This window comes from Eleutherodactylus coqui, chromosome 4 (genome assembly GCF_035609145.1).
Source record: "Eleutherodactylus coqui strain aEleCoq1 chromosome 4, aEleCoq1.hap1, whole genome shotgun sequence".
In the NCBI taxonomy this organism is placed as follows: domain Eukaryota; kingdom Metazoa; phylum Chordata; class Amphibia; order Anura; family Eleutherodactylidae; genus Eleutherodactylus; species Eleutherodactylus coqui.
The window spans coordinates 148810395-148872510 of NC_089840.1; the positions used below are offsets into that span (position 1 = coordinate 148810395).

At 45.4% G+C, this 62116-nt stretch overlaps 1 protein-coding gene across 2 annotated transcripts; it reads left to right on the top strand.

Moving 5' to 3' along the window:
- Positions 1-2047: 2047 nt before the first annotated feature.
- On the top strand, positions 2048-58623 carry PRICKLE4 (prickle planar cell polarity protein 4). 2 transcript variants are annotated; one of them, XM_066600288.1, is made up of 7 exons: positions 2048-2148; positions 28107-28258; positions 30802-30903; positions 34197-34334; positions 44567-44773; positions 55033-55219; positions 56309-58623. In XM_066600288.1, the coding sequence occupies exons 2-7, from the start codon at positions 28154-28156 to the stop codon at positions 56878-56880; spliced, it is 1311 nt and encodes a 436-aa protein (XP_066456385.1). In that variant the 5' UTR covers positions 2048-2148; positions 28107-28153; the 3' UTR covers positions 56881-58623. The 2 variants fall into 2 exon arrangements, with proteins under 2 accessions (XP_066456385.1, XP_066456386.1); XM_066600289.1 differs by having other exon boundaries at positions 44705-44773.
- Positions 58624-62116: the final 3493 nt, after the last annotated feature.

Sequence of the window (62116 nt, forward strand, 5' to 3'; positions counted from 1 at the left end):
CGAAAAATTGATGACTGAAAACTGTCGCCAATTTCACGTTTGGTGAGATTTTTTTTCTTTCCCGCCGCACCTAAAATATCATCCATGTGAATGAATGCATTGGAATCTAAAGCTTCACATGGTCATGATTTTCGACGATGTTTTGGCCGCGTACAGCTGCCCGTGTGACTGAGGGGTGGTCTCACATATGCGCTCCACTTGGAAATCAGGAAAGAAGGATCCCTAAGGCCCAACAGTTCTGTCTGGATGCAACTGAACAGCGCGGGGCGGAACCCCGACTGTAATAGGTCCGGCTGCACGCAGCGCCGGTCGGACCCCCGACTGTAATGGGTCCAGCTGCACGCAGCACCGGGTGGACGCCCGACTGTAACGGGTTCGGCTCACGCAGCGCCGGGCGGACCCCCGACTGTAATGGAGTCCGGCTGCACGCAGCGCCGGGCGGACCCCCGACTGTAATGGAGTCCGGCTGCACGCAGCGCCGGGCGGACCCCCGACTGTAATGGAGTCCGGCTGCACGCAGCGCCGGGCGGACCCCCGACTGTAATGGAGTCCGGCTGCACGCAGCGCCGGGCGGACCCCCGACTGTAATGGGTCCGGCTGCACGCAGCGCCGGTCGGACCCCCGACTGTAATGGGTCCGGCTGCACGCAGCGCCGGGTGGACGCCCGACTGTAACGGGTTCGGCTCATGCAGCGCCGGGCGGACCCCCGACTGTAATGGAGTCCGGCTGCACGCAGCGCCGGGCGGACCCCCGACTGTAATGGGTCCGGCTGCACGCAGCGCCGGTCGGACCCCCGACTGTAATGGGTCCGGCTGCACGCAGCGCCGGGTGGACGCCCGACTGTAACAGGTTCGGCTCATGCAGCGCCGGGCGGACCCCCGACTGTAATGGGTCCGGCTGCACGCAGCGCCGGGCGGACCCCCGACTGTAATGGGTCCGGCTGCACGCAGCGCCGGTCGGACCCCCGACTGTAATGGGTCCGGCTGCACGCAGCGCCGGTCGGACCCCCGACTGTAATGGGTCCGGCTGCACGCAGCGCCGGTCGGACCCCCGACTGTAATGGGTCCGGCTGCACGCAGCGCCGGTCGGACCCCCGACTGTAATGGGTCCGGCTGCACGCAGCGCCGGTCGGACCCCCGACTGTAATGGGTCCGGCTGCACGCAGCGCCGGGCGGACCCCCGACTGTAATGGGTCCGGCTGCACGCAGCGCCGGTCGGACCCCCGACTGTAATGGGTCCGGCTGCACGCAGCGCCGGGCGGACCCCCGACTGTAATGGGTCCGGCTGCACGCAGCGCCGGGCGGACCCCCGACTGTAATGGGTCCGGCTGCACGCAGCGCCGGGCGGACGCCCGACTGTAATGGGTCCGGCTGCACGCAGCGCCGGGCGGACCCCCGACTGTAATGGGTCCGGCTGCACGCAGCGCCGGGCGGACCCCCGACTGTAATGGGTCCGGCTGCACGCAGCGCCGGGCGGACCCCCGACTGTAATGGGTTCGGCTGCACGCAGCGCCGGGCGGACCCCCGACTGTAATGGGTCCGGCTGCACGCAGCACCGGGTGGACGCCCGACTGTAATGGGTTCGGCTGCATGCAGCGCCGGTCGGACCCCCGACTGTAATGGGTCCGGCTGAACGTAGCGCCGGGCGGACCCCCGACTGTAATGGGTCCAGCTGCACGCAGCACCGGGTGGACGCCCGACTGTAATGGGTTCGGCTGCATGCAGCACCGGGCGGACCCCCGACTGTAATGGGTCCGGCTGCACACAGCGCCGGGCGGACCCCCGACTGTAATGGGTCCGGCTGCACACAGCGCCGGGCGGACCCCCGACTGTAATGGGTCCGGCTGCACGCAGCGCCTTTCCTTTGGTGAGGCGCTCTGAGGGCACCGTGCTGCCGGACAGTAGAGGCTCCGGTGTTCCCTGCGCCCCCCGCCAGCAGGAGGTGTATGATACTGTCATAAAGCACCAGTACAATCTCTTCCACATGCAGCCATACAGGGTCCCGCCGCGGGGAGGAGGGCAGCAACGCCGCTCCCGCCCCTCATCGCCGGGCCGTGAGGAGGACGGCCGGGAATGTAGTTCCTGCTCCCTCACAGATCCGGCTCTCCCGCAGGTGACGAGGACGGCGGGCTGTCTCCTCCCGGCACAGGTGAGAGATCTCTGGGTGAGGACGGTCCGGGGTGTTGTGTGCGGACTGCCGGTTATATGGCGTACAGGCCGAGGTGTGCGGGGCTCCCGGGAGGGGGCGTCAGCCGGCCCGCAGTTCGAGGGGCTCCCGGGAGGGGGCGTCAGCCGGCCCGCAGTGTGAGGGGCTCCCGGGTACTGACTATGTGACTGCAGGAACAGTGCTAGCAGCTGCAGAACCTCTTTACAGTCGGCAGTGTACGGGCTTCTGCTGTCCGCGGGGCGGACGGTCGTCTGAGGAGACGGAGGCCATCAGTAATGTAGTACTCCGGGCTCTACAGCTCTTCTCCCCGGTGTAACGGCCCTCGGACACAGAGGTTCGGTGTCAGCGGAAACGGAGACTGGAAGGTTTTCATCCATCAGACGATGGTCTCTTCTCCGCGAGCTGAAAACCGTGTCGCCGCGACAAGTGAGCGATTCTCACCAGGCGCCGTGTTGGTGACTGCGCGACGACGGATTCCTGTGATTATACGCCGTACATCGCGCTAATTGAAATACACGGATTTTCGCTGTTACACTCACAATAGTTTTTTATTGCATGTAATATGTGAGTAAAAAGATGGCAGCGTGCTCTATTATACGGCATATTACATGCCTGCAGCCCTATTCTCTACGAATCCGGAAAAAACGCTGTAAATACGCAATTACATCAGGTGTTTGTGGTGTTTATATGCAACATTGCTGAGCGGAGATGTAAAAATGAAAGCAACAAGCGTGTGTGAGGTACGTGTGTGAGATACGTGTGTGAGATACGTGTGAGATACATGGTTATGCGCAGGTAAAAATCGCTGCCATACGTGGTGATATGCGGGTCCAGGCCACGGTAACCCGCTGCGCTTGTATGTGCCGTGTTCTGCCGCACGCCCGTGTGTGCCGGCCCCGAGCCATAAACGTAATTCATGTTCACAGCTCAGTTGTGTCATAAAGATACCAGTAGGTTTACTGGGACTGTAGAGTGATGGCTACCATCCCCGGCCGGCGCTCAACGCTCCCTCCGCCAGACGCGTCTGTTCTAGGGACACTGGAAGGGAGAACACTGGACAGACCCTCCGGGGAGCTGCTCACAGCCCTGCTGGGGAGTGATGCCGGGCATGACACACTCGTCCTCTTTGCCAGTTCCATCCCTTTACTAGAAGGAGTGAGTGTGTGTGTATGTTTTTTATATATATATATATATATATATATATATACACACACACTGATTGTCAGTAACATCCCTCCCTTAGAAGTTGTCATATGGAAGGACACTTTCTCTGTGTGTTTGGGACATTGATATTAGTGATTAAATATCAGAGCAGAAGGATCATTTATTGCACGATCTAGAGGCTCAGTCACAGCAAATGTGCAAGCGATATGCCGTAGGATACGTATACAACCTGTGTGCCTCCATGCCCGCCCGTATCATCAAATCTAGTATCCAAGCTAGAGGTGGTGCAACAGGGTACTAGAGCCTCCATGCCCACCCGTAGACTTAAAGGGGTTGTCTCGCGAAAGCAAGTGGGGTTAAGCACTTCTGTATGGCCATATTAATGCACTTTGTAATATACATCGTGCATTAAATATGAGCCATACAGAAGTTATTAACTTACCTGCTCCGTTGCTGGCGTCCCCGTTGCCATGGCTCCGTCTAACTTCGGTGTCTTCTTGCTTTTTTTAGACGCGCTTGCGCAGATCTATCTTCTCCATTCGGCTCGTCTCGGCATCACCGTCATTTTGGCTCCGCCCCCTTGTACGCGTCATCGCGAAGCTCCGCCCCCGTCACATGTGCCGATTCCAGCCAATCAGAGGCTGGAATCGGCACATGTGACGGGGCGGAGCTTCGCGATGACGCGTACAAGGGGGCGGAGCCAAAATGACGGTGATGCCGAGACGAGACGAATGGAGAAGATAGATCTGCGCAAGCGCGTCTAAAAAAAGCAAGAAGACACCGAAGTTAGACGGAGCCATGGCAACGGGGACGCCAGCAACGGAGCAGGTAAGTTAATAACTTCTGTATGGCTCATATTTAATGCACGATGTATATTACAAAGTGCATTAATATGGCCATACAGAAGTGCTTAACCCCACTTGCTTTCGCGAGACAACCCCTTTAAATATGAAAAGCGCAGCCCGATGTCCACGAGTAGAGAATCATAGTGATTCTCCGCTCGCAGGATTCAAATCGTGGCATGCTGCAATTTGACGTGGTCAGCCAATCTATCAGATAGACTCACCGCAGAGACCTGTCAGCCCCCTCATACTCCCCCGTGGCAGAATATCACTAGCGATATTCCACCTTGGCTGTGGACAGGTGGCCTTTTAGGGTCTCGGGTGACAAGACCCTTCATCTAATCACACCATACCTCTCATCATTTACATATCTGCCTGAGATGGAACTGCATGCCGGGGTTTAGCAGAAAAATGACAACTTCTTCTGGTGGCAGGGTGTTTTTTTTTTTTTTTGGGGTTTTTATTTTTGACAAGCAGCCTGGCCTTAGGCTGGGTTTACAGAGGCATTTTTTAGAAAGACAGCTGTAATGCTATGCACTTCAATGCTTCTATTACTGTTGCGAACATATCTAAGGGCTTTGCTGCCTTCCAATAGGTGGCGCTGCAGAGGCATTTCTCCAGCTGCCATTTACATATTTCCCAGAGGGCCTTGTAAGTCTTCTCACTGGATGCTCTCCCTTAGGAAAAACCATACCCTTCCTGACTCGCATCAGGCCTCTCGCTAGCCTAGCCAGCAACCTACTGCACACTGATGAGGGGCAAAAAACTCAAAACAGTCTGTCTGTACATGCTTATCTTTCTCTTTTGGAGGGACTCTGACTTTGGCTTATATTCCCAGTCATCGTTAAAAGGTCTGACATTGACTTGCAGGAATTCTACCTTCTAATAGGTGGTGCTGTAGAGCCATTGTTCCATCTTGCCATTTGCATATATTTCCCAGGGGAGCATGCATGGCCTTGTAAGTCTCCTCACACACCTAGGTGATCTCCCTAAGGAGAAACTACCCTTCCTGACCGACTCTTTGGCAAAATCTATCATCTGCTACAAGTGTCTTCATTAGTAAGGACTCTGGAACCTCGGCGCTTACCATGTTATTTATCCCAAGGTCCTCTGTCGCCCACCGGTGTTTGCTGAGCTGCCGGATTGATGTCAGGTTGACACATGACTGCTGTAGTCAATCACTGCGCCATGTTATCTTTATCCTGGAAAACCCCTTTAAGGCTGGGGTCACACGGGACTGAAATCCTGCGAATGACCACACAGAAATATCACAAGATTTCCGCGGGAGGAATGTAGCTTAAAAACCCGCGGCTTTTGAATTGGCTTCGCCGCCTGCATTCTACTGAGGCCATCACTTCCCATGGAGCGGAAAACGTCCGCCACGGAAACAAGGAAAGAATTGACATGCCGCTGCTTTTAATTCTGCGCGGCATGTCAATTTTAGCGTTGCTTGGCCGCAATGGATCAGCCGCAGCATGTGGATGAGATTTTTGTGAATCTTTTCCACTTCGCTGCTTTATCCCGGGATAAAAAGCCGTGGTTAAAATTTCTGTGCAGAGAGTCTGCACGGAAATTCCGCGGCAACTGCGCCCCGTGTGAACCCAGCCTAAGGGCTCCTTCCCACGGACGGATTTCCGCGGCAGAAATCCGCTGTGTTGCCTGCAGCTTTTGGGTTCTATTGAACCTAATAGCTCAATGCTCACGGTGCGGAATTCCACCGCGGAATTCCACACCGTGAAATCACCCGACCTCACCCGCGGCATGCTCTATTTGCCGTGGGTGTACGCGCGGACGGCTTTGATTGCAGTCAATGGAAGCCGTTTGTCATGCTATCTTCCGCTGTAGCACAGCGGAAGATAGCGTGAAACCGCTTCCCCGCCTACTGCCGCCGCGTCATATGATGCTGTGGGCGCGTCATGTGATGCTGTGGGCGTGTCATGTGACGTGGCCGGCGCGTCACATGACGCTGCGGCGCGTCACACCGAAGCGTCATGTAGGACGCCAGATCCGCAGGTATGTATTGGGGTCTCTGGGGGGGTGCTGTGACGGGCTCTGCCGCGGAACCCGTCACGGTCGTGTGCAGCCGGCCTAACTGTTAACTTACTGACAATCCTTGATGAAGTCCATACAGGTGAGGAGAGAGATTTTCAGCTTTACTGAGAGATCCAGTTCCAGATGCCCATAGAAGCCTATGCTAAGGGGAGGAGAGAGTTCTCGGCTGCACCTGCCTTTCACCAGAGCTGTGCTGCTAACAGCAATGCTTCTGGTGACGCGTCAGCTGATCGCTGCCCTGTTTGCTTGCGGCAGTAGTTGAGCTCACGTAGCGGACGGTTCCTGCAATCTGCACATACCACAGATGCTCAGCTGGATTGAGGTCTTGGTTTCGATCAGTGTGTCTAGGGTCATCGTCCAGCTGGAAGGTGAAGCTCCATCTCTGGCGGATGAAACAGGTTTTCTGCAAGGCTTGTACAGAGGTAACAACTATCAAGTCCACATAGAAAGCTTTATTAGCAAATAACTAAAATGTCCTGGATCATATCAAAAGTGAAGCAATAACGCCACCGTGTTAGACTACCACACAGTCCTTACTCGTGGCGTACGGGATCTCCTAATACCAAGGCCTGTAACTAGGAGGCAGCCAGCAGTATGAGCACACAGCACATTAATTACACGTGAATACAAAACCTAATGATGCATTTCCTATAAACTGTACAAACAACAATACAAAGGACAAGTTAAACTAATATATCAAATGCATAACATGGTGGTAATTTAATGTGTGGATGGCAAAAAATAGTATAACAATTAAAATCCATTTTAATTCCAGGTTGTAATAAAAAAAGGGAAAAACTCCAAGGGTGGATGAATACTTTTGTACGGCACTGTAGAACCCCCCCCTGAACAAAGCTGGTGGGCATAGTGTGAGCTTCAGAAGATATTTGATTCCACAGTTTCCTGCTCTGTGGGTGACAATTAACATCTCTGTTGGGGTCCGTATTTCTGGGCTCAGCAATGAATGCAAAAGACGGTGCTGTTGTATTTGACGCCATCGGAAGCTAGAGTCTGACCTGACTTTGCTGGGGTTTATGCCCCGGTCAAGCCCCTAGCTTCCGATTGGCTATTTGTCAACTCCCTGAAATTGTTCCCGCAGTCAATCTTGGGGTTGGCGTGTGTGCGGCCTCCCTGGCATGCTCCCTGCTGTCACGGTCGGGGCTGGTGTGTGTGCGGCCTCCCTGTCATGTTGGCCACTGTCACTATCGGAGTCGGCGTCTGTGTGGCCTCCCTGGCATGTTCCCTGCTGCCACTCTCACCTCAGTGCAGCGCTGAAGCGGGGAGTGGAGGCAGGGGGAGCTGAGCCGCGGAAAGTACAGTGCCGGACCGGGGAGCGGAGGTGGGGGGAGCTGACCTGCGGAAAGTACAGCGGCAGAGTGGAGGCGGGGAAAGCTGAGCCAAGGCAACTGGGAGCGCGCTGCTGTGCCTTTAATGAGGGGCGAATCAGGGAGCCAATATGAGAGGCCGAGCGCTAGGATGAGCCAGGAGGACTCGTCTGTGATGATGGGCTGTCACTCTCACCATCAGTCGTGTCGTACGCTGTGACTTAGCCCCGCTGTGAGTGTTTCCTGCTGTTGTCACCTTGGCTCGCGGTTTTATCCTTGCCGCTTAACGAGCCAATCGGAAGCTAGGGGTTTGACAGGGGGCATAAACCCCAGCAAAGCCAGGTCAGCTCCCAACTTCTGGTGGCGTCAAGATACAACAGTACCGCAAAAGACATCATGTTAATCATTACAAATAGAGAGGAATGTTCAGAATTTGTCTGAAAAGCATGAATAAGGGACTGCATAGACCTCGCACTTTATGGCTCATTCACATGGGTGTATGAGTAGAACGCTGCGAGTCTTGCAGCGTTGTACTCACCGCAGCCCCTACACTCTGCAATTGGCACAGCGCATGCCCGGGATTCTGACGTCAGACATGCACTGTGCGACTTTTTTTATTCTTCATCAAATTCCCCGCTCTGTAGAATGGGGCTGCGTAATGAAATGCTGCGCCTTCACAATGACTGTGAATGGACAGCGTCTAATACAGAGCCCTTCAAGGGCTGCATATGAAACACTGAGAAATGGAGCATTCTGCAACTTATTTCTCCTGTGTACTATATGCAGTGCCCCCTGCAGGTGTGAATGGAAGAATGAAAGCCACCTGACTTTCATTACCTCCATTCACCATGTGTTACACAGGAAATCCAAGTGCGTAATATGTGGTGATAGTAGGCCTTTGTGAACGAGCCCTTACTCTTATTTCTGTAGTATTGCACAGTAATCTCCGCTGGTACCGCTGAGAACTTGGCACCGAGTTTGGTCCATTTTTGCAGCATATTCTCTTCAGGGAGGTTGTATTTCTTTCCCTCTATTTGCACGTTTTCTTCGTCCGCAGCTGCGTCAAGCTCTTAGTGGCCTCTGTTTATCCCTGAGGGCGATGAATGTTGAGCGACTTGCAGTGGTCTTTGCTCCACAGAGGTACGTGTGGTCCTGGCCTTCATAACAGCCTGTGGTGAAGAGCGTCAGCATGGCTGTCCTAGTTTTTCATGGGATGGGCTCATGTTTTATAATTACATACCTGAGAGCTGGAGTTTATTCAAATACGCTCCTGAGCCTTGAAATTGCAACACCAAGAAAGAAAAGTTGTGATATGGAAACCTCAGGAGTGATATACATATTAATGATATGCAAATAAGGAAAAAATGGAAACAAAATATTCAAAACATCTTGATTTATTCAGCCTGAAGTATGAGCGTCACAGAAATAATGGAATCCCATTCCTTGGCTGCCATCAGTGAGGTTATTACTGTGGAGGAATGTTCTGCCACGCTGGAGGCACTCGGGGACACAGATCATCAGGATGCTGGCGGCTCCCTTTGCCGACCAATGACATCCCAAATATGCTCAACGGGAGACAAGTTCGGAGACTGCGGGCCAGTATAGTACCCCAAGGCCATGCAAGCTGCTGACAATTACATGAGGCAGATACGGCCTGGCAGTGGCGTGTTGAAAAGCAGCTCCCACGACCAAATCACCACAACGCTGAGCTCTTACCGGTCTGCGCATGCGTCGGCAAGCCGGCACATCAAACAGCCGAAGCCGCGGGCACGGGTGAGTACGCGCCGCTCTCTGCGGGCGCTCTGGTCAGGTCCCGCGGAGAGAATCCTCGCAGCCGGATCCGACCCGCCCGTATGCAGGTGGCCTTAGTGTACCTGGAATGAAGACTAGAGGGGTCCAGCTGCAGTACATTACACAAACCCCACTTTAAAATCCAGGAATAGGACCGATGTGACGTTTACCTCATGAAGGCGTCTTCCTGGTGCTACCCACATGGTCTCCAGGCCAGCCTCCAGCTATCATTATGTCTGACCCATTGTTGTAGAGGACAGACCTCTATTTCCATCTTACCCGGCACCTTGCTAGCCTTTGAGATCTTTAGACCGCTGGTGTGAGGTCAGTGGATCACCTGTTGCTGGCCTCCTGGCTCGTAGTCCAATGCTGTGCAAGCGCTTTCTGATGGTTTGTGTAGATACTCTTTGACACCGTAGACTTGGGATGGGATGACCGACTTCACTCGGATCATTATGCGTCATTCTTGTATTCTGACTTGCACGTTAATGAACAGGAGGCATTGCACAAGGTTCTATCTGTTTTTTTAAGGTTTCATGGGGTTAAAAAACATTTTTTAAATCTGTCTTTTATACCAATGAAGTCCCTCCCAGGAGCCACAGATTGGAGCTAAATGCTTGGTAATTGGGTCACTTGCATTAATTTAGTGACACCTTCAGCTTCCTCGATTTGCATAACTTTACAACTTTTGCTTTGTGGCGTTGCAGTTTCAGTGTTGAGGAGTGTATTATTGTGGTACAGCAGAAACTATAAGTGTTACGCTTGAAAATAAGTAAAACCACCTTGGTCCCCGAAGAAAAGGGCACTAAATAAATAGGTAACCATAACTTCTTGGGGGCTTGTAAGGCCTGATCATGCATCAATTTATGTGGTAAGCCTGTGTCAGATTTTTTTTCAAAGCAGATTTACTACATAATCAGTGGCAGAAATCCAAGGTTAGACATTGAAATTCTGTAGCAAATTTGAATGCGGATTCGACCTCCTTCAGTAGTATAAATTTGCATGCGGCAGATTTGACATGTAAAATGAATTGAAGTCAATTGGATGGTAAAATTATGCAGAACTCACGTAAAACATACGCCATAAGAATAAGGCATAAACGCACTTTAACCACTGCTCATAGCGACATAGCCCAGAAGATTTCCAGGCTATGTATCACTATGGGAGCTGCAGAGCACAATGCCACAAGCTGTAGCAGTGTGCTCTGCCTGCACAGACCCACAGAGAACAAAGCAAGGGCTTTGAAAAACCAGCAGAAGATATTGCTGATATGCCGGCAATCTCCTGCTTTGTTTACAGGCTGCCATAGAGACCATCGGCTTGTCAGAAGCAAGCCGATGGTCTCTGTGGCAGGGAGAGCTTGGTGCTTGGCTGTGAGAGGACAAGCAGGCACCTGCTCTTACAGCAGAGATCAGAGAAAACCTCCGATCTCTGCTGTGTTAACCCTTTACATGCTGCAGTCTATGTGACTGCAGCATGTAAAGGGCTGTCACTGCAGCATGTAAAGGGCTGTCACAATCGGACCCCCGGAATGTGATCAGGGGGTCCTGATGGGTCCCTGTGGAAGTCCCCTAAAGGGACAAAAAATAAATAAAAATTAAAAAAAAAAAAGTTAAAAAATTATAAAAACACTTGTCTCCCTTTACTTTGTAAAAAATCCAAAATACAATCACACATGTGGTATCCGTGTGCGTCGTAATGACCCAGGGAAGGAAGTTAGTACATTATTTAACCCCTTAATGACATGGCCCCTTTTTTTCTTTTTTCCCCATTTCTTTCTTTCCTCTCCCCTTGTTTAAAAAAATCACAACTTGTCCCGCAAAAAACAAGCCCTTATATGGCCATGTCAATGGAAAAATGAAAAAGTTATGGCTCTTGAGACGCAACTGCAAAATTAGTTGAAATTCAATGATTAGACCATTTTAAAAAACCTGCCATGGTGGGCACGACAGGGTGGTAGGAAACCTGCCACTCAAGGGGTTAAAGGGGTAATCCTGAAAATGGGCTAGAAAATGGAAAGATGGATGCAGGGTCCCTACACACAGACCAGCGGTCCAACACCTGTACTATATCTTCAGCATTTATACTTCTTGTCTTGGGTATTTGTGTATCTTGACACCACCAGGAAGTTTTTCTGTAGTTGCACAGTTTTTACCTAATTTGTAGACCTTCTGATGACAAGATGTTGTTTGTTTTTCTTTGTTGTTTTTTTTGGTTTTTTTAAAATATCCTAATACCTAAAATTATAAAATTCAAAGAGGGCTTATTTAGTTTTTCCCAAGCTCCCGCCCCCTCTCATTGCTGACGACGGGAGTTTAGCACATTAGCTCCCGTTCCGCCTCCTCCCTTTTCCGACAGCCTGCAAGGGATGGAGAGGGGGAGGGAGTTTAGCAGAGCTAAACGCTTTCCCTCCGCATGGTAGTATCTTGGGCTGCAGCATGTATGCATCGTAGCCCTGGTAGTCTGGACGGGCGACAAAACAGAAGATGCAGCCGTGACTTGGACGCAGACGGCCCAAAATCACAGTGCCCATGTGAAGGAGCCCTTTATTCAAACGTGTGCATTTGATGTATGTGTATTTTTAGATATGACTAAGGGATTAACAAGTCTAAAGTCCCTCCTAGCAGTTGTGGTCCACATAAACACACCAACAGTCTGACAGGCGGATGCAACAGCCAATGCTTAAGGCCTCCTTCACACGGGCAACAAAGTCGCGCGATTTTGTAGCATTGCTACAGTGCTACAAATCGCATGTATGAGAAGCCCATGGTTTCCTATGGGTTTCTTCACACATGAGATGTTTTGTAGCATACTAGAATACGACACACAAACCTCGCAGGTCTGGCGATATGCCCGCAACACGCAAGGTTTTGTAGCCCATGTTTCCCTATGGAGCCTTCCTCTCTGTTGCATCGCACGAAAACGCGGTTTGCGCAACTTTGACAGTAGGAAATGCTACTTTCAAAGCTATAATCTTAGCCCTAACTGTCGAAAAAAAAACCCCACACATACATCATCTTAGACGAGCTGTCAGCCCGGCTGCAGCTTCTCCCAGGTCCTAGTCCCCCCCCCCCCCCCCCCTCCCTCCGAAAATACTTGCAGGTGATGCTACAAAGTTGTGCGACTTTGTACAGTTACAAAATCGTGGGATTGCCACAAGAAAATTGCACGGTGCAGCGATGCGATATCGCTGCGTTTTGGGTTTTTTTTGTTTGTTTTTTTAGGTCCTTCTATCTCAGAGATGAATCGGTTTGTGTCATTCTGGACCAAGTCACCTTACTTATCCCCTGTATACCACACTCATCTGCTCAGCTTATCTCTACAACATCCACCTCCAGGATACATCTTGCTGACCTTGGACCTTCACTTACCCCTGACCACAGAACACGGCTTCTCACTCTCTCATATAACTGCTTATTCCGCTGACGTTCCCAGGAGGCAGTTCTCACTAAGAATGTTCTCACTAAGCTGTTGGAGATGCAGAGAAGAGGAAGGAACTCTTCATGCCTTTTAGTCATATGTGCCATGGATCCGCACTGTTACGGGGCTGACTTTGGAGTTGGGCTGGGACTGTTCATCCTCATTCTTGTGAGATCCTTACATCAAAAAGTGCTTCCTCCTCAGACTTTGGTAACGGCTCAGGTTTGTATCCCTCTGAAGTGTAGCGCCCTCTCTGATCAATATTACTCTGACTCTCCATAGTAAATGAGCTTATGCATGCAGAAAACCTAAGGTCCTCCCTCAATATGTTGAATGAGTTTCATAAAACCGCTTACTCCAGACTACCGAGACTTCACGAAATTCGGCTTGACTCCTTACTTCTAAACTCTTTTATGGACACTTCCAGGATGGTTCTTCTCCTGAAATATATGAATAAATTATTGTATGTATTTTATATTTTTTTTCCCTCCTCATTTTGTGTCTTATCTTTCTTTCACCTCCACTTTTTATTCTTCTTTGCAAATTATTGAAAACCCAGGGGCAATGACAGAGGCAGAATCTGCACACCCATCACTGTTCTTTACCTCTCTCATTGACTTCAGTGGGAGTTTTAAAGGACATCATTGGACCTTCTTCATTTTTTCCCCAGGCTTGTGTAAACAGATTACATTCTGATGACATGTGTGTTAAAATTGCAAACGTTGTAAAATGCATACACACTCGTAATGAAATTGGTCAGTGTATCACAGATCACAAGCGCACTCACCCATGTGAATAGGGCCTGATACTCTGTTCCTAACATTAACTGACTTTCAAATTAATCTTTGAGGCAACCATGAGGACTGATTATTGTCTTGGGTTATGCAAAGATTTTTTAACCCCTTAACGACCAGCCCATAGTGTTTTTACGTCCTCCCGAAGTGGGCTCTATTCTCTGAGGACGTAAAAACATGCTTCCTGCAGAGAATAGTGCCCCTCGGGCTGTGGACGTGACAGCTCCATGCTGTCGGTGTCCGCAGGTAGCTGACAGCATGGAGCTGTCATCCCGGGCTGTTCGGAGCCCCCCCCGGCATTGCGATCGGCGCTATGCAATGGATAGCGCCGATCGCAAAAAAAGTAAATAAATGTACATAAAAGTTAAAGATTCAGCTGCTCCGATGGATCGGATCCATCGGAGCAGCTGAAATTACTCACCGAGGTCTGGCACGCTGCTCCCCGCTCTCCTGCCGCTCCGGGGCCCGAAGCCGGTCTTCTGCGCATGCGCGCCAGGCGGCATTACGTCAGCCGCATGCGCAGAAGGCTCGGCGGCGCGGGAGATTTAAAATCTCCTGGCTCCCGGCTCCTGTAGGTAGCCGGGAGGCAGGAGATGTCAGCGGGGACTGCGGTGAGCGGTCCCCGGTACCGCGATCGCCGTTATCCAATGGTTAGCGGCGATCGCGAAAAAGTTTAAAAAAAGTTTAAAAAAAGTCAGTTTCACCTCCCCTCATGGATCGGATCCATGAGGGGAGGTGAAAATACTCACCCCCAGTCCTCAGCGGTGTCCCGATGTCCCGGGACCCGAATCCCCGTCTGCGCATGCGCGCCCGATGATTGACATCGGGCGCGTGCACAGACGGGCTCGAGCCCCGGGGAATTTAAAATCCCTCTGCTTCTGGCTGCCATGTGTAGCTAGGAGCAGAGAGATTATACCGGGGACATGATCACTGTCATCCAATGGATGACAGTGATCATGTAAAGTGAAAATAAAGTGTAAAAAAGTTAAAAAAAAAAAAAGTTAAAAAAAGTTTAAAAAGCGTACGTTTCATCTCCCCTCATGGATCATATCCGTGAGGGAGGATGAAAGTACGTACCTAAGGCCCCCAGATTTATCCGCGGACCTTACCACAGCTTCTGCACACGCGCCCGTCGCCAAAATGGCGGGCGCATGCGCAAAAGCTGTGGATTGCCAGGATAATTTAAATTCTCCCTGCTCCTGGCTACAAAACGTAGCCAAGAGCATGGAGATTTAATGGGGGTCCGCGGTGAGCGGTTCCTGGTCACGTGTTCGCCATTATCCAATAATGGCGATCACGTAAAAGTAAAAAAAAAAATTTGAAGTTTCATCTCCCCTCACTGATGCGATCGGTGAGAGGAGATGAAACTTTTTACCGGAGGCCTGCGTATTTGAATCCCGACGCAATCTTCCTCCGTGGACCTTCCAGGATTCTGCACATGCGATTGCCGGCAAAAAGCCGGACACATGCGCAGGAGTCAGGGAGCCCAGGAAACTTAAAATCTCCTTGCTCCCAGCGACCAACGGTCGCCGAGAGCCTGGAGCAGTGACCAGGGGCCTCGTTGAGCGTTCCCCAGTCACGTGATAAAAAGGTAGCGATCTACCTTAGGCCGGTCTCACATGACCGGATAGGAATGACGGATTCCGCATGCGTCTGATCCGTGGTAATACGCAGATCAATCGCATTGGATTACACAATTCCGCTCACATTAGCGGGTCAGAATTGCGTTATCCACTCGCAGAAAAGAGAACGCAGCAGGTTCTATTTTACTGCGGATATCGGCAACATAGAGCCCATTGTGCTCCATGGTTGCGAATATACCCGCAGCCCATACGCAACTACGTTGTATACGGGCTGCGGGTACCCGCGTCATCGCTAAGCGATGGTGCGGGAAATACAAACAAAGGTGTACTGTGCATGACCGCCTGTGTGAGTAGGCAGTTATGCGCAGTACATTACGCAGCCGTACGCAGGGTCACAGCCGGGCTCACAGATGGGATCCGCTGTGGGCCTCCGCAAGCGGATTCCGCCTGCACCCGCGTGAGCCCGGCGTTATTCAGACCGCTACCTGTGAGACGTATTTTACAAGAAGCCCCGGGAACGCTCGCTTTCCTGCAGTTCCAGGAGCACCTTGTTGAGCGCCTTCTGTGTGAGACCGCCGCACCTCATCAAGCTTACGGAGACTCACGGAACGCCACTTTTTACACCCCATCCCCGCCGCTGAGGTCATGAAATACCCCCAAAAAGCATGAGAGGAGGGGGGGGGGGATACCCGGTTTTATTGCCCCATGGGCCCATTCCAACCAGCCTCCGTAATTACCCCTGTCATTGGAAATACTACACAGTTCACATTTTTACTTTTATCTAAGATTTGCGAACGCCAAAAAGGGCGTGGAGGGGGAGGGGGGGAATTTTTAGGGAGTCAATCTTTATTCTGTACAAATAAGCAATGGGGCCTGGAATTTATTCAGTTGTGCCCTAAAATCCAACAGGTGTTCCGTCCTTTATAGGCCTTGCCATGCGTCCTGTAAGTAGATTAGGGCCACAATGGGTATGTTTCTGAACTCGGGACAAACGGGGGTATCCATTTTGGGGTGAACGTCTTCATTCCTATGTACACTGTACAAAAAAACTGTTTTTAAATTGAAAAAATTGTCAAAAAAATTGAAAATCGTAACTTTTTCCTTCTGCTTTGCTTAGATTCATTCAAATACTGTGGGGTCAAAATACGCAGTACACCCCTAGATGAATTCGTTAAGGGGTCTAGTTTTCAAAATGGGGTCATTTGAGGGGGTTCTTTATAGTTTTGGCCGCTCAATGGCTCTATAAGTGGGCAATGGGGCCTGAAATTTATTCAGTGGTACCCTGAAATCCAACGGGTATTCCTTTCATTGTAGGCCTAGCCATGGGTCCTGTAAGTCTATTAGGGCCACAATGGGTATGTTTCTGAACACGGGACAAACAGGGGTATCCATTTTGGGGTGAAAGCCTTCATTTATATGTGTGCTGTACAAAAAAAACTGTTTTTAAATTGACACAATAGCCCAAAAAATGAAAATCCTATTTTTTTCCTTTTGCTTTGCTTGAATTTATTCAAAAACTGTGGGGTCAAAATATGCAGTACATCCCTAGATAAATTCGTTAAGGGGTCTAGTTTTCAAAATGGGGTCACTTGTGGGGGTTCTATATGGTTTTGGGCGCTCAAGAACTCTACAAGTGGGCAATGGGGCCTAAAAGGACTTCAAGCAAAATCTATGTTCTGAAAGCCACCGATTACTCCTTTTATTTTGGGCCCCGTTGTGCATGCGGACATAAGATTAGGGCCACAATGGGTATATTTCTGAAAACAGCACAAACAGGGGTATCCATTTTGGGGTGTAAGTCTTCCTTCATGTGTGTGCTGTACAAAAAAAGCTGTTTTTAAAATGACAGAATTGCCAAAAAAACAAAAATCCAAATTTTTTCCTTTTGCTTTGCTTGAATTTATTCAAAAACTGTGGGGTCAAAATGCGCAGTACACCGCTAGATAAATTCGTTAAGGAGTCTAGTTTTCAAAATGGGGTCATTTGTGGGGGTTCTCTATGGTTTTGGGCGCTCAAGAACTCTACAAGTGGGCAATGGGGCCTAAAAGGACTTCAAGCAAAATTTGTGTTCCGAAAGCTACCGGTCGCTCCTTTCATTTTGGGCTCCGTTGTGTATCCAGACATAAGATTAGGGCCACAATGGGTATGTCTCTGAACACGGGACAAACAGGGGTATCCATTTTTGGGTGCAAGTCTTCCTTCATATGTGTGCTGTACAAAAAAAGCTGTTTTTAAAATGACAGAATTGCCGAAAAAACGAAAATCACAATTTTTTCCTTTTGCTTGGTTTGAATTCATTCAAAAACTGTGGGGTCAAAATATGCAGTACACCCCTAGATAAATTCCTTAAGGGGTCTAGTTTTCAAAATGGGGTCATTTGTGGGGGGTTTCTATGGTTTTGGTCGCTCAAGAACTCTACATGTGTGCTATGGGGCCTAAAAGGACTTCAAGCAAAATTTCTGTTTTGAAAGACACTGACTACTCCTTTCATTTTGGGCCCCGTTGTGGACTCAGATATAACAATAGGGCCACAATGGGTATATTTCTGCACACGGGAGAAATAGGGGTATCCATTTTGGGGTGTAAATCCTGATTTTCATGTAAACTATAGGAAAAAAATATGTCTTTAAAATGACAGATTTGCAAAAATATGAAATTTTATTTTTTCTCCTCTAAATTGAATTAATTCCTGAAAAAAAACTGTGGGGTCAAAATACTCATGACACCCCTCAGTGAATACATTAAGGGGTGCAGTTTTTAAAATGAGGTCATTTGGGGGGGTATCTATTATTCTGACACTCATGAGCCTTTCCAATCTCGGCTTGGTATAGGAAAACAAAGTGTTCCTCAAAATGCTAAAAAGTAATGTTAAATTTGTACGTCTCCTAAATAGTTAAAAAAAAACGAAAGTTTTTCCAATGTGCGCCCAAAATAAAGTAAACGGGTGGAAATATAAATCTTAGCAAAAATTTCTATATTATGTTTGCACATATTTAAGATATTGCAGTTGGAAATGTGAAAAAATGACGATTTTTTCAAAATTTTCCCAATTTTGGCGCTTTTAATAAATAAACACAATTTCTATCGGTCTATTTTTTTCGCCTAAATGAAGCACAACATGTGGCGAAAAAACAATGTCAGAATCGCTTGGATATGCAAAACCTTTCTGGTGTTTTTCCATGTTAAAGTGACACATGTCAGATTTGCAAAATTTGGCCTGGTCATTAAGGCGCAAACAGGCTTGGTCACTAAGGGGTTAAACAGTATTTTTACGTGCCCTGAGCATGCCTGACCACTAGACAGCGGAGTTGACAGGTCGTAACAGTTGGATATTAATGCAGAACTAAGGGGGGTGTGGGGACGCTGCAGGATGAAGCCGTATCTCTGCAGATATATAATGCAACTTCTAACATTTTATTGTAAATTATATGTAAGCCGTATAGAACTGTCACTGTGAACCTCTGGAGTACTATGGCTGGAAGCACTCTAACCCAATAGTGAGAGAGATGTCTACATTGGCTGTGTAATCTGGGCATATTTACAATGTACCATACAGGCTTTATGTGCTCGGTGTATCTTTCTGATGTGTTTTGCTAACTGTGGATATCAGAAAGACCAGATCTGTGAGGCATCCTGAGTCAGGAAGGGAGTGTGCGCTGCTACCGGTAGGAGAGCAGTTAAAGGGAGGTGCATGTGATTGTACACTGTCAGAGTGCTAATGCTACAGTAGGAGGGGAGGAATGGAAGATGAAAGGCAACTAATGACACATTAGTACTTTATATGCATATATATAAAAATATGCTTTTTTATTGCATTTTAACAAACCTTGTAAAGTGTACATGGTAACCTAGTATGTTAGGCTGAAAAAAAAGACCTATAACCTCTCTGGGTGATGTAGTCCGCCTATTCCATCTTTAGTTGCCCCTTTTGTTTCCTATAATAGAAAAGTGTGTAAACTATGCCGTTAGAAAAAAAAATTGATTTAGAGAATGTTCAATTTAAAAATGTAAGGTTTCTCTAGGCACAAAATTTTTTTTAGGGACCAATTAATTTGAAGTGACTTTGAGGGTCTTTATATTAGAAACCCCATAAATTACCCTATTTTAAAAACTGCACCCCCTCAGAGTTTTTTAAACCATATTTTGGAATTTTAATTCTTTTAGGTATTTTGCAGGAACTAAAGCAAAGCAACAAAGTATGTTAGGCTTAAAGGAAGCAATGTCCATCCAGTTCAGCCTGTTTCCAACCTTCCCTCAATATTGACCCAGAGAAAGGCCAAAAAATCCCAATGAGGCAGAAAAATTCCTTCCTGACTCTATAATGGCAGTCAGAATAATCCCTGGATCAACGTTTTGAAAGTTCCTACCTGACTCCAAGACCCGGATCCACAACCCCGCTGGTTAGTTAATATCCTGTAATATCATAGCACTCTAGAAAGGTATCTCATCTTTTCTTAAACTCCTCTATGGATTTTGCCATCACCACTTCCTCAGGCAGAGAGTTCCACAGTCTCACTGCTCTTACAGTATAGAACCCACTTCTGTGTTGGTGATGAAACCTGCTTTCCTCTAGACGTAGAGGATGCCCTCTTGTTACCGTCACAGTCCTGGGTATAAACCGATCATGGGAGAGATCCTTGTATTGTCCCCTAATGTATTCATACATAGTCATTTGATCACCCCATTGCCGTCTTTTTCCCAGGGTAAATAATCCCAATTTTGAGTGCCTCCCTGGGTATTCCAGTTCCCTCATTCCGTTTATTAATTTAGTTGCCCTTCTTTGAACCCCCTCAAGCACTGCAACATCTTTTCTGAGCACCGGTGTCCATAACTGTACACAGTATTCCATGTGGGGCCTGAGAAGTGCCTTATATAGTGGAAGAATAATGCTCTCGGGCCTCACTCCTATAGCTCTTTTAACCCCTTAATGACACAGCCTATTTTGGCGTTGAGGACCAAGCGATTTTTTTTTTTTTTTTTGGTATTTTTCCATCTCCATTTTTCAAAAGCCATAACTTTTTTATTTGTCCGTGGACGCGGCCGTATAAGGGCTTGTTTTTTGCGTGGCGATCTGTAGTTTTTATCGGTGCCACTTTTGGGTATATAGACAATATCGTAAAAATTTTTTTTTTTTTTTTAATGATAACAGGGAGAGAAAACGCATCAATTCTGCCATAGATTTTTTTATTTTTTTTTACAGCGTTAATCATGCAGCATAAATGACACACTAAATTTTTTCTGCGGGTCGGTACGGTTACAACGATACCAAAATTGTTATATTTTTTTTAGGTTTTTACACTTTTTTGCAATAAAACCCCCTTTTTTTTGGAAATCTTTTTTTTTTCTTTATAGCTGCATTCAAAGTCATGTAACTTTTTTTTTTTTCTATGTACGGAGCTCTTTAAGGGCTTATTTTTTGCGAGACGAGCTGTAGTTTGTATTGGTACCATTTTGGGGAATGTACGGCTTTTTTGATCACTTTTATTGCATTTTTTGTGAGGCAAAATGCTAAAAATTAGCATTTTGCCTCTGTTTTTTAGCTTTTTTTTTTACGCTTTTTGTTGTACAAAATAAAAAGCGTGTTCAACTTTTTGTACACGTCGTTACGGACGCGTCAATATCCAATATGTGGGGTTTTAGTTTTTTTTTCCCTTTTTTTATGCTAATATTAGAAAAAGCATAAAAAAGGGGGTTTTTTTACATTTTTTTTTTACATTTTTCTTTTTTTTACACCTTTCTTTTCTTTTTTTATACTATTTGAGTCCCTCTGAGGGACTTGCAGCAGTATGCCTATGATCGCTGTCATAAGGCATGGCAGAGCTACTGCTCTGCCATGCCTTATCGCTTGTACAGCGATTATAGGTACAGGCAATACAGGACGCCAGTGTCTGGCGTCCTGTTGCCATGGTGGCAGGCCGGGCTCTCGCGATGACATCGCGAGAGCCGGCCGGAGACAAACAGGGATCGCGATCCCTCTGTGAACTCTTTCCCTGCCGCGATCTACTTAGATCGCGGCAGGGAAGGGGTTAACAGCGGCGGGCGCATCTCCGATGTCTCCCCGCTGTTGGAGCGGGACGCCGGCTGTGACTGACAGCCGGCTCCCGCTGCGGGATAGCCCGGGATCTTATGTGATCCCGTGCTATCTCCAGGACGTACCGGTACGTCCTTTTGCGGGAAGTACCAGGCTCCCGGGACGTAACGGTACGTCCTGGAGCGGGAAGGGGTTAATGCACCCCAAGACTTTATTAGCTTTTGCAGCAGCTTACTGGCATTGATTGCTCCGGTTAAGTCTACAGTCAACTACTACCCCCAGGTCTCTTTCCATATCACTTTTCCCCAGCAGTACCCCATTTAGTGTATATTGGTGACATCCGTTTCTCCTGCCCATGTGCATAACCTCACATTTATCAACATTGAACTTTATTTGCCATTTATCTACCCATGTTCCCGGATTATCTGGGTCCATTTGCAGTCATAGATTGTCATTCGTTGTATTAAGTACCTTGTATAATTTTGTATCATCTGCAAATAATGATATCTTATTGTGCAGTCCCTCTATCAGGTCATTGATAAATATACGGAACAGAATGGGGCCTAATACTGAACCCTGTGGCACCTCACTAGCAACGGTGGCCCAATCAGAGTACGATCCATTTATTACCACCCTCTGCTTTCTATCTCTGAGCCAGTTCTTTACCCAGATACACACGTTTTCGTCCAGACCGAGCTGCCTCATTTTTTATATTAACCTGTTATGAGGCACGGTGTGAAATGCTTTAGAGAAATACAGAGATACAAGATCAATAGACTCTTCCAGATCTATCATAGAAGTTACTTCATTGTAGAAGCTGATCAAGTTGGTTTGACATGATCGACCCCCTCATGAACCCATGCTGATGAGGAGTTATGCCGTTGTTTTCCTGGAGGTATTCCTGGATGTCATCTCTCAGAAACCCTTTGAATATTTTTCCAATTATTGAAGTGAGACTTACCGGCCTGTAGTTACCAGGAATTTTTTTTGACCACTTTTTGTATATTGGAACAACATTGGTAGTACGCCAATCCAGTGGTACAACCCCAGTCTCCATAGTGTCCCTAATTATAAGAAATAGTGGTCTACCTATCACGTCACTTAGTTCCCTTAGGTGTATTCCACCTGGGCCTGGCAATTTGTTGAATTGAAATCTTTTTAACAGGCTCTGCACTTCCTCCTGCATTAGGAAGCAATATTTTGCGTGGGGGTGTGTTTTATCCCCCTGCATCTCGTGTGACATTTCTTTTTCCTTTGTGAATACACTTGAGAAAAAACTTGCCCCCTCAATTTGTAAACTACACCCTTCAGGGGATTCATCTAGGGTGGGATGATCAGAACAAGTGTTAACTGTAAATGAAAAATTCCAGTTTATTCCCACCGCAGTCTTTGGCCCAATGCACACATCTGTGACGGGCTCCACAAGCGGAATACCGCAGTGAGGTCTGTCACGGCGCCCCTCCAAAGACCCCATACTTGCCTCCGGATCTGCTGCGCGGACGCAGACGGTGGGCGGGGAAGCGTTTTCACGCTATTTTCTGCTGTGCTACAGTGGAAGTATAGAGTGATGGACGGCTTCCATTGACTGCAATGGAAGCTGTCAGCGCGTAATCCCGCGGCAAATAGGACATGCCGCGGGTAATTTGACGCTGCAGAATTCCACGGTGATATTCCGCAGCGTGAGCATTAACCCTTTCCAATCCATTGTCTGACGTCTAAAGACATTTTGATTGAAGCCTTTACAGCTCCGATGTCGGAAAACGTCCGGCAGGGTATTCTTACTGTAGATTACTGGCCACTCTGTAGTCGGGGTCCTCTCCAGCATGTCACATACAGCTGTATTGGCTCTAGCCAGCAGATGGCACCATTGTATAATGGCAGAAAGAGAAAGCCCCCTAGGAAATCCTGATTCCAAAATTGGATTGCAAAAGGTTAAGCTATTAGGTTCAATAGAACCTAAAAGCTGCGGGGCAATGCCGTGGATTTCCGCCGCGTGAAACATGGCAGAAATCTGGCCGTGGGCATTAACCCTAATAGGTCTTATAGGTGGTGTTATTCTAATGTTCCTGGAATATCTTGGGATATAAACATTTTTAAATTGTACCTGAGTTTTCAACAGGTTTTCTAAAAATACTCTAGAAAAAGGGTCTACTCCACCCTGTTTCATGTCTGTAAGTTTTGATTTTCAGGTGATCTTCCCTATTTTTCTGCTGTTTGCAATTTCATGTTCAGGCTATAAGCCCAATCATTCAGAGAGCACTTTTGCTCTACATTCATAACAGCCCATACTATAAAATATTATGTTAGTTATCTAGCAAACTAAATTCCATTAAAAAAACCTAAAAGAAAACCAAACCAAAATAACGATTTTCTATTCATCTCGCTTCAGCAAAACAGAAATAAAAAAATAATCAGAAAATCGTTTTGCTTTTAATGGTACCGTTTTACGGTATAAAGTTGTCTCAAAAAACAGGCCCTCATACAGCTCTGACTATGGAAAAAAAAGCTCTGGTCCTGGAATGTGGCGACTGTCTTTTTGTAGTCCTAAAAAAGGTTCATATTGTACAAAAGTAGTAACACAATAAAACCTCTGATAAGTTTGGTGTTCTAATCGTAATGACCTGAAGGCAACATATTATTTATACACCACATGGTAAAGGCTGTAAAACTAGCAATACATTTTAAAAAACAAGGGTGGAATTGCTTCTTCTTCTCATTGCCCCATGTAAAATAAAAATGAATAAAAGGTATTATATGACCCGAAATTAGTTCTTAAAAAAACTAAAACTTGTCCTGCAAAATACAAGATGTCACACTGATGAAAACATGGCAGTTATGGCTGCTGGAACACAAAAGGGGAAATAACTTAGGTTATGTAATTAAGGGATTAGACCTGCACCTAAGGAAACTAAGTTCTGCGGCAAACGTACTTCTATAAGACATCAATTCAAAATCTACAATGAATTTTTTTATGGTAGTGTTTTTCCAACTTTAATGTAACTGTTGGTAAGCTATGCTCAATTGCATTAGAATAACGTACTGTAAATGTGTATCTACCACACGCACTGGACACTTTTGCAAACAAATGAACAATTGTCAAGCTCTGAGGATGGACGGTTACTAAATTACCATTGTCATTAGCACCATTTTATCATCATGCATTTTGCAGGAGAAATTGTGTGACAAACCTTTACTGTTGGGCAAGGCTCCCACGACCGTGAGTGTAAAGCGCAGCAGTGGTCATGCAGCTTTTTACAGCTGTGCAGTCAGTGGTGACCCGCCATACTGCCATATACGGCGGTGAAATTGTACTGCCTGTGACATTGTACAGCGCACACATAATATGCAGTAGTCCTAAAGAGATTGTCTCATGTACTTTTTCATTTATCAGAATCATTTCCACAGAAGCATTACAAAGTTCTTTTTTTTTTTTTTTTTTTTAGTCCCCAGAGGGGACAACAACTTGCCACAGCATTACATCATACTGCTATCGGCAGGCAGTCTATCAAGCCACCCTCTGCCATGACAACCCTAGGGGTTTTCAGAAGGCCAACGGCTGCTATGACACCCGCACAGCTCCCTGCGATTTCATCGTGGAGGGCCATACGGGACAATGTTCGAGAGATTTAAATGCTGCTGTCAGAATTCACAGCAGCATTTAAAGGGTTAACAGCTCCAATCAGCAGCGTGACGATCAGAACTGTTGCCAGCGGGTTTCGGCTGTAAGAAACAGCCAGTTCCTGCCATGTATGGAGGGAGATCGCAGCGCGATCTCTCTTCATACATAGACTGCTGATACAGGCTGTCAAAAGGTGTATTGGTGGTCGTTAAGGGGTTAAATATGGCTCCTATGAGAATATCGGACTGTTCTCCATGACTGCTGGTTATCTACATTATTCTATTAACCCCCATAGAAGAAAATGGAAGCTATGGCATTGGAGGGGCTCACCTGTGATGCAGCTTACTCCTTCCACTCTCTTCTGTGGGCGTTACGGAAACTGCATAGGACTACCAGCTCTGTTTCCATATTCCCAGTCGCCTTGGGCTGTCGCGAGTAGGAGAGGTTGTCGGGCTGGTGTAGGGGATGCAGTTCTGGAGGTGTCGGTCCCAGGTGTGCATATGCTATACATCAGCTGCCAATGTGGGAAGGTTCTCCTCATCCTGTTATGTATATAAAGATAGGCTGACAGAAGAGCTGCATAATGACCAGGAACTGTCAGCTTGTTTTGCCCTAGTGGCCAGTGTGAAAACTGCAATTATTGTTTTCATTAATCAAACAGGACTTTATATAATCCATTTAAAACTGATTTCCATCCCAGATTTGGAATTCTACTGCCTGCCATAAGTGTGCAGTCGCACAGTAGAATGTGACACAGAGTTTTCAGTTTAGATTCCGCGTCTAAGCTATATAATCTTGCAGATTATTTTGCTATGGAATTTCACATATATTTAGCTATGTCAACAGGCAGAGTCTCTGATGTGATTCAGCTGGGTTCTGTGTTAAGAAGGGAAATGTCACTTTTTCACACGGATTCTGCATCAAATTCCAAATACGTAATTTGCCCATTGCCAGTGCTAAATCCACATGTGGATATGCGGCAGGGAAATGTGGCGTAGCCGTAGACTTTTGCAGCAGTTTTGGAGGCAGAATCCATGCGGAATAATCTGTGTTGGAATCCACCGTGTGAACATGCCCTTAGTGCTTCTCCCCTGCAAAACCCAGGCAGAAAAGGGCTGATGGTGGCCACCAGGACTCTACAATTCATACAGGTGCCGGCCACAATCGCTGGAACTCGGCTTGTAATAGCGGCTAGTGCTTCTCAAGTACCCCTAGCAGGTCGTGATTGGAAGATATATGAAGAGATCACCTACATTAATATGTGAGGCGCTGACAATAATTACCGTACATCACTTGTGAAATACAGGTGGAGCTGCCAAACTCTTCTATATTACACCAGCAGCTGTTATGTTGTCTGCATGATAACCGCATATCCTAAATAAGGCCTATTGGCTGTGGCACATAGAGATGTACTTGGGTGGGAGTTACAAATAAGTCATAAATTCTGATACACACCATTCTTTGTACTGAAGTGTGAATATTTTTTTTCACTTTTCAGCACTCTTGCCACTTTTCTCAACTTTTTTCAAGAGGAGCCGGGTTTAACATCAGATGGCCACCATCGGAGCTGCATAATTAAGTCGGCCAAAAATTGGTGCAAAAAAGGGGTAATTACGCAGGTGTAGCTTTAATTTTAATGGGCTCATGGACAGCCCAAATTGTGCCATGTTAACTGGTGTGCATATATCGATTAAAGGCTGGCATATCAAACGCTAGTAATTACAAATCTGCCTCTTAGTGTCACTGCCTGTTCCCTCTATCTTGGTCAGCGCACTCAGAGATGAAACCAAGCAAATGGACAAGTTGCCATCTATAAATTTCATCTTTTCCGTCTTCTTCTCGGTTAGCTATGATTGAAATGATTCTTTAACTGTTTAAGGACCAGGCTGTTTTGTACCTTAAGGACCAGACACTTTTTAGGGATTTTACCCTAGTGGGGGGTTTAAACTGCCCTATTTTTTTTCCTTTAGGCCTCATGTCCACGGGCAAATTCGGATTTTAAATCCGCAGCGTTTTTCCTGCACGCGGATCCGTGCCCCATAGGGATGCATTAGACACCCGCAGGTAGTTAAATACCTGGTCCCGCGTGCGGGAAAAAATCCGGACATGCTCCATTCAGGCGCGGGTCTCCCGCGGGGACGGCTCCCGCAGGCTTCTGTTGAAGCCTATGGAAGCCATCCGGATCCGCGGGAGACCCGCACCTGAATTAAACTCACCTGCTCCGGGCGATGCAGGTCTTCCTTCCTTCGCGGCCGGAAACTTCTTTCTTCGGCCCGGCGGATGTGCCCGGCGCATTTCCCGTGACATATAGGGTAATTGTTTGTTTTGGTTTTTTTTTAAATATCTTTTTCACTATTTTTTTTTTTCCTTGGGGTTAAAAGTTAAAAGAAAAATTTATATTTTTATTCTTTTTTAACATTTACAGTTACTTTATTTTAGCATAGATATACTAATTAAAAAAAATATGGGAACGTGTTCCTCTCTTTGTTTCGGACGTTTTGATATATAATATGTATGGTTTTGGATTACATGGCGCTTATAGCGACGGTTTTGGTTGGCAACAGTTTTGGGTTACTGTATTTTCGTTCTTATGTATATATTGTTTTATTCTGTAATATTGTTTTTTTTGTGTATGGAATTATGTTTTTTACTATCTATGCCCCTCATGACGTCATAGAAGACCTCTGGGGGACATTCACATGTTTTTTTTTTCATTTGACACTTTCCCGCTGTAGCTGGGGCATCCATAGGAGCCCCAGTTACGGGAGAAAACCTCTCCTGTGGTGATATTAGCCACTGACAGAGCTGGTCAGGGTCTAGTATGATCATGCAGATCTGCTGTAGCAGGGAATCCCGGCGGTCACATGACTCCCCCAGCTCCCGTAGTGAAAGTAACACTTTCACTTTCTAGCATATAGCGCTTATTGAGCGCTGTGTACTCGGGGAAGTGAAAGGCAGAAAGGGTTAAAAAACCCTCCTGCCTTCGTCTCTGGGTTATCAGCTGTTACTAACAGGAGGCTTAAATCCCCGCCATAATTTTACATAGAGCTAGGCTTTAAGCCCAGGACCAGGCACTGTAAATTTACTGAGCTTGGTCCTTAATGGGTTAAAGACTAAAAAAGCATTGCACTTTGAACCTTACAGTCTATTGAGCATGTGGGAAACCTAAAACGATACATTTCACTCTGGGAATTCCTGTAATCGAGGTAACATCCGGTTTGATTAGCACATTGAGGACATGTGACAGCTTCCTGCAGCCGATATGGTAGATCTCTGAATGTCACTTGTATTGTAATATTAATCTCTTATTGCTTGACAGGCTTTTGTGGACGTGCCCTTTAGTGGAGGATCATCCTTGTTTTTCCAATGGCACCAGAAACTCCAGACCAGAGTGTGCCATCCCCAGGACCTACTGTTTCCTCCTCTGACAGTGATTCAGGTTGTGCCTTGGAAGAGTATCCGAATCTTAAGGTGAGGGATAGTAACTAAAAGTCGCTAATATTTTATGATGCTAAACCCTAAGGGGTTTTCTAGAAGTTGAATTTTGATGGCCTGCGCTTTTCCTGAGAACCATACTAATAAACAAAATTAAGGTATTGCAGTGTTTTTACCATTTGTTTAAACATTAAAAACAAATTAAAGAGGTATTCCGGGATTTTTTCAACTGATAAATTGTCTATCACTGCTGCGGTCCGGATGTCGTCGTCAGTGGTCATGGCAGGATTTTAGGAGCGCTTTCTTTACACTTTCTGCATCTGCTATGGTCAGGAAATCATGTGCTGTCCTGACCATAAGAGAAGAAAAAAGTGTTAGAGAAGCGTGGCACACTCATTGATGTCAAGAGCAGTGAACTAGGCACTCCCACTTCCGTCCTTGATCCCTGATGAAGATGTCCGGTCCACTGTTTTCATTATGCAAAAGTAATAAAAAATATTTTATCTCTAAACTTGGTATCACAGTACCGTGTTTCCCCGATAATAAGCCCAATCCTGATTTTATTAAAGCCGACGCTCGATTGACCAATCACAGCCATTCAATGAATGGCTGTGATTGGTCAATCGAGCGCCGGCTCTCATTGGCTGACATGGTGCTTGATTAACCAATCAGAGCATTAGCATGCTGAAGGAGGGCTATTGAAGCCCCGCTACCAGGAAGCCTGCAGCAGCGACGGAGACCATCGTGAGGGACCCGAACACCTGCTGCTAATTTTTTTAAGACACACCAAAAATTAATAAAAGATAGTGTCTTATTTTTGGGGAAGCATGCTAATAGTGCTGATCCAGGTAAGAAAGTCAATGTGTTCTTTTTATTCAATGGTGAACGCTGTAAAACAAAATCCAAAAACAATAGCAAATGTTCTACATGTCTGCCCCCTTTCATGCCTTTCTTCCCCTAAAAATAAACATGTAAAAGTTATACAACACCTTAACCTACTTGGTCCTTCAGGCACAAAATAGGCTGGTCACTAAGTTTTAAATTTACACTATGGCTGGTAGCGCCCTCCCTCTATACACTATTGCTGGCAGTGCCCTCCCTCTATACACTATTGCTGGCAGTGCCCTCCCTCTATACACTGTTGCTGGCAGTGCCCTCCCTCTATACACTGTTGCTGGCAGTGCCCTCCCTCTATAATCTCTTGCTGGCAATGCCCTCCCTTTATACACTGTTGCTGGCAGTGCCCTCTATAATCTCTTGCTGGCAATGCCCTCCCTTTATACACTTTTGCTGGCAGTGCCCCTCCCTCTATACGCTGTTGCTGGCAGTGCCCCTCCCTCTATACGCTGTTGCTGGCAGTGCCCCTCCCTCTATACGCTGTTGCTGGCAGTGCCCCTCCCTCTATACGCTGTTGCTGGCAGTGCCCCTCCCTCTATACGCTGTTGCTGGCAGTGCCCCTCCCTCTATACGCTGTTGCTGGCAGTGCCCTCTATAATCTCTTGCTGGCAATGCCCTCCCTTTATACACTGTTGCTGGCAGTGCCCTCTATAATCTCTTGCTGGCAGTGCCCCTCCCTTTATACGCTTTTGCTGGCAGTGCCCCTCCCTCTATACGCTTTTGCTGGCAATGCCCCTCCCTCTATACGCTTTTGCTGGCAGTGCCCCTCCCTCTATACGCTGTTGCTGGCAGTGCCCCTCCCTCTATACGCTGTTGCTGGCAGTGCCCCTCCCTCTACGCTGTTGCTGGCAGTGCCCCTCCCTCTACGCTGTTGCTGGCAGTGCCCCTCCCTCTATACGCGGTTGCTGGCAGTGCCCCTCCCTCTATACGCGGTTGCTGGCAGTGCCCCTCCCTCTATACGCTGTTGCTGGCAGTGCCCCTCCCTCTATACGCTGTTGCTGGCAGTGCCCCTCCCTCTATACGCTGTTGCTGGCAGTGCCCCTCCCTCTATACGCGGTTGCTGGCAGTGCCCCTCCCTCTATACGCTGTTGCTGGCAGTGCCCCTCCCTCTATACGCTGTTGCTGGCAGTGCCCCTCCCTCTATACGCTGTTGCTGGCAGTGCCCCTCCCTCTATACGCTGTTGCTGGCAGTGCCCCTCCCTCTATACGCTGTTGCTGGCAGTGCCCCTCCCTCTATACGCTGTTGCTGGCAGTGCCCCTCCCTCTATACGCTGTTGCTGGCAGTGCCCCTCCCTCTATACGCTGTTGCTGGCAGTGCCCCTCCCTCTATACGCTGTTGCTGGCAGTGCCCCTCCCTCTATACGCTGTTGCTGGCAGTGCCCCTCCCTCTATACGCTGTTGCTCTGCGTTCCATCTGCTTTTGAATTGACTTCTGGCTGTGGATAAAAAAACTGCATGTGTGATTCCAGACAGTTTTTTAGGAGAGTCCCAATATTCTGTATAACCTGCTGAAAAGATGGAGAGAGAAGGAGCAAACCTCTTTTAGGTCCACAGCTGGATTGGGTCTTTGTAGTGGGGATTTTCTCAGAGATGTGATTTGTATAGCAAAGTGTTTACAGGAAATGTTTTTTGTAATGGAAGGAAGCCTCTTAAGAGGTTCAACTTGTCTTTTGTCTCCTCAGCCCCCTTCTAGTTCTCTAAGCTGCACGTTATCCAACAGCGACACAGAAGAACTGAAGTTTGCCCGGACTTTACTTCAGTTGCTGCCACCACAGGACTGTGATGTAAGCCAGCTGCACCTTCACCTTTACATCCTAATTAAAGATAATGCGTAATAACATGATGGAAATGGTGAAGTGGAGCAGTACGTTATTAGGAATATGAACACATTTCGGTAGAATGGCTAAAATGGTAGATTTGGTTTGTTTGTTTGGGCTAACCAATGTTCTCTGAGGATGCACATACATGAATTTGTGCTGACTTTGGATATTTTTCCAGTGGATGAGATTGTAATGTCATTTCAGCCATTTATTTTGCGGGTGCATTCACTCTTCATTTGCAGTGTTGGCTTTCTATACCAGGAAGGCTTCTGGCCTATAAGTCACACGTATCCATAGGCGCCTGTAGGCTCTCAGTGGTGGCCAAAAGTGTCCTTTCCATTGCTTGCTAGACTATAAAGACTTTAGCTTATGTTTCATTCTAAAGCCCAGAATCTTGGGTTGTACTGGTTGTGTGTAGAGGAGATCTAGGAGGGGCAGAGGGAGGAAAGGTGATACAGCTGCTGTCATCTCTTCCCCTGTGGGCGCACACAGGAGCTGCAATGCTGCAGATGGGGATCAAAATGGTCACCAATGTGAACAGAAAGTTGCAGATGGCAGTAAGATTTTCAGCTTTGTCACGATTTATGACTAGCCAAGCTGTCACTTCAAGGACCAAAAAAAAAATCTATCAGGTAAGCTGCACACTAGGTAGGTCTGCTAGTGGACTGGCCCAATGTACACACTGCCCCCTGCTGGCAGAGAGTAGTGTGAGAGATGAGGGACCAGGAGATACCATTACTACTACTCTGTGCTGTAACCATCATCTACTTATGAAAGCTCTGAATGTGATTACTGTGGGGAAAAGGTTTGAATGTTTTTACTGCGGGTTGGGTTGGGGAATGGAGGGGACATTCGATGTAAATATATGGGGTGATAATACTGAGGGGCTCTGAATGTGATCACAATGTGGGTGTATGGGGGCCCTGGATGTGACTTTGCTGCGAGGGAGGCTTCACATCTGTATACTAGACTATGGCGCGGTTCATATTGTACTCGGGGAACCTCTCTGTGGGTGATTACACTGAGGGGGAGCAGTGCTTGGGATAATACTGTTTTTATGTAAGCGGCTGGTTTAATACTACAGCTTATGTGAATCCAAAGCTGCTTCCTTCCTAGTTTCCAACTTACATGCAGAAATGGGGATGGAGACCAGGACCGGGATGAATGTGAGGCAGGCACTACTTTGGTCTCTGTCTCCCGGAGTTTTCATCCTTATCTATCTTTGACACATGTTCACCACTATGGTGCCGCCTGGGTTTCCGTCCCCATATAATTTACTGCACGGAGGATGAAAAGCAGGATGGAACCAGCAATACATTCACATAAACAATAGTGTAATACGAGCCGTACACTAGGTGAAGGATGGCACTCTGGATGTTTATATGTAATCTGTCACTGGATGTGACCATTATGGCAATTATAGTGTGTGTGTATATGTGTGTGTGTGTATGTGTGTGTGTGTGTGTATATATATATATATATATATATTTTTTTATTTTTTTTATTTTTTTTAATATTGGGGCAGTGGAAAAAGTTGTATTTTTGTGCAGCCACAATTCTATTAGCAGTATTCTTGTTCATAGGAGCATTATAATAGTAGTTATATTCCATAGGAGCCATAAGTTTGTTTTTGTCCGTATGGAGCTATATAGTTGTTTGTCTGCTAGACTCATGTTATAACATTAATTTCAGTGTGAATTCACAATAGAATAGAAAACTTGAATGGCCTGAGCGACTTTGAACAAGGCCTGGTCATCGGTGTGGGACTAGCCGGGGCCGGTAACTGCCAACCGTGGGGGGGTTCTCTTGCAATGATTTTGAGAGTATGCAATTAAATACAAGACTGATGTTCCACCGAATGTGTGGGAACACAGCATGTCTTTCCTTGGCACAGAAGGGCCATACAGCAGATGACCAGTTCCAGCGCCATTGTGTCTAAAAGAAGCAGAAAGGCAGAACATCTGTTGGTCAGATGAATCCAGACTTCTGTGCTTCATACTAGTGGGAGGTCAGAATTTGGCACGTATTGAGATCTATTCCATGAATAGTCCCGGCTCTGAAGGCCAAAGCGGGTGAACACATTACTAGATGAGCAACCCTAAGGCCTCATGTCCACGGGCACGCATGGATTTTAAGTGTAGAATTCCGCAGCGGTTTCCAGCCGTACCCACAGCCACGAGGCCAAAAATGACATTTTCTCACCTGTCTGGGCGCGGCGCGGGTCTCCTCCGTTGCGGCCGGATCTTCTTTCTTCTGCAGATTTTTTAAAAATCTGCTTTCCCATGGATCTGTGGCACGGCCACAGTGTTATCCTTGGCCGTGCCACAGATTGGACGACTTCCATTGACTGCAATGGAAGCCGTCCATGTGGCAAACTGCAGAAAATAGAGCATGCTGCAATTTAAATATTTTTTTTTTTTTTTTAATCCCGCGCGTGCGATCTGCACAGCAGGACAAGATTACATCTGCGGGTATTTAATTACCTGCGGATGCCCAATGAATGTCCATGGGCATATTGAACTGCGGAACTTCCGCATAGGTGACCCATGTGGATTCCACAATTCAATTTTGCCTAAAGGCCTCATGTCCACAGGCATAATATGGGCCACACGGATATTTGATTCAGGTTCCACAGTGGACGCACTGCTTTAAATTTTAATTTTTTTGGCTTGCAGGGGATCGCGGATTGCGGATTTTTCACACGCAGATATGCGCGGATGCACTGCAGATCATCCGTGCGTGAAAAAATGCAATCCCACCTTTCACCCTTTTTCCTGCCTTCCCAATTGAATTTAACCTTCAAATCTGCAGTGCATCCGCAAATGTATTTGCGGATGCACTGTGGATCTCCCGCAACCATAGAGATCAATGGGGCCCATCTGCACGTGATCCGAGTTAAAATGAAGCATGCTGTGGTTTTTTTAGCCACACGTTAATTAACAGCCGCAAATCAAAATAAATCACATCTGCAGCTGTTAATTAACCGTCGATGGTCACTGATTGATCTGCACCCGCAGAAGACACGCGCGGATTTGCTAAATGAATTATGCCTGTGGACATTAATAAAGGGGCCTGTGGATAATAAATTATGCCTGTGGAGGCTTAATAAGTGTCCGTTCAGTGTGTGTAAGCAGTGAAATATATTAAAAATTTAAAAAAAAAATATATATATATAGATGTATGTATGTATGTAATATATTTTTGTTTCTTACTTAAAGTGGTGGCTAAATATTTTCCCCCATTCTTGTGTATTTCAGGAAAAGTTTTGTACTGCTTTGGGAGAGCTTGAACGGAGGGAACTTCAAAAATTCAGCACACATCGGAGAGCCCATTCTATGAGACACGGAGCCATTGTGCGTGTCACTGTAGACATTTCTGACAGCTGCTGTACAAGGGTAAGTGGGCAATACGTCTTATTGTTCATGCAGCGCTAAGCAAATGTAAAGATAGTCTGTCAGCAGTTTGGACATTGCAAAACTGCTGAACCTCTATGTAGGGGGTGTTTGGGGGTTTCTAAATCATACCTGTATTTGCCACCCCAGCTACAAATGCAAGTAGCACCTTGTAAGGTTATAATTTTATGTTAATAAAAATGCAATTTATCACAAAGGGCCGCAAGGACACTGAATACACAATTGCGAAGCAGTCGACAAAGCAGAAACCTATTTTAACCTGACACTTACCGCATTAATTTAACTTGATTTACAGTATTTGTAGTACGATGTAGTTATTACAGAGTGCTAGTCGTTTTTATGATTGCTACGTCTGTATGACACACAGCTAGCCTAGATACCAATTTGGCAATGGAAGCCATGTAAAAAATCAGGATTACTTAGGGAAGAAGAAGGGTCAAACAACAAGAAGGTAAAGTAAATAATAGGAGGGGGAGATAAGCATGAGGACATATCCACAGTAAACAGTCAGACAGTGGGGACCGTCCTGAACCCTCACTTGCATGGATGGCCAGGATTGGATTCCTATATTTTTTTTTTAATAAAGGAATAAATTAGTTTTACAACCTTTGTTTAATGCCTTCCCTTCTTCCATGCATTAAATGCGATTGAGACATTCTACGAATTCTATTCTCTAAGGGATGAACATATTTTGCAGTATCTGGGAATGTAAAACTCTAGCAGCCTTCATAAGATGACAGGACATCCCTTGTTTTGCCTTAGAGATACTGTAGCTTTGCTTTCACTAACTCCTCTGACACTTGCCGTGTCACCGAGCTGTGCCTGAGAGGATCAGGGACAACCTACATCAGATGCCATGTGATCACCTGTCCGTGTGTGGTCCGATCCACGGGCTGCCCGCACATTGTCCTGCATTTACATGTCCTCATTCTTATGCGTGTTACAGGCAAGAATGTGTTATGAAATGAGTATTTTTTTGCAGTCTGTGTTTACATGAAAAACTCGGTAGTGTGTGCTGCCTCTTTCCATATTACTAATATTAGGAAATTATAGTACCAGTGTTTCTGGTGGCGCAATGTGCCACACAGCTCTGCTACATGCACGTTACACACAGCTCTGCTATGTTGCTTTTGCATATGAGCGGCATGTGTTTTACGAACTTCAGCTGGTGAAATCGTGGCTTGTCACTGAGTCATGTAAGCTGCATTAGCTTCACAGTGGTGGTGAACCCTCTGTGGTGACTTGTTTACATGTTTGTCTCAACAATGGATAACGGTTAACAAATTAGATGAAGGTTGGACTGGTGTTGGCGGCATTAGCACTTGAGATGACATGATATCACGTTCAGGAGATGTGACGATAGCGGTGAAGGACTATGATTCAATGTTGTTGGTCAGTTTGCACTGCCAGCTATGTATGTGTAAAGGACCTGTCACGTGACCTCAGTCATATGATCAGGGGATGGAGCTAAGAGCCGGTAAGTGTAAATGTGTGAGATTTCATTTCTTGGAGGTGTGCAGCAGTCTGACAACCAGGTACAAACTGGCAGATGGATTAGTGCTATATCCCTAGTAACTGGGGCTGCAGTGGTTTGTGGGGGATGTATTCTGCCCATAATTCCTCACTCACTGCAGAAGGAGCATAAAGGAGCTGTGATGACGTCACCGTCGGGGCAGAGCTAAGCCAGTAATAACTGACGTCACAGGGGCAGTCAGGCTCTGCATGTAACTTGCACGTCACACACAAATTGGACAGACAAGTGGTCATTAGTAGTTCGATCGTTCCATATGTTATCTGTGTGTTGTCCGTTTATTATTTTCCACGTCTGACACACAGATATAAAATGCTAGTGCCACAGTGGCCTTAGTGGGTGCGATCACTGGAACTGGTGCAAGTTATTCTCCACAAGTTTTATTTGGAAAAAAAGATCCCTTTCCAGAAACCTTTCACCATACCTGGAAACGTCAGCAAGGAATTTATAGAAAGTATCTTTATATGCGAGGTGAATATTCTGTCAAGCTTTAGTTTGCATTTACAAAGAAGAGGGGGGTGGGGGTGGATCTCTTGATGAAACCAAATTATCTGACCCTGTCTAAGGAGTGCATAATCTCAGGAAACTGTATAGGAAAGAGGAGAAGATTGGAGGCTAATCCATTGTGTTAGGAAGCTAGATAAAGGGAAGAGTTAGATTTGAGATAAAATGGAAAACCCCTTTAATAAAAAGTGAATCGGAGAGGGGGTGTGACTATTCTGCTTATAAGTGGAAATCTCACCTGATAGCTGCCCCTTAATAACAAACTCCTTGGTTCCCTGAAGCTCTCCTGCACGGCCTGGTACCTGCTGTGCCAGGGTTCCCCGGCTTCGGAACATCGTGGCCTGCTGCAGCCCCAAGGCCTTGCGCTGAACCCGTCCAAGCCTGCTTCCAGGTGCCGATTCTTTGCAGCCGCGGAGGAAACTTTGCCAACAGTCCTGTCCAGCTCATCAGGTGGTCTCTCTGGCTTCATAATCAACTGTGAGGATAGGTGGCTCGGACAGTCTTGTTAGGAGGAATATTACAGCGCCAAAACTGTCCTGTAAACTGTGAGGCTCTTCCACTAGGTGCTGCATCTACAGCAGACCAGCGCCAGTCGGTTTTATACAATTCTGCGCCTATACCCAACAGGGTGGTCTAGAGGTTGAAGACCCTACCTTTCTGACCCATGTTTTTTATAATGCATGTGACCAGGAGAATTCGGTTGTGTACACAATATCTTTTTTACTGACCTGGGACACATTTAATCAGATCTCAGTTATCAGTTGATTACTTGATTTATACTCGTAATTGCAAAGAGACTTGGTCCCAAAAAAGTCATTCACACCCCAAGAAATAGAAAACCGTTTTCTATCCCAATCTGAATTTCTCATTAGAACATTGCCGCTGTCTCGTGCTTTCTTGCGTAGATCAGCACATTGTACGGTATATACAGATATAAGCACTAAGTAGAAGGACTTGTATAGCTGCTGCCATCAAGTGGTCAGTTTTGGAATCCCCTGTCATACCTTCTGTAAAATCCTGAATTTCTGCAGTATAGAAGGAGGGAATCCAGGTGAAATAAACTAATGACACATCTCTGTACATGGTTGGTGAACTTGATCCGTAACCCTCTAATTTTAGTGTGAGCTTACTACCTTATTATTCTTCCAGTGTGGTTATATATTAAATGGACAAGATGGGGAAGTCGTCAAAAGTTTCAAACGCTGAAGGCAAGAAAGACACTAAAATTCAAAAATAAGATAATTCTTCTAAAATGCAGTTTTTTGATAACTTGCATAGCAGCAAATTAAGAAATGCTTTATTCAAGGATAAACATTCAGCACAGGCCTCCTCTCCTTCTGAATTAGATAGTGATTGATAATGATGTACACGTTCTTGGTGACGCGGACTTGAGAGAATATATCGATGTGCTTCCAACCAGAGATTTATTGAAAGAATTCACTCAAGCTGTTAAGGAAGAAATGCCAGAGCTTAAAAAGAATGTTAAGTAAGTTTATGTAAGAGTGCAAATACTGGAAGACACTTGTGCCCAAGTTATCAACCCTCCTGAAAGAGTGACAGACATTTTATCTTCAAAATCTACATATTGATGACTTAGAAAACTGTTCCAGAAAGAACCATTATACACATACGAGGGATCCCAGAAACTCTCGGATAAAGATTTCTCTTTTGTACAGTCACAAATTTTCAACCAGCTCTTGGGAAGACGAGAGTAATGATGTAGGTCTGGTAAGAGTTCATTGGGTTTACAGACCCAGTTCTATTAGCATTGAAAAACCAACAGACATTCTTTGCAGATTACAAAGTATTAGGCCAGCTACTCATTATTGCTGTCGTCCTGCTTCATCTGTAGTATGAAGTGCTGCACACTTCTCTACAGCACTGCAGGGTCTAGCTTCTCCAGTGCTCCCAGCTCAGCTGTAGGGTAATGGGCAATTACCTCCCTATTTAGCTGAGCTGAGAACTCTCCCTCCTTGCCTGAGTGGTGTGTTTTGCTTCTGCTTCCAGCACAGGTCCTCTGTCTTGCTAGTGTGTCTGTACCATTCCTGCCTTGTTGTTTGTCCTTGTCCCTGCTCAGCAATAGCGGCCTGCTTTGTTCTCCGCAGCGGAGGCCAGATCCCTGTACAGTGGTTAAAGGGTGAAGACTGGAGAGTCAGCATGATGGCGCCTTCGGGTTTAGCCCAAAGTCAAAACTATTAGTTGGCACAGTGGGTCCACACTCTGTCCCTAACACAAAGCTTTGAAATTAAAAAGCTGCTTTACAACGTCACAATTGCTAACAAACAAACAAAAAAAAAACAACAAACCTATGAAAAAGAAACCAATATTTCAAGTTCTGTCTAAACTTACATTAGATTTGAGGAGACAACTTCAACTACTTACATAAGCCTTGAGAGATAAGGAGATCCTATACATTTGGATGTTTCCAATAGGGCTTGCCATTTCTGGACTCACTAAAACCTGTATAATTAATACCCCAGAAGATGTTCCCTTAGGTTCTCGGTAAGCTAGATATAAGTCAATCCAGATACCTGATTGGATTACAACAGACCTGAATATGCCTCCCCTTACTAAACATGAACATTGGACAACGGTCGCACCAAACAAACATAGGAAATTGAGAAGACTGGAATCTGGTAATTTCATATTACCAAGAAGAGGCTGATCTGTGGACAATCACTGAAATACCTATTCATTCACTCCTCAATTGGGTTGTGTGGATCAGTGCACAATGTGTACTTGCTGTTGATGGCTCCTAGCTTTTGGGGCTGTTTTTTAGATTGGGATGAGATGAATGCTGGTCTGCATGGATGAGTTTCTTATGTTGTCAATGGCATTTTAGTTCAGCAGTTTGTTCTAGTTCTAAATTAGTTGTGTTCTTAAATTAAGTTGTCAAAATAGTCAGCTGACCATATCTAAACATTGTCAGTCCAGATAGGAAAGAAGATTTGCAGAATAGATTTAACCCCTTAACAACCAGCCCATAGCCTTTTTACGTCCTGCCCAAGTGGGCTTTATTCTCTGAGGACGTAAAAACATGCGTCCTACAGAGAATATAACCCCGTGGGCTCTGGACGTGACAGCTCCATGCTGTTGGTGCCCGCAGGTAGACGACAGCATGGAGCCGTCATCCTGGGCTGCGGGCAGTCCCCCCCAGCATTGCGATCGGCGCTATCCAATGGATTGCGCCGATCGCAATAAAGTTTAAAAAAAGTTTAAAAAGTTAAAGATTCAGTTGCCCTGATGGATCGGATCCATCAGGGCAGCTGAAAGTACTCACCTGGCCTCCCTGATGTCTGCCGCGGAGAATGGGTCCTCCGGGACCCGGCGCGGCTCTTCTGCGCATGCGCGCCAGACAAATGACGTCACGCGCATGCGCAGAAGACTGGGAACCCCGGGGACTTTAAAATCTCCTGGTTCCCGGCTCCTGAAGGTAGCCGGGAACCAGGAGATGTCCTCGGGGACCACGGCAATCGCGAAAAAGTGTAAAAAAAAAAAAGTAAAAATAAAGTTAATTTTACCTCCCCTCATGGATCGGATCCAATCATCGGGCGCGTGCAGAGAGGGGCTCAGGACTCGGGAAATTTAAAATCTCTCTACTCCTGCCTGCCATGTGTAGCCAGGAGCAGAGGGATGTCACTGCAGAGATGATCACTGTTATCCAATGGATAGCAGTGATCATTTAAAGTGAAAAAAAAGTGTAAAAAAGTAATTAAAAAAAAGTTTTTAAACCGCTTACATTTCATCTCCCCTCACAGATCATATCCGTGAGGGAGGATGAAATTACGTACCTAAGGCTCCCCTGATTTATCCGCGGACGTTACCACAGCTTCTGCGCACGCGGCCGTCGCCAAAGCGGCAGACGCATGCGCAAAAGCCGTGGATTGCCAGGATAACTTAAAATCTCCCTGCTCTTGGCTACAAAACTGAGCCAAGAGCCTGGAGATTTCACGGAGAGCCGCGGTGAGCGGTTCCTGATCACGTGTTCGCCGTTATCCAATGGATAATGGCGGTCACGTAAAAGTTTTTTAAAAAGTTAGTTTCATCTCCCCTCACCGATGCGATCGGTGAGATAAGATGAAACTTTTTACCGGAGGCCTCCGTATTTGCACCCCGACGCGATCCTCCTCCGTGAACTTACCCGGATTCTGCACATGCGACCGCCGGCAAAATACCGGACACATGCGCAAGAGTCGGGGAGCCCAGGAAACTTAAAATCTCCTTGCTCTCGGCGACCCTTGGAGCAGTGACGGGTGGCCTCGTTGAGCGGTCCCCGGTCACGTAATAAAAAAGTAGCGATCTAACATAGGTCGTTCTCACATGACCGGATAGGAATTACGGATTCCGCATGCGTCTGATCCGCGGTAATACGCAGATCAATCGCATTGGATTACACAATTCCACTCACATTAGTGGGAATTGTGTAATCCACTCGCAGAAAAGAGAACACAGCAGGTTCTATTTTACCGCGTCTATCCGCAACGTAGAGCCTATTGTGCTCCATGGTCATGCATATACCCGCTGCCCATACGCAACTACCTTGTATACGGGCTGGAGGTACCCGCGTCATCGCTAAGCGACAGTGCGGGAAATACAAAAAAAAAATTTGTACTGCGAATGACTGCCTGTGTGAGTAGGCAGTTATGCACAGTATATTACGTGGCCATATGCAGGGTCACGGCCGGCTCACAGCTGGGATCCGCGGCGGGCCTCCGCAAGCGGATTCCGCCTACGGCTGCGTGAGCCCGGCATTATTCAGACCGCTACCTGTAATACGTAATTTACAAGAAGCCCCGGGAACACTCGCCTTCATGCAGTTCCAGGAGCAGCTTGTTGTGCGCCTTCTGTGTGAGACCACCACACATCAGCAAGCCTACAAAGACTCACGGAACGCTACTTTTTACACCACATACCCGCCACTGAGGTCAAGAAATGACCCCCAAAAAGCATGAGATTTTGGGGAAAGCCGAAAAGGGCACGGAGAGGGGGGGGGGATATTTTTAGGGAGTCAATTTTTATTCCGTACAAGTGAGCAATGGGGCCTGGGATTTATTCAGTTGTGCCCTGAAATCCAACGGGTGTTCCCTCCATTATAGGTCTTGCCATGGGCCCTGTAAGTAGATTAGGGCACAATGGGTATGTTTCTGAACTCGGGACAAACGGGGGTATCCATTTTGGGGTGAATGTCTTCATTCCTATGTGCACTGTACAAAAAAACTGTTTTTAAATTGAAAAAATTCTCAAAAAATGAAAATCGTTATTTTTTTCTACTGCTTTGCTTAGATCTATTCAAAATTTGTACGGTTAAAATACACCATACACCCCTAGATAAATTCGTTAAGGGGTCTAGTTTTCAAAATGAGGTCATTTGTGGGGGTTCTCTATTGTTTTGGGCGCTCAAGAACTCTACAAGTGTGCTATGGGGCATAAAAGGCCTTCAAGCAAAGTTTATGTTCTAAAAGCCACCGACTGCTCCTTTCATTTTGGGCCCCGTTGTGCATGCGGACATAAGATTAGGGCCACAATGGGTATATTTCTGAAAACAGCACAAACAGGGGTATTCATTTTGGGGTGCAAGTCTTCAATCATATGTGTGCTGTACAAAAAAGCTGTTTTTAAAGTGACAGAATTGCCAAAAAAATGAAAATCACATTTTTTTCCTTTTGCTTTGCTTGAATTCATTCAAAAACTGTGGCATCAAAATGGGCAGTACACCCCTAGATAAATTTGTTAAGGGGTCTAGTTTTCAAAATGGGCTCATTTGTGGGGGTTTTCTATGGTTTTGGGCGCTCAAGAACTCTACATGTGTGCTATGGGGCCTAAAACGCCTTCAAGCAAAATTTCTGTTCTGAAAGACACTGACTACTCCTTTCATTTTGGGCCCCGTTGTGGACTCAGATATAAGATTAGGGCCACAATGGGTATATTTTTGAACACAGGACAAACAGGGGGATCCATTTTGGGGTGTAAATCCTCATTTTCATGTAAACTATAGAAAAAAAATATGTCTTTAAAATGACATATTTGCAAAAATATGAAATTTTTATTTTTCTCCTAAATTGAATTAATTCCTGAAAAAAAACTGTAGGGTCAAAATACTCATGACACCCCTCAGTGAATACACTAAGGGGTGTAGTTTTTAAAATGAGGTCATTTGTGGGGGTATCTATTATTCTGACACTCATGAGCCTTTGCAATCTTGTCTTGGTGTAGGAAAACAAAGTGTTCCTCAAAATGCTGAAAAGTAATGTTAAATTTGTACGTCTCCTAAATGGGTAAAAAAAACATAAAATTTTTCAAATGTGCATTCAGAATAAAGTAAACAGATGGAAATATATATCTTAGCAAAAGTTTGTACAGTATGTTTGCACATATTTGATATATTACAATTGAAAATGTGAAAAAACAATATTGTTTTCAAAATTTTCCCAATATTGGCACTTTTAATAAATATACACAAATTATATTGGACTATTTTCACCACCTAAATGAAGTACAACATGTGGCAAAAAAGCAATGTCAGAATCACTTGGATATGCAGAGCCTTTCTGGTGTTTTTCCATATTAAAGCGACACATGTGAGATTTTCAAAATTTGGCCTGGTCATTAAGGCGCAAACAGGCTTGGTCACTAAGGGGTTAAAGGGAACCTGTCACCTCCCATTAGCACCATAAACTAAGTTATGGTGTTGATCATGGAGGTGGCGGTGAGCCGGGTGATTTATTTTTATACTTGCCCGCTCTCCCTATCCTGCGCTGTCACTTGGTGAAGTCGACGAGCTGCATGAAGATCTGACTCCCTTCAGATTGCTGTGTGAGCATGAGCACTCTCTTGTAGAAGTATAAAATAATTAATTATATAGTGTGTGTGTGTGTGTGTGTGTGTGTGTGTGTGTGTATATATAAAATATACACACACACTCCTTGTCAAAACCAAAATCACGCCCCTAGTAGAGATATCGTCCATCACAACTGGAATAAAGGACTGTATGTTTTCCCGTTGATGCATCTGAGACGTGATTTTAATTATCTGACACAAGGAGTCGACCCTTCTAGGAGGGGGATTTCTAGATCCCATACTCCCCTCCTCTTGAGTAAGTACCGTTCCCTTTCTTCTTGAACTTTTTGTGACAATCTCAGTTTATGCTTTACAGTTCAAGAGCTCAGATCTCTTTTTATTTACAATCTCTCCTAGAAGAAGTTGTCATTTTATGCAAAACTCAGCATGTAGTTCCATCTCAAGTACATAGATCTCATAACAAGTCTTGTCACCGAGGCCCTAAAAGTAGTTCCAATCATGTACTTATATCAATTTTACAGTTGCTCACAGAAAGTTTCATCCATCCGATAACTCCTTTTTAGGTGCTGTTTTTTTTTTTTTTTTTTGACTAGGAGTATGTGTGTATTTTTGTAAGTATATATAAAATATTAAACAAATACATCACCCTGCTCCCTACCACCTCACCGCACACCATTGTGCACCATAATTTAACTTGTGGTGACAGGTTCCTTTTAGGACTATTTACGTATCAGAACATATCATGCACATTCATATTATAGAAATGTACACTTTGGGCCTAGCTATCACATTGAAGGCTTTTTCCTAGATAAAATTATTGACGCCCTAGCCTCAGGACAGGCCATCAATATCAGATTGATTTAAGTCTACTGCTTGGAACCCTCGCCGACCAGCTGTCTGAGGAGGCCACGGCTTCTTCTCCGGCACATGACGTCCGTTTCCCCAGTCACGTTGCCTGACAGCAGTTCAGTCTCATTCAAGGGGACGCGATTGAGCTGCTATACGTTGCATTGTCCTGTGCTTGGTATGGGTTGAAGCAGTCGTGGCGCTCACTTCAAACGGCTCATTTCTAGGGATCCTGAGTGGTGAACCCTCGCTGATCAACTATTAATGAACTGTCCTGAGAATAGGCCATAAATGGTTAAGTCCTGGCAAACATCTTGCTGACCTCAGGATAAATCACCCATGGCAGATTGGCAGTGCTCGAGGCGCCTGCCGATCAGCTGATTAGAAGGAGTTGCAGATAGCTGGAGCTGTCCAGCGCCATCAGTAGAGAGGTTTGGTAGTGCATCTCTCTCCCGTGGAGAAGACACCAGTAAATGTTTTCCTGGAAAATCTTTTATTTTATACTTGGTATATGAATTTATTTATTTTTTTCTAGTGTGGATACAAGATTCTGGTGGGAGATACAGTGGTGTGTGCAGACGGCTTTCAAGACGAGAATCTTCGCTGGCATCTTAAGTGTTTTGTCTGTGAGACCTGCCACCTCCCCTTGTCACAGTTTATATACTTTCTGCAGGACAATAGGATTTATTGCGGCCGTCATCATGCAGAACTTACTAGAGCACGCTGTGCCGCCTGTGACCAGGTAATGGGGGAACCACGGGGGGGGGGGGGGGGGGGACTAATGCAAACCCTAAATGCTAATTTTATGGTTCTCTTATTAATTCCTCATTTTTAGATGTAATATATACAGAATTGAATATTTTTCGGTCAATGTATTCAAATAGTCTTTTTATTGTTCACTTTTCTAAAATCTTGTGCTGTACTAAAAGTCATTGCTGAAGGCACAAAGAGGAACATATTCTAAAACTGTTGCAAGACAAGAGTGTAGTTGTTGTCCAGAGCCAGTCTGATTACAGCTTTGTTTAAAAGCTGCAGTTTGATTTGTTGTGATGAGCAAGAACATAACCCCTTAACGACCGCCCATGTGTCTTTTGACAGCGCTGCATTAGAAGCTCGGTGTGGGCCTGCCCTGCCAGGTGGATCACGTGTTCAGCTGTCGGATGACAACCCACGCACGCTGTCTGATGGGCACTTGCTCTAACGTTAGGGACCCAGAAAAAAATGGAATAAAAAGCAATCAAAATGTTATAAGTTCCCAAAAATTGGATAATTGAAGACTAAAAATGATATGGCTCTGGGAATGCAGCGATACAAAAGCAAATCTTTAAAAAATATATAAATACATTTTTTTTTTGTATACAGAAATAGCAAAGCATAAAAAAACTGTATAAACTTGGTGTCGCCGGAATCGTGCTGACCCAGAAAAGAATGCTATCACATTATTTATTTTGCACAATGAACACTGTAAAAAGGAAAAGCAAAAAACAAATAGCAGAATTTCTTTTTTCCCCAAATGCCCCTTAAAAAAAGCTAATAAAAGTTATACAGTACAATATATGCACCCAAAAATGGTACCATTAGAAAATACAACTTGTCCCGCAAACAACAAGCCCTCATACAGCTATGTCGATGGAGAAATTAAAAAGCTATGGCTCCTGGAATGCGACAATGAAAAAACTTAAAAAATTAGTTGGTCATTAAGGGGCAAACAGATATGGTCACTAAGGAGTTAAGAAAAAAGACAAACCTCATTAAGTTTTAGGGAAAAAAAGGAGTGTGTTATTGAAACGGACAAATTTTGGATTCTGGTGTGACGTACAGTTTTTGTATTTTTCACCGATTCTAATAGAAATGTAATAAGAAAACTTACATGTACTCATAAATGACTCTCTATTAAGAATGGCGCTTCTAGAGCTCCAGAGCTGCTATTCTTTCTGTTAATTAGAGTCGGAGGTTGCAACCAACCATTGTCAGCCAAGAAGCTTAATTGTCCTGATGCCTCTCCACTTGATAGGTGCTACGAATCGGTCACCATTTTTTAAATTCTGAGAATCCCCCTGTATATGTGGCAGCCAACAGACACCAAGACAACGCATGGCTCTATACTAGGGAGCCAATGACGTCCTGCATACCGCACTCTGGGCTTCAGACGCTCCTTTTTTAAGAAATTTGAGCAAATACCTTTACCCAATTTCATGAATATTGTTTGATGTTATTCATGTTACATTCAGGTGTTTTGCACTTGCATAAGTATGTAGGAGTCAACAGGGCCAGACAATTTGGGAACCTTTTAGGTGTTCATCTTATTAAAAGGATTGTCCAGTTACCGGGACGACATCCCTTCAATAGCGCTCACTTTAGTAAAATCAGAAACTGATCCGTACTTGTCCCTCCTGCACCGCCGAGATCCAGAGCTGCAGCCCCGCTGTGATCCGTGTGTCTGTTGTGACAGCTGACGCCACTGCAAGTCAAGTGACCATTGCTGCAAATCGGAGACTGCAGCATCATTCGCCTGGAGAGCCAAACGGTGATACTTCTGCCGCCTCTGATTGGCGGCAGCGATCACCTGACTTTCAGTAATGTCATCTATCGCAGCAGACACAGGGATCACAGTGTGGCTGCAGCACTGGATCCTGGCGGTGGAGGTAAGTACTGATCAGCTTGTTTTACTACAGTGAGCACTATTGAAGGGGTGTTGTCCAGTAACCCCTTAAGGACATGGCCTATTTTGGGCTTCAGAACACAACGATTTTTGGGGATTTTCATTTCCACTTTTCAAGAGTCATAACTTTTTAATCTTTCTGTCGACACGGCTGTATAAGAGCTTGTTTTTTGCGCCGCGAAGTATAATTTTTATCGGTACTATTTTTGGGTGCATATAAATGTGTTGAAAAACTTAAATTTGTTTTTTGAGAGCAGGGAGATAAAGCACATCAATTCTGCCACAGTTTTTTTTTTACAGCGTCAATCAAACAGCATAATACATTTTTTCTGCAGGTCCGTACGATTACAACGATACCAAAAACATTATAATTGTTTTAGATTTTTCCACTTTTGCACAATTAAAAACTATTTCTTTCTTAAAAATTATAATTATTTTTGCATCGTTGCATCCAAGGTCACTTAACTTTATTTTTCCACGGACGGAGATCTGTGAGGGTTTGTTTTTTGCGTCATGACCTGTAGTTTGTATTTGTATCATTTTGGGGTACATATAGCTTTTTTGATCTTCTTTTTTTTTTTTATTGCACTTTTTTGGAGGTAAAATATGTATTTTGACTCCATTTCTTTTATGGTTTTTGCTCCGCAGGATAATTAGTGTGCTCAAATTATACTACAGGTTGTTCTAGATTTGATGATACCATATATGTGGGGTCTTTCTTAATTTGTTTTATTTTTTTCATACAAATAGGGGGAAATTGAGCAAAAAAGCGTTTTTCTTATAATTTTTTTTAAATGTGTTTTTGTTTTTTGTTTTTGTTTTTTTTACACACAATTTCTTTAGTTTCTTTACACAATTTATGTCCCTGTAAGGGCTTGTACGATACCACCTATGATTGCTATGGTAAGGCATTGCAGCACCTATGCCCTGCAATGCTTTATCGCTGGTTTTAGCGATCATTGGCACTGGCAAAGCAGGACGCCTCCAGTTGGCGTCCTGTTGCCATGACATCCCATCAGTTCCCCGTGATTGCATCAGGGAGGTGCGATGATGTCACAAAGGGAGCGCCCTCCCTCTGTAAACGTTTTACGCACATTTAAAGGGTTAACAGCGAGGGTTGCTGTCTCTATGCACCCCCGCTGTTGCAGCGGGAGGCCAGCTATCAGTAATAGCTGGCTCCCGCTGTGGTATCCCACGAGATCCACATGACATAAGGTTACATCATGTTGCCTTAAGCACCAGTCTTCCATGTCGTAACCATACGTCTTGTGGTAAGAAGGGGTTAATTTAGAGAACAGAAACCTTCCAAAAGTCAAACACACAAAATATGCATTTCATCACTTTTATTGACCAGAGCATCCCACTTTAACTGCAGCTTGACGGCTCAGTCACACAGGCGTTTTTTTGCCCGATTTGCAGATGCGCTCGCGATCTGCAGATATATATACCCAATGCTTTGCAATGGGATCGGTCACATGGCCGTTTTTTATGCGGATGTGCCGAGAATTATATGACACAACGATACGCATGTAACTGTGTTCTGCACAAATCGTTGTTCTTGTATATGCGCTCAATGGGACCGGCGGCAGCAGCGCCGACCCCATTGAGAACATATACTAAAGATCGTTCTCCTCTGCCACAGTTCTGGTCACCGGTGCTCAGGAAAGATGTTACAGTGCTGGATGGGGTTCAAAGAAGAGCGACTAAACTAATACATGGAATGACGGGACTGGAATACCCTGAGAGGCTATCAAAATTGGGATCATTTACTCTATAAAAAAGACAGCTACGGGGTGATCAAATAACTATCTATAAATACATTGTGGGACAATACAAGGATCTCTCCCATGATCTGTTTATACCCAGGACTTTGTTGGTAACAAGAGGGCATCTGCTACATCTAGAAGAAAGCAGGTTTCATCACCAACACAGAAAAGGGTTCTTTACTGTAAGAGCAGTGAGACTGTGGAACTCTCTGCCTGAGGACGTGGTGATGACAAAATCCATAGAGGAGTTTAAAAGGGGACTTGATGTCTTTTTGGAGGGGAAGGATATTACAGGCTATAAATCTTAGGTTAATTGTTAATCCGGGTACAGCAGGTAGGGAATATAAGGGGTTGATCCAGGGATTATTCTGATTGCCATTAGGGAGTCGGGAAGGAATATTTCCCCCAAAGGGCTAATTGACTTCTGCTCTTGGGGGTTTTTGCCTTCCTCTGGATCAACAACACAGGAGGATAGACAGGCTGGACTAGATGGACATTGTCTTCATTCGGCCTTACAAACTATGTTACAGCTGTACCAGCTGTGGCAGAGAAGAACGATGTTCTCCCATTGAAGTCAATGGAGCCGGCAATACAGCCGGCTCCATTGAAAGCAACGGGCTGCCGGCATGCGCTGTATTAATTTTCAGGGAAGGGCTTCAAATATAAGCCCTTCCCTGAAAACCATCCAAAAAAGTGTAAAAATATATATACTCACCTTTTTGCAGCTGCCAGAGATCATCTGCGTCCAGCTGGCTCTTCTCCTGAACTGCTTTCTGTAGTATTCAGCAGGCGGGGATTTAAAATCCCTTCCTGCTGAATGGGCTGCCTCTGATTGGTCACAGCCCTCAGCCAATCAGAGGCAGCTCTCACTCACCCATTCATGAACTGCTTTCAGTAGTATTCAGCAGGCGGGGATTTTAAAACGGGCTGCCTCTGATTAGTCACAGCCCTCAGCCAATCAGAGGCAGCTCTCACTGACCCATTCATGAACTGCTTTCAGTAGTATTCAGCAGGCGGGGATTTTAAACGGGCTGCCTCTAATTGGTCACAGCCCTCAGCCAATCAGAGGCAGCTCTCACTCACCCATTCATGAACTGCTTTCAGTAGTATTCAGCAGGCGGGGATTTTAAATGGGCTGCCTCTAATTGGTCACAGCCCTCAGCCAATCAGAGGCAACTCTCACTCACCCATTCATGAATGGGTGAGTGAGTGCTGCCTCTGATTGGCTGAGCACTGTGACCAGCTGTCATTCAATAGCTAAGAGCTGCCTCTGATTGGTCACAGTGCTCAGCCAATCAGAGGCAGCACTTACTCACCCATTCATGAATGGGTGAGTGAGAGCTACCTCTGATTGGCTGAGGGCTGTGACCAATCAGAGGCAGCCCATTTAAAATCCCCGCCTGCTGAATACTACTGAAAGCAGTTCAGGTGAAGAGCTGGCTGGACGCGGCTGATCTCCAGCAGCTGCAAAAAGGTGAGTATATATATATATATTTTTTTTTACACTTTTTTTGGATGGTTTTCAGGGAAGGGCTTATATTTGAAGCCCTTCCCCAAAAATTAATACAGCACTTGCCGGTAGCCCATTGCTTTCAATGGAGCCGGCTGTATTGCCGGCTCCATTGGATTCAATGGGCAAACATCGTTCTCCTCTGCCACAGCTCTGGCAGAGGATAGCGGGCAGCGCCCGCGTGACCGAAGCCAGTGTATTTTTCGGTTGTGACGCTGGCTTCGGTCACACGTTTTTTGTGCGCATCAGTTTTGTGCACAAAAAATCGCACGAAAAACGCCCATGTGACTGAGCTCTGAGGGGTGACCTAGATTCATACGCTTTCTAACTAAGAAAGTTAAAATTTCACTATTATTTCTGGATGCTGATTGGCCTTTTTTCTTGTGTTTTTTTTTGTTTGTTTTGTTTAATCACCTACATTTTGAACTTAGCTTGAAAATCAAAACTTTGGCTAATCTAGGCATTCACATGTAATTTTACAGAAAATAAATTTTATTTACATGCAAAAAGTTTAATACAAATCAGCCATCATTTCAAGACCATTGACAGATAAAGTGAAAAACATTAAAGGAGTTTCCCCACAACTTAAGATTGATTTACCACTGTTGTCCTTCCTTGTTGCTGCTGACCAGGACATGTGACTGCTAAAACCAATCACTGGCCACGGCAGTGACCACCTATGATTGGCTGCAGCGGTCACATGCCCTGAGCAGCAGCGGTCACATGCCCTGAGCAGCAGCGGTCACATGCCCTGAGCAGCAGCGGTCACATGCCCTGAGCAGCAGCGGTCACATGCCCTGAGCAGCAGCGGTCACATGCCCTGAGCAGCAGCAGTCACATGCCCTGAGCAGCAGCAACCAGGAAGGACGGAGTAGTTACATAGTAGTTTAGTATGTTAGGCTGAAAAAAGACAAATGTCCATCCAGTTCAGCCTGTCTCTACCCCCCCCCCCCCCCCTCCCCTTGTTGATCCAGAGAAAGGCAGGAAAAGCCCTATGTGGCAGAAGCCAATTTAGCCCATTTTGGGGGACAACAAATCCTTCCGGACTCCAAACCAGCAGTCAGAATAATTCCTGGTTCAACATTTGAAAAGTTCCTGAGTCCAAGACCCGGATCAACAACCCCGCTGTTTATTTAATGTTCATATCTTGTAATGCCCTTTTAGAGCACTATGATGTCTTCTCCCTTCTTAAACTCCTCTATGGATTTTGCCATCACCACGTCCTCAGGCAGAGAGTTCCACAGTCTCACTGCTCTTACAGTAAAGAACCGCCTTCTGTGTTGGGGATGAAACCTTCTTTCCTTTAGACGTAGAGGATTCCCTCTTGTTACCCCCACAGTCCTAGGTATTATCAGATAATGGGAGAGATCCTTGTATTGTCCCCTTATGTATTCATACATAGTTATTTGATCACCCCTTAGCCGTCTCTTTTCTAGGGTGAATTATCCCAATTTTGATAGCTTGTCTGGGTATTCCAATCCTACCATTCTGTTTAGTAATTTACTTGCCCTTCTTTGAGCCCCCTCAAGCACTGCAACATATTTCCTGAGCACCGGTGTCCAGAACTGTACATAGTATTCCATGTGGGGCCTGAGAAGTGCCTTATATAGTGGAAGTACCTCTTTTAATGGACCCCAAGACTTAATTTGCCTTTGCAGCAGCTGACTGGCATTGATTGCTCCAGTTCAGTCTACAGTCAACTAGTACCCCCAGGTCTCTTTCCATATCACTTTTCCCTAACAGTACTCCATTTAGTGTATATTGGTGACATCCGTTTCGCTTGCCCATGTGCATAACCTTAAATTTATCAATGTTGAACTTCATTTGCTATTTTTCTACTCAAGCCCCCAGCTTATTTAGGTCCATTTGTACCCGCACACTGTCCTCCGTTGTATATCTTGTACAATTTTGTATCGTCTGCAAATATCGATATTTTACCGTGCAGTCCCTCTATCAGGTCATTGATAAATATATTGACCCGAATGGGGCCTAATACTGAACCCTGTGGCACCCCACTAGAAACGGTGGCCCAATCAGTGTACAAACCATTTATTACCACTCTGCTTTATATCTACGAGCCAGTTCTTTACCCAGATACACACGTTTTCACCTATTATGCGGCCACATTGGCAAATGCTTTTGAAAAATCCAGCTATATGAGATTAATAGACTTTCCCAGGACCAGCTTAGAACTTGCTTAGTTGTAGAAGCTGATCAAGTTGGTTTGGCATGATCGACCCATCATGAGCCCATGCTGATGAGGAGTTATGCCGTTGTTCTCTTTGATGTATCCCAGGATGGCGTCTCTCGGAAACCCCTTAAATATTTTTTCAACTTTTGAAGTGAAACCAGCCTGTAGTTACCAGGCTCTCTCCTTGACCTCTTTTTGTATATTGGAAACACGTTGGCAATGTGCCAATCCAGTGGTACAATCCCGGTCTCAATAGAGTCCCTAAATATATGGAATAGCCTTCTGTTTATCACACCGTTTAGTTCCCTTAGAACCCTTGGGTGTAATCCATCTTGGCTCGGTGATTTTTCTTTTTAATTTTCTTTTAGCTAGCTCTACATTTCTTTCTGCGTTAGGCAGGTGATATTTAGTGGGTTCGTTTTATGCGCTTGCATCTCATGGTGACATTTCTTTTTCTTTCGTGAATACACTTGAGAAAATATTGTTTATTAGATTCCATTCCGTAATCCCAGAACTCTTTCTACACTGTCTTTCCCCCCCTACCTCTCTGGTTGCTCCCCCCCCCCCCCCCCCCAGTCCATAGTTTAAGCACTCCTCCAACATTCTAGCCACCTTCTTTCGCAGCACAGCTGAGCCCTCCCCATTGACATGCAGCCCATCCCTACGGTAGAGCCTGTAGCCAACAGCAAAGTCAGCCCAGTTCTCTAGGAACCCAAACGCCTCTTGCTTAGTTGTAAAGCAATTTTAACTTATGGCAAAACTCTTTGTTATCTCATTACAATGGCTATTTTTTAATAATTAAGATAAATTAGACAGAGAGTGAAGAGTCAGTTCTTGATGTTGATGTGTTGGAAGCAAGAAAAATGGGCAATTTTAAAAATCTGAGAGACTTTGACATGGGCCAGATTGTGATGGCTAGACGATTGGGTCAGAGCATCTCCAAAACAGCCGGTGTTGTGGGAAGTTTCTGGAATGCAGCAGTTACCAAACATTATTCAATGAATGGTCTACCAAGATGCTGATACACCCAAGGGGTAAGCACTGCCCTGTTTATTCGCTAGTGGCAGTAGCACCCATAGGGAGTTGTTCAGGAATGGTTTGAGGACCATGATGAGTTCAGTGTGCTGACGTGGCCTCCAGGTACAAGTGTGTATATGGGTGTTCTGGAAAAACAAGTCTGATCCATGAAGCCCCACCGTGCAACTTACAGGACTTACAGACTCCTATTGCTATCTTCTTAATGCTAAATACACTAGGACAGCTTCAGAGGTCTTGTGCTGCCCATGCCTTGTGGGATAGAGCGGCTTTGGCAATACGATCGAGCTACTTTTGTCTTATAAATCTTCCCTTCCGAGAAACTATGAGGATACAGAATAGAGACTGCAGCTGACTCGAACACTTGTACTGGAATATCTGACGACAGGAACATTTTGCTAAGTGTAAATGCATAAAATTGTTTATAGCCAGGGTCTGTCTTTCATGGTGCAAGCCCTTTTAACCCCTTAAGGACCATGCTGTTTTGTACCTTAAAGACCAGACACTTTTTAGGGATTTTACCCATGTTGTGGTTTTACTGCCCTATTTTTTTCCTTTAGCTATCAAAATAATTTTTGCTGTGTTTTTTTACATATAGGGCTATTTTTAAAAATATCTTTCTCACTTTTTTTAGTTTTATTGGGTGTAAAATGCTTAAAAAAATGATTTTTTTTAAACATTTATTTCTTTTAATTTCGTATATTTATGCTAAAATAAAGTATGGGAACGGGTTCCTCTATTTGTTTCGGACGTTTTGATATATAGTATGTATGGTTTTGGTTTACAGGGCGCATACAGCGACGGTTTTTGTTGGCGGCGGCTTCGTGTTAATCTCCTTCTTATGAATGTATTGTTGATTTATTCTGTTGTTTTGTTTTATATGTGTATGGAATTATGTTTTTTACTCTCTATGTTGCCCGTGACGTCATGTAAGACCTCTGGGGGACATTCATTTTTAAATTTTTTTCTTATTTGACACTTTCCCACTGTAGCTAGGGCATCCACAGGAGCCCCATTTACAGGGAAAAGCAACATTAGTCACTGTCCAGGGTCTAGTTTGACCCTCCAGCTCTGCTGTAGCAGGGAACCCAGGCGGACACATGACCCCCTGGGCTCCCGATGTGAAAGTTACAGTTTACTCTCACTTTGAGTACACAGTGCTCATTGAGCACTGTGTACTCGGGGAAGCAGAAGGCAGGAAGGGTTAAAAACCCCTCCTGCCTTCTCCACTGTGTTATCAGCTGTTACTAACAGCTGATAACCCATTCCCTGTCTCTGATTGCAGAGCAGGAGGCTTAAAGCGCAGCCGTAATTTTACATATGGTGAGCTTTAAGCCCAGGACCAGGAGCCGTAAATTTACAGTGCCTGGTCCTAAATGGGTTGATGTAAATGTCTAGCATAACTATCCTCATAACATCCAATAGACCTTATGAAAAGTCCTTGTATTAGACAGATAACTAGATCAAGAATTAATTTCCGAACATGAAGGTGGCTTCTGGTGCTGTCCGAAGTTTCTGGCACAAAAAGAAAAGTAACCATGTCCCCACCTGTGCTCGCATCTACTGCATCCGAAATGCAGATCCTGCATAGAAGGGAACTGTGGAAACTAAGAGGAAATACCCGCCTCCATGGATATTGAAGAGCAAACCCTGTGTGGTGAAGTCTGAAGAATGTTAATGATTTTCAATAAAGGATTTGCTGCTCACTATCCGTGGAAGTCTGAGGTTTTTTACCTTTCTGATGCCTGAATTTTCACTCAAGTAGTTATTTTATGAGGATTGTTGAAGTGTTACGGTTTCATAAAGTGTATTTTTATAATTGGATATTTTGTTGCAGCTCATTATGTCGGAGAGATGTACTGTAGCTGAAGGACTCTGCTGGCATGTTGAACACTTCTGCTGCTGGGACTGTGATAAGGTGTTGGGTGAAAGTCGATATCTTATGAAAAGTGGAAGACCTTTCTGCAGTGACTGCTTCCTGCGACTTCATGCCGAAAGTTGTGAAGCTTGTGGTGAGCCTGTTGGTGAGTTTTCATGCAATCAGCTTCTGTTTTCACTACACATGGAAGTGATGCTGATGGTGTTTAATCCATTCCCGTAGCAAACCACCGCCTTTTTAAAAAAAAAAAAAAATTTAATTCCCACTTTCAAAAGATCAGAACTTTTTTTTTTTTTTGTTGTCTTTTTTAATGGTACCATTTAATGCAATTAAAATGCGGGGAGGGGGAGAAACCCAATTTCACCATGTTTTTTTTTCTGGGAGGATGTTTGTTCATGGTGCAGTAAAATGGCATGGTGCAGTAAAATGGCATGTTATCTATCTTCTGTGGGTCAGTACAATTACAGCAATGCCAAAATTATAAAGTTTTATGTTGTACTAAAAAGAAAAAGTTGTCATCTTGTTGACCCTCATAATTCCTTTCTTTTTCTGGCGATGCAACTGTGTGAGGGTTCATGTTTTGCGGGCAACTTGTAGTTTGTACTGATATTATTTTGGGCTAAACAAGCCTTTTTGTGCACTGCTTTTTTCATGAAAATCAGGCACCAAAAAAAGTCAGTTTTGGTATTGCGTATTTCCTTTTTTTTCTAGTGGTGCTCAGTGTGTGATAACTGTGATATTTTAATAAATTGGACTTTTACGGATCCCACTAAATTCAATGGGAGCTGTGCCTGCAATTACCAACCCAGCCACTGAGGATAAGCCAAGCACCAATCTAGATATCAACAATCCACCTTATCCAAATAATCGATCATAATTAGAGCCAAAGATGAGACCTTATATAATATGGATGAATATACGATTTAAAACTTTCCATTTTAAAGCCTTTTTTTAAATTTTGGCTTGAGACAAAACAACATACAAGACCTAAACACACAAAACAAACTGCAAACTCTCCTCTTTCAAAACTTCAAGTACTGACACTTGTAGATGTGCCCCCACATCTATGTGACATGTATAATCGGAAAACGCCTTTTAGCAACAATTTGCAGAATGTGGACATAGTCCCCGTATAACCATATTATAAGTTGTAATTCTAAGGAGAGTTTACATAAAGTAGTACACTATATGAAACTGAAGAAATACATATTTACAATAATATCATATTTTACAGATCCTGATGGAGAACTGGTGACATTGAAAGGGCAGTACTGGCATTCGCTGCCCTCCTGTTTCTGCTGCTTTGGTTGTAGGGCGCCTCTTCACAGGTCGGAATTTATGATTCACAATGACCGTCTTTATTGCTCCCAGCAATGCGTGTCTTTAGGTTCCAGGATGCGTTGTCCTTCCAAGTACCGGAGCAACATGGTGAGAGCTTCAGCTGCAAACTGCAGTCCTCAGATACATTGTTCTCCTCGGAGTAACTCAACAACGGGATCAAACTGCAAACAAATAAAAGCTTCAGTCCATGAAAGCTGTTCTATCTCAAGGTGTGAAGAAGTGCTCCCAAGACTGTTTGTAGGTACAGAGAGGGAGCCAAGGAAGTCCTGGCTGCCGGAAGACCACCAGATCATGGAGGGTGAGGAGGACACGTCATGTTCATCATCTGACTCCGAACCAGAAGGATTTTTTCTTGGTCGGCCTATCCCAAATTACTCACCCAGTAGGGGAACAAACTTACCAGTCCATGGAAAGAGCACGTTCATAAGAAGAAGTCACAGAAACAAGAGTTGCAGGGTGTCGTAGTGTCTTCATTTGTTGAGCATTGTTGTCAAATATTACATGTACAATGTATTTGCAGCTATAAGCAACTAACTGTAGTAGAATGTAATTCCCAAGTGTACAGAAAGCAACGGCTACGCTGCCTCATGATTGTCACCTTGTATGATCCATTCTGAATACCAGTAGGTGAAAGTGGCAAATGTTATTCTTTGGGTACTGAAAAGCTTCTTAAAGACCTGAAGCGAAAGCATAACTTTTCCTCACTGCACCCTTATCAGATACCCTGTTGCACTCTGGATCACTTTTATTTATATTGGACTGTCTTCCCTGCAGCCTCTTGTTTGCCCCTAATCAAACACCATCTTGGTTTTTAGATTTCAACTTTCTTCTCCTCCTCATGAGGCCTCAGCACAGCATCACCTGGGTTACTAGAGTCAGTACCATCTCTTCCTGCTGAGAGGATAGTACAAATATCCTCCCATTAATCTCCTTAAGTAGTTGAAAGACCATAAGTAAACAGTTGGGAAGGATGAACTGCCATCATCTTCATTATAACTGTCTGATAGGAACTGGTCTCACCATCAGTAACTGCTAGGAGTTTGTATCCTTCCCTGTTAAGAGCCTGTATGGACTCTAGAATGAACACAGCTCCGAGCCTGCTATGGTGGCCTTACCGCTAGTCTGTACGACATAGATCTGCCTTACAGCTGTCTGTTATGGGGCCTTAACAGGATTTTCTGGCTTTATGGGAATACAGTTTAATCCCTGTATAATAGAAAGTTTTGTAACTTTCTAATGCATTTTGTTTTAATTCCTCATTATATTGTAAGAGATATACTTGCATTGAATGGCAGGTTTTTTGTTTGCAGCTAGAGACTGAAACCCAACACAATCTGGGAAATCTCTCGCTTCTGAATCTTTTTAAGTTCAGTACAAATCTTTCTATTATCATGAAGCATAGAATAAACATTCTGGGCTTTAAGGCCGCCTGTCCACGGGCGTTATGTTTTAACACAAGCGGATTTCCACCGTGGGAGAATACTGAAAGTCACCGCGACTTTCCACGATGAGCCTGTCATTAGGATAGGTTCGTCACAGAAAATCGCACCTTGCCGTGATTTTTATACGTGAGCGGAAAATCGCGGCAGATTTCCACTCGTGTACATTGGGCTGCGCTTTCAATAGTTATCTTGTGGAAAGCGTTTCATGTGTTACCCACGTGCGGAATATCGTCACGGATAACGCAATGAAGAATCGCCCGTGGACAGGAGGCCTAACGCCGCTTGCAGAGGATTGCCTATACTACTGTATACAACTTAGTCTCCCTTCCGTTTTGAGCCAAAATCTTGTCCTGGGACTGAAGGAGGCAGTTGTACAACCTGCTGTTGGTCTTCTGCCCCATGCCCCTCCAGTCCACTGGTTCTGGGTCATGTTTTAAGACAACCAAGATGGACAATGCAGTCTTTAGTCTACCAGTCCCCACAGAGCATTGGTAGTGTTAGATTGCCAATGCACTATACCAGTTCTCTGATTGGCCAACACTGTTCATGTGATCAGTGCTGACTAGAGTTTAGCGAACATACTCTGCCGAGCTTGATGCTCGTTCTAGTATTAGCATATTCGATGGTGCTAGTTACATCACGCGACCCCGCCCCAGTTTATGGCTCCTTCCCGCTGTGATGTGCCTGTTTCGACCCCTCCTCGCCACGACGCAGCGCGCACGTCAAAGGCAAATTTTTTGAGAGAGGCGGGGAGGGGTCCCCCCCCCCCCCAAAAAAAGCTCGGCACCCGGCGGCCCACATACAAAAATGCTCGAGTCTCTCATTGTAGTCAATGGGGTTCTTTACTTGAGTAGAGCTCTCGAATCTTACGAAAAGCTCGACTCGAATAACGAGGACCCGAGCATTTGGGTGCTCGCTCATCTCTAGTGCTGACCAATCAGAGTACTAAGACTTGTGTTTTATTACACTGGTTTTGGAAAAATCATAATACATGGCAGTAAAATCCAGTTAAATCGGAGACCCTGTTAGATGTCGGCACCTACACTGCAAGCTCTGTGTTTGGAAATTCATGTATGTATTATTATGGATTAAAAAATGATTAGACAATCCGTATAAGCCGAATATTAAAGAGTTAACTCGTCATTCACCCTTTACCACCTTATCAATCATTTTTACAAGTATATGGCCATTTACACGGGACAATTATTGAGCAAAGTACGTTCAAATTAATAAAAATGTGCAATAATCATTACAAGTGCAAAAACATTGTTTACTATTCATTTACTTTTTGTTGGTCGCTTACTTTCAACCAGCATAAAAACTATCACGGACTTCTCGCTGTGTGTAAACGCTCTCCGCCCAGTGCATCACATAGAATGTGAATGGTTTGCGAGACGTCAGCGGTGATCTGTCTGTCTAAACGTTCTGCACAAGCGCTAACAACCCAGTGGTGACCCGACTGTTTTCCTGTGTAAACCCGGCATAAGGCGTTATTGTATCAGAGTAGCAGCGCTATATGGGGGTACTTTTCAGCTTCCAGAAGGAGCCGAAAATTGCAAATACAGCACAAGCGCTCCAAAGGTGAAAATTCAGGTACTCGTACTCTGTGATGCATGAATATGTTAGTGTTGCAGTCAAATGGTTGGTGGTTTTTCTAATTGCCCAATTAAATTAAGTCCCCGTGGCGGTAAACTTGCACATTTACTGGCGTGAACTATGAAGCATTTTATTTAACTGATAAACTGAAGTCCTTTTACATGAGCCAGATTCTCGGCCCTATGAAACAAATGTTGACTGGTGCTCGTTTAATCCTCTTTCACACAAGCTGAGAATGGGCTGCGTCCTCCCCTTTACGCGGCTGATCAGCGCATATTTTTGTTTGCTGCAGCTGAACAGTCTGCCAACAAATGTGTTCAATCGTTCATCAGCAAATCGTTGGCCCTCTTGCATGGCCCAGTTGTCAGGTGAACAGGCGTTCAGACGCGATAATCGCTCTATGTAAAAGGACCGTAAATCAAGTTTCCAAGGAAAATCTATTACTGTAACACACTGTTTGCCAATACAAACAAAATGCCATCAGGCGCTGCAGGTCTCTGATGACCAGTGTAGCTCACTATAAAGTTTTAACTAGTCTACAGCCTTAAAGGGGTATTCCAGTTCCATGGGATAGGGGAGAACTGGCTGATCAGTGGGGATCCAACTACTGGAACTCCCCAATGGTTCTGCACCCAAGAACAGGGGTGCAGTTGGTCCCCAAAAGAAGCAGGCCGTGCTGATCATTTCGTTCTTCATTTTCTTTTACATGACTGAGAATCTGCTTCGAGGGAGGTAGGATCAGTCATTCCTAGAGGCGGCACATGTGTATGTGGAGATGGTACAGCCCATCAGTGGGCACTTTTATGCTTGCTTAAAACACAGACACCAAGTGAGCGTTTGCTTGCTCACCAGCTGATCGTTGGCCATTTTACATGTCCTGATTGCCAGGCGGGCGATAATTGGGCCATGGGGAGCATGCCAACACTACCTGTGTTGTTGTGCCTGGCATCAAATGTATTATGTTTCAGCAAGGTTGATGCTGTTGGAGTCATTGGCCTTGGCACCCAGAATGTGTTACAATCCGTGAATAATGGTCTTGTTAAATGAAGTCTAAATGCACTAAGGAATGATGACGTTTCTTCTGTTGTTTTGGCCAGTGAAAATTGAATATTTTTTTGCTGTGTAATGTGACATCTCCGACTACATTACTACTACTATTGGGGCCACCGATATAGGGGACATCACTACCACTGGGGCCACCGATATAGGGGATGCCACTCCTACTGGGGCTACAGATATAGGGGACGCAATAACTACTGATGCTACGGTGGGGGGGTCACTATTCCTATTGGGGCTAATATAGGGGAACTAATTACTACTGGGCCCACCGCAATAGGGGACGCTACTACTGGAATACCCAGAGAGGCTATCAAAATTGGGATTATTTACCCTGGAAAAAAGACGAGAAGAGGCGACCAAATAACTATGTATAAATACATGAGTGGACAATACAAGGATCTCTCCCATGATCTGTTTATACCTAGGACTGCGACGGTAACAAGAGGGCATCTGCTATGTCTAGAAGAAAGCAGGTTTCATCACCAACATAGGAGGCTCTTTACTGTAAGAGCACTTAGACTGTGTAACTCTCTGCCTGAGGATGTGGTGATGGCAAAATCCATAGAGGAGTTTAAGAGGAGATTAGATGTCTTTCTAGAGCAGAAGGATATTACAGGATATAAATTTTAGGTGACCAGCGGGTTGTTGATCGAGGTCTTAGACAGGTAGGAACTATTAGAGGGTGAGCCAGGGATTAGTCTGTCTACCATTAGGGAATCGGGACGGAATTTTTTCCCCGAAAGGGCTAATTGGCTTCTGCCTCTTGGGTTTTTTTTTCCTTCCTCTGGATCAACAAGGAGGTTGAAACTAGATGGACATGGCCTAACATACTATGTTACTGTGGCCACCGGTATAGGGGGACGCTGCTACTACTCCTGGGGCCACCGATATAGGGGACGCTGCTACTACTCCTGGGGCCACCGATATAGGGGACGCTGCTACTACTCCTGGGGCCACCGGTATAGGGGACGCTGCTACTACTCCTGGGGCCACCGGTATAGGGGACGCTGCTACTACTCCTGGGGCCACCGGTATAGGGGACGCTGCTACTACTCCTGGGGCCACCGGTATAGGGGACGCAGCTACTACTCCTGGGGCCACCGATATAGGGGACGCTGCTACTACTCCTGGGGCCACCGGTATAGGGGACGCAGCTACTACTCCTGGGGCCACCGATATAGGGGACGCTGCTACTACTCCTGGGGCCACCGGTATAGGGGACGCTGCTACTACTCCTGGGGCCACCGATATAGGGGACGCAGCTACTACTCCTGGGGCCACCGATATAGGGGACGCTGCTACTACTCCTGGGGCCACCCATATAGGGGACGCTGCTACTACTACTGGGGCCACCGATATAGGGGACGATGACGACGCTGCTGCTGCTACTACTACTGGGACCACCAATATAGGGGATGCTGCTACTACTACTACTGGGGCCACCAATATAGGGGACGCTACTACTACTACTGGGGCCACCGATATAGGGGACGCTGCTACTAATACTGGGGCCACCGATATAGGGGACGCTGCTACTACTCCTGGGGCCACCGATAGAGGGGATGCTGCTACTACTCCGGGGGCCACCGATATAAGGGACGCTG

What these genes read in the sequence shown, in the direction of transcription:
- PRICKLE4 (XM_066600288.1), top strand. Translation starts at nt 28,154, where the DNA reads ATGGCACCAGAAACTCCAGACCAGAGTGTGCCATCCCCAGGACCTACT. An exon ending in TGCCACCACAGGACTGTGAT is followed by an intron (nt 30,904 to 34,196) that starts GTAAGCCAGCTG and finishes TGTGTATTTCAG; the next exon opens with GAAAAGTTTTGTACTGCTTT. An exon ending in CTGACAGCTGCTGTACAAGG is followed by an intron (nt 34,335 to 44,566) that starts GTAAGTGGGCAA and finishes ATTTTTTTCTAG; the next exon opens with TGTGGATACAAGATTCTGGT.